Genomic DNA, 59,438 nt, shown 5'->3' with positions numbered 1-59,438 from the left:
TTATTTCCAACTCAAATATTCTCTCAGGAGTTTTGTCAAACACCTTCCAACCAAGATTTGGATAACACCCTAGGCTAATATAATCTGGCTCTGATACCACTTGTTGGGGTTTAACACCGATACTAATCGATCCCCACTACACAGATAACTTGTACTAGGATCAATAACAACTCCAAACAACAATCTAAATATTCCCTACAACCAAACTAACATTCCCAACTCGCTAAACAACTATTAACAACAGATAATAATGTAAAACAATAAAAATATACCACAACACAAAGATATATCATGGTCCGGCCAATGGTGCCTACTTCCACAAAAGCTAATCCTTTTATAAAGTGAAAATAAAGATTATAATCACTCCTTTCAGTCTCTCACCTTACTAGATCACTCCCCTCTCTTTACAGACTTGTTTCTCTGTAAAAGTTATCTCTCAATCTTGATTGCTTTCAAGATTGGGTTTCCTCTCTGTGTGTTGTGTATTTTCGTGTCTTCTTTCTTAGTTAGGTTTTGTCAAAAACCCCAACTTGTATTGCAAACTCGCGGTTCTGCAAAAATAGAATTCTTTCGAATTTAGGCATGGGCACGGGAGCGCCCTCGGTAAGGCCAATGTCGAGCGCACGCGCCCTGAAAATACTGTAAGTCATCCAAGGTATGGGCGGGTGCGTGCCTTGAGCAAGACCAATCTGAGCGCATGCGCGCTCAGGCTTCTCCATGCAAGCTGAACTTCTTTTCCTCCTCATATAAGGGATAACTCCAACAAGGTTATTATAACACCCCTATTTTTTTTTTAATTATATATATATTAAGTTAAATAATAATAATAATAATAATAATAATAATAATAATAGACAAAAATAAAAAAAGGATAAAGATTATAATGAGATAGGGTAAAGTGGATAAACCCCATTCCCTATTTTTCGGGGTGGTTTTAAAAAAAAAAAAAAAAAAAAAAAGGTTCACACGTAGAGGGGATTGGACACAAAGAGAAGAAAATAAAAAATAAAGTTTTTCACATAAAGAAGAAGAGGGGATTCTTGCTGGAAATCTACTGATAGATAGCTGCTAGCAGGAGCATATCACGGGTGAGTATATATTTTTATCTTTCACTAAACCTAGATTTTTATGACTGTTTAAAAACTTTACTGTCAAATATGTAAGGTTTCTGTTTGTTCCTCGTTTCATATTTTTTTGTGTTAAGGAGAAAATGATCTTCTATATTCACAATTATATGGATTTGTTCAAGCCGAATTTGGCTTAGTAGAATTTTATACTTCGCAATTAATAGATACAACTTTTAGTTGTTGTTTGTAAATCTTGAATATGAACGCTTACTACAATTAAGGGATTTCTTGCAAGACCTGAAAACTAGAAAGAAGGAAACTAAGATTTTAATATAATATAAGAGGAAAAACTAAAGTCTTTGGGTCCTTCAAACAGTGATCATGTGGTTTGAGTACCTCACTTAAAGATGTAAACATAGGAAGCTTGCATGATCGGATATAAACTCAGCCATCCGCCCAATAAAGTATCAGTCTCCTTCGTCCAGAATTATATTTGCAATGCGTACATGTAACCATAGTAATTGGATTGAATCAACTGCCTATTAAGTTGTAGATGCTTCTACCAACTTATAGCTATTCCGGAGAAGAGGAGTTGTTCTGTGTTTATGTTCCTACCAGCCATCTTTATATAGGGGACGTATTCTTAATTAATTCCAGAGATGTCATTAGACCGAACTTATCGGTTCGTGAAGGCATTGAAGATGTATTGGATGAATGGAACACTAGAATTTTCACTTCAAGAAGCCAACGCTCTTCCCATTAGCAAGCAAGAAGGCCGGCTCCTACTTGTTCTCTCATTTTCTCTTGTTTCAAATTTGTTATTGTACGCCATGATACTGTTAATAGCGTTGTTAGTAACTAGGTGGCTGGTCGGTGCTAGCGGATTATTGGTTTGGTAATTACTAACTGCTTGGCTGGTTGGCGCTAGCATGCATTCAGTAATTATTACGGGCCTGGATGGTCGACGCTAACAGGTGTTTGATTTATGTTGGGGGCCTGGCTGGTCGGTGCTAGCAGGTTACCCATTATTAATGAATTGCATAGTTATTATGTCGGGTTGGTCGGCGCTAGAAATTCTAGAGTGAGAGTTAGTATTTTTGTTCAAAAATTCTATTCGTCCTAAAATAGTTTTCTGTATAGGTTTTGATCACAAATTGCATAAAGCTAGGGGGAGAGTTAGAGTTTTTGTAAAACATGAAAAAGTAAGGTCTGGAAGTCTGATTTCCAACCCAATTGACCTCGTTGCATTCCAAGGTTTGTGGATATGGTTATGGTGTTCGGAAGTTGGCATGTCAGAATTTTCTGATTTCAGAAATCCGGTCTGTGCCTGTTTTGGAATCGAGTTTTCACATAGTTAGGGTCAGATTCAAACTCTCGCCGAAACATGAAAAAATAAGTTTTATGTGTCTGATTTCCAACTCAATTGGCCTCGTCGCATTCCGAGGTCTGTGGTGATAGATATAAGGTCTGGAAGTTTGGTTGACAGAAAACAGTGCGTCAGAAATCAGTTTCTGCGTACTGTGTTCAAGTCCAGTTTTAAAATAGTTAGGGTGAGAGTTAGAATTTTATAAAACATAAGAAAATAAGATTTGGAAGTCTGTTTTCTATTCCAATTGGCCTCTTCGCATTCTGAGGCCCGTGGAATTTATTATGGTGTCTGGAAGTTTGACTGGCAGAAAATAGTGCGTCAGAAATCAGTTTCTTTGCACTGTGTTCGAGCCTAGTTTTGGCATATTTAGAATGAGATTGGGTATTTTTGTAAAACATGAGAAAGTAATTTCTGTGTATCAGCTTTACAACACAAAAAGCCTCGATGCGTTTGGATATCTGTGGAAAGAGTTGTGTCATTTGGAAGATAGTCCGTCAGAAATCTATTTTGTTGAATATTAGGGTTTTTACCGTTTTCGACCTAAGTTTTCTTCTAGATGGGCTGAGATTGGGACTTCGAGTTCTACATGAAAAAGTATATCTACATACCTTAGTTTCTAAATAATTAAGTTACATGTCATTTGGATGAATGTAGGAAAAACTATAGCATTGACTATGTAGCTGATAAGAACTACGAAGGCTTGATTCCAATCTTGAAAGATTTGGATATGTAGACAGCTTTGAGAAAAAGTGCAGCCACTACACTACACTATATATATACAATTTATATATATATATATATATATATATATATCACATAGTTATACACAAACTAATATATATATTAATATATATATAATATATAGTTATATATTATTAGTTAGATAATATGTGATTGTTGTTAGAAATTTTGAGACTACCTAAATATATATGTGTGAGATAGAAATTGTATATGAATATAGACTTTAGTATATGTGGATCTATTTTGGACATTAGTGTGTGTGAACTTGAATTTGGGCTAATGAACTATTTGTTTATGATATTGTGTATATGAGTGTGGTTATGTAAATTGTATTGGTTTGATTATAAGTCTGTTTATATTCAATGATATTTAAGTGCTTGATTTGCCTTGACGCTCGAAAATGACTCTCTGCATGTGTGGTCTATTTTGACATGAGTAATGCTAGTATAATTATAAGGGATAATAATGTTTTAATGTGTCGCCTACACTTTTAGAACTCTCCACGCCTCAGGATTTGGTAATGAGATGTGATAGATGGGTATTCATTGAATGTGTCATGAATGACCCGGCTATTCATTGAATGTGCCATGAATGACCCAATAGTTTGGACTGCCCTAGAGAGGAACTAAGGTATTCGCCTTGCGGGTTGGTCGTATTCCTTGAATGTATGGGAATGTAGGTTTGGGTATTCCTTGAATGTGGCGGGAATGACTCAGGGCATTCATTGAATGTGTCATGAATGGCCCGTTAGTGTTATGATGGGTATTCCTTGAATGTGGCGGAAATGACCCAAGGTATTCATTGAATGTGCCATGAATGACCTGATATTTTGTTATGCCCAAAAGAGGCTTTGTGATTATGTGTATGAAAAGCCCAGAGATGGCTGTGACTCACAAGTTACGAGTTTACAAGATGAAAGTATGTTTCCTGGAGGCGATATCCCGCTTGGGACATATGTCTTGTAGTGGTACTCGGTGTGAGTGAGGCACACAGATATATGTGATTTGGCAAATGTGTGTAGTGCAAATCGTGGAGTAGGAACTAAAGGTTGGGCTGTGTCTTTGAATAAATTAGTCAACAAGATAATTAATAAGCAAAGTAAAAATATTGATTTTTCGTGTGATAGAGTTATTGCATATGATGTATATGATTTCTTATGAGAAATATATACATGGTTTGTATGAGTTGATACTCATAAGGGATGAATGTACTCCTTGGTTGTGACTTTTCCTCGTTCTCATAAGTAGACGAGTGATACTAAAGTAAAAGTATATGAATTGCGTGATGTTATGGATATGAAGTGTGACGGTGAATAATATTAATAAATGATTGTGAGTTCTATGTATTTGTGAATTGACTATAACTTGATATGTTATTACGAAACTATTAATGACTTGTGATAGTCTGAGATCTATGGTTATGCACGCAAAAACTTTATGAAGTAATGATGTCATATGAATGACTACCCTTGATATAGGTATTATGATAAGTAGTATTCCCCAAATATGCGAGACGAACTAGGTTATATCAATTAGACTTAAATGTCTTAAATGAGGTTTGGTTATGAATGGAAATTGATTTAATTTTTTTGAGATAAATCATTTTATTGTGATGTCTAACTCTGTTTTGCAGGAGGGTAGGATCTATTAATCTTTTCTGCAGGGACGTAAATATCCTACCCTAAGACGACGTGTTGGCTTAAAGGTAAGGTATATCAAACTCATATTTAATTAGGTCATCATATGTGCATTTAATAAATATAATGTAAGTGGTATTGTATTGTGAGTTATTTTGGAAAGTGGGAATGACGAGTACTGTTATATGAGATTCTTGGAATTTGTATGTTGGGGTTGAAATCTTACTTGGGAAGAAACTACACGTCGTTTTTGGTATTGTATGTTCCCAAGAAACTACATTGTGTTCCAAGTTGAAATTGTTGGTAATGTTATATTTATTCATTTGAAATATTATTATATATATTTTGTTGTTAGTCTACTTATACCAGCAAATTCAATTTGCTGACTCATATTTGCTTTGTTTTGCAACGTGGGTGTGTTCTTGGGAACATAGATGGTGGAGTGCAGTGGATGAAGACACGTGACTTGGATTTGCTCTTGGAGTCTTCTGGTTTAAGTTTTTTGAAAGTGTACGATTTTGAATTGAAACAGATGTAATAAAGTTGGTTAGTAAAAATTTTATTTGTAAATGAAGCATTGTTCTTTTATATGTTAGTGGGTTTTGTTTCGCCCCGGGTTTCCAGATGATTGAATATCAGTTTTAATTTTTCTGAAAATTTGGGGTGTGACAGTTATCATGCGTATATAAAAGATTTGTTGTCTTACAGGGTATACTAATCGATCACTTTCTAACTGGCGCCTCATGAGACTAACTAACTGTGGATAGGCACAAACTACATACAGAGCATCTTCAATTGTGGGTGGTTACTTGCTTTGTCGATCATTCCTACAACTGCAAGTATCGTATGTCATGGGCTGTAGTTGCTTTGATGAACATATATACCAGCATAGGGAAAGGGATATGTTAAATTCATACATTTTGTTTTTGCACTCTCACTTTCTAGTATGTTATAAGGATAGATTAGGACTCGCCAGCGAATTTTTAACAACGATTACTTGAGTTTGTTTAGGGTGGAGAAATGTGACTAGTCAATGAGTGAGAAATATCGTTTACATGCCGAAAATGTCAAAATGCCAGATGTAATCCCAGAGAGAGGAGTCCGACACATGGTGTCACGTGCTCTCCACGTACGTATTTGCTAGAATGATAGAAGGGTGCTCTCCACATACGTATTTGTTAGAAGGATAGAAGGATGGTTGGTTTGGGTTAGGTTGCATTTATTATACCCAATTTTTTTATTCTCAACTTGAAAACCAGGGAGTGACTCTCAAGGACAAAAATGCCAAAAAAGTAACTCTCAAGCAGTGCCGGCCCTAAGGCAAACCCACACAAGCAAGCGCTTTGGGCCCCCATTATTTTGGCAAAGTAAGGGGCCACCAGTCCACCACTAGAGTCTTCAAAACGGTTTAACCCACCTTGCAATATACACTTATTAATAAGAACAATATAGTTATAAGCTTAATTGAAGTTTATATATGGCTAATGAAATTATTAAATCCACTTGCTATTTCATATATTACGAAGTCAAACGATGCATAAAATCTTATTTGTTACATAAAACAATAAAACAAAAAGAAATTCGACTAAAAAGAGGAGATAACAAATAATAACGCTAGACAAAAAATGCATTGATTTTTGTTTTTGACATGTGAATTTACACATATAGGGCCACATTTTAAGAGTTGGTTTCGGGCCACCAGAAACTCAGAGTCGGCACTGCTCTCAAGGACACCTTTTAATTTTTGTAACTCTCAAGAACCGGGTAGATGAAAGTTCAAGTATACCCTTGACGCGAAATAAAAAACGGATCGGGTAGATGAAATGTCAAGTATACTCGATCGATTTTGAAATAATTAATCCGGCCAGGGAAAGCATTTAAACACGGTGTATTTAGTATGAACATTAAATGTTCATAGTCTTTGGGTATGAACATTGATTGGGTATGAACATTCAATGTTCACAGTCCTTGGGTATGAATATTGATTGGGTATGAACATTCAATGTTCATAGTCCTTTGGGTATGAACATTCAATATTTATAGTCCTTTGAGTATGAACATTCAATGTTCACAGTCCTTGGGTATGAATATTGATTGGGTATGAACATTCAATGTTCATAGTCTTTTTAGGTATGAACATTCGATGTTCATAGTCCTTAGGTATGAACATTGATTGGGTATGAACATTCAATGTTCATAATCATTTTGGTATGAACATTGGATGATGTTCATAGTCTATGAACATTCAATGTTGGTGAATGGATTGGGTATGAACATTCGATGTTCATATAGATATGAACATTCAATGTTCATAAATGATCATATGAACATTGATTGGGTATGAACATTCAATGTTCATAATCATTTTAGGGTTATTTGAACATTGACGTTCATAGTCCTTCGGTCCTTTTGGGTATGAACATTCACTATGAACATTCAATGTTCATACATCAATATATGAGATGGAAATTATAAAAGATACATTCACCTATTTGGATATGAACAATCATTGTTCATTTTTTTTTTTGATAGCTTAAAAACTTAAGGTATGAACACTCATTGTTCATAGTAAAATGACAAAAAGGGTAAAATTGGAAAATATTTATTTTAAATCCGAGCCATTTGTCCTTGAGGGTTATTTTTACAAAAGGGTATAACTGGCATTTAAAAAAAATAAAATGGTCGGGCCAACTTATTTTATTCTTGAGGGTTACAAAATTTGAAATCTTGGGCGTGAGTTACTAATTGCTAGAATTTGTTATTGCGAGTTACTCACCAAAAACCGTGTCCTCTAGGCCCAATTTCTTACTTGAAAACAGAGAGGCGAATCTCTCTCATCCCTTCACAGAGAGAAGTTACGAGAATTTAGGATGGGAAATTCTCCAGAAGAGAGAGTGAAACCGTTCATATACTAAAACAGGAAGAGTCTGAGAAGAAAGAAGAAAGAAGAAAGAAGAAAGAAGAAGAAGAAAAGATGTTGGTGGCATGTCAAATTCATTAGTTCAGATGCAAATTAAAGGCAGAAGATGTTTTCTTTCAACATATCTCACAAATTCGGATGGGTTTCTATCTTATAAATCAACCTAGCAAGGTGGGAATGATAAACAAACAGTCGTTAGTGGTTTGAGGGATGTGGCAATTGACGGTACTGGCTTTGATATTCAATTGAGCCTTTTCTTTCACAACAGATCAAATCAAGCAATGGAAAGGTACCCAAATGCCTAATTTTACATAAAAAAGCATTCTTTTTACTCTTTTCCTCTTTAGACTTTCCTCTTTGCTTATCTTTCCTCCTCCTTTTGTTCTAAATGCTTCAAAAACATCAATCAATCAACCAGAAGGTGTGGAAAAGCTCAATTTCCATATAATTATTATAATTATTTTTTCTATTTATGTTAATGCTACTTAATATTGATATTGATTGATGATTAACAAAAACTATAAATATTAAAATAAAATTGTTGGTTAGTTTTTTCTATTTATTTTTAATTTTATTTTTTAAGTAACAAAAAAATATAAATATTAGGCCCACAAAAGAGGACTGAGGACTGGGTCTTATTAGGCCCAAAACAAAAACCCAATTTTTTTTTTGCCCGGAAAAACAAAACCCCATTTTGCTGGTGTATAAATACTAAAGAGTTTAGGTGTTTCTTAGTGGCCTCATTTCGTTTTTTATATTAAGTTTACACTAAGATAATGATCTTATTAAGGAAGGTGAGAAGTAGTTGTAGTTGTAGGCTTGTAGCTGACATGGAATATATTTGAATTTTTGCATTTTGTTTACGGTTGGTTTGCTTAGTGGACTTGATGTGGAATATATTTGAATTTTTACAGGTGGTCGGAGAGAGGAATTGTAATAGTAGAAGTGGAGAAGGTAACAGTGGAGGTGGTGAAGATAATATCGATATTGTAACTATATGTGATGTCTCAAAACAGTCTAAAAATAAACAAGTGTATACTGGAATAAAGATCTTTTTATGCTGGAAGGACGGTACTCTCATAAATTTAGTAATGACTGTGGCTTTACCAACTGACAATAATGTGGGAGAAGCGGTCGGAATTTGACTTTGTTTTTAAGTAAGCAAAATTTTGGATTTAGATAATAAAACATTGGAGATAATTAATGATAATGAAATCATCTGTGGGCGTATAAATAGTCAGAAATTTAAGAAATCACTTAAAGAAGAGTTGAAAGAGGCTATTGAGGCAATTTCGGAGTTACGAAAAAATCAAAATTTTCAAGTTTGTCACGAAAAAGAAGGAAATGGGAAATAGAATAGCGCATGATTTGGCTGAGTTGGCTCATAAATTGAAAAAAAATGATTGTTATATAAAAAACAACTTTTAAGAAATTAGAAGAGATTGGTGGAGCTCATATTGTTAAAAACACCAAGTCAGCGAATAAATTTATAAGGTGTTTCAAAAACGTTAATAAGAAATGGAATGTGGATGTTTCTGTGGGACTCGAGTGTTGGTTTCTAGAAGCGGTTAGATGTTAACAAGAATGACAAGTCTATTTGATTTGGTTATGTTAGTGGATTTTTGTAATCGTTTAGATTTCTTATATTAGTTTGAATACCTCGTCTTAACCTAAATATATTACAAGAAATCTAAACAATTACAAAGATTTACTAACATAACCAAATCAAACAGATTTGTCATTCTTGTTAGTATCTAACCGTTTTTAGAAACCAGACACACTCAAGTCCCACAAAAACATCCACCTTCTATTTCTTATTAAAGTTTTTGAAACACTTTATAAATTTACTCGCTGACTTGGTCTTTTTAACAATATAAGTTCTACCCGACTCTTCTAACTTTTTAAAAGATGTTTTCAATATAACACTATTTTTCTTCAATTTATGAGCCAAATCATGCGCTATTATATTTTCCATTTGAAAATTTTGATTCTTTCGTAATTCTGAAATTGCCTCAATAGCCTCTTTCAACTATATTGTAGGTGATTTCTTGAATTTTTGACCATTTATACACCCACGGGCTATCTTATTATCATTAATTATCTCTAATATTTTATTATCTAAATCTAAAATTTTGTTTACTTGGAGACAAAACCAAATTCTGACCACTTCTCCCACATTATTGTCAGTCGGTGAAGCCGTAGCCGTTACTAAATATATGAGAGTACCATCCCTCCAACATAAAAAGATCTCTATTCCAGTGTACATTTGTTTATTTCTAAACTGTTTTGAAGCATCACATATAGCTATAATGTCGATATTATCTTCACCACCTCTACCGTTTCCTCCAATGCACTCGAAAGCCAAGAAATGCCACAGGTTGACATCATTTCATCCAAACAGGTTGACCACCTAATAGATTGGGAGAAATATCCATGCTGGACGGGCCAAGAAGGAGAGTAAGAGCAGGGCCATGTCTAACACGCATCAGGAGGAAAGAATCCTTCCAAGCAGCTGCTGTGCTCGATTTGGAAGCCAAGGATGCGAGTAAAGGGTTCTGATTAAAACAGGTAACCTTAGTTCTTTTAACAAGTCTTCTTCTTCTTCAGAGAGATTGAATCCAATGTTAGGCTGAGTTCTTGTTGCAGATTTAGGGTTTGTGTTTGAGGTGGGTATTAGGTAATGACTAAAAGTCTAACTAAACATTGGATCTGTATACCTGTTCAAAACTTGGGCTTGCATACAAAACAATTTACTGGGCTTCTCCTACTTGGGCCGCGCTTTATGTCTAACTAAACATTGCAAATAAGCTTAATTTTTATTAGGCTTCTCTTACATGGGCTGTGTTTTATTGGGCTTTTCTTACATGGGTCGTGTCCCCGTGTTGATCTCCAACAGCTCGTCGTATCCAACACCTTGTATCCGTGTCGGACACCAACACATGTGTCCGTGTCAATGTAACATAGGTTATACGTATCAATTTGCTTTTGATCAAGTGAGTAGATAGAACGTTCTGGGCAGAAAAGGGTACGAGAACAAAAATGCTTAGCAGTATACAATCATCAAGTGAGTGGAGCAAACGATCTAGCCAGAAGGGGGGACAAAAACTAAGTTGGTTGGTTTCTGTCTGTCTGTCCTCACCTATCCCTCTCAACCAAACCCTCCCTCTCTCTCCCCACCCACAAAACCATCTCTCCCTCTCTCTTCTCCACCCTCCGCTCACGCCCCCGACTGCTTAGCAGTTATTTAGTACGTATCGTGTATCAGACAATATTGATAACTATGTTCAGAAGGATCTATAGAGCTGTAAAGAGTCTTATCGAGCAGAATGGGTTTACTTGGGACGAAACACAACACATGGTGACTGTTGACGATTGTGTTTGGAGCAACTATACAAAGGTGTTTTGTTTGTTAAATTTAGCTGTAACAAATTTTTCGACTAAAAACAGATTTTTTTGGATGCGTCTATTGGAGACAATGATTGAACTCACAGAAGAATTTATAGCAGTGATGTCCAAGGAACAGAGATTAGTGGAATGGTGGGTGGTCTACAATCTTCACCTATATCTGTTGCTCCTGAAGATCTAGTGGATGATGAGCAACGTTTGGTATCTAGTTTGGATAGAATTGTAGCCGAACAACAACTAACAATGTAATCAATCTCTTTCTTGAGCCCTAATCACAACATGGTTGATATGCTTCACGAGATGGTCACCTTAGATACAGCTTCAGCAAATGGGAAGCAAGATAGCGCCTCAGAAAATGCATTGGACACACTTCAGACTGGAGTAGATGCAGTAGATGCCTGCAGTGGTAGTTGTTCAAGGACTTACTGGCAACAACCAATGGACAGTTATTTCATTGAACTTATGCTGGAGCAAGTGCATCAGGGAAATCAGTTTGATGGTACATTCCGCAAGCATGCGTGGATACACATGACGGAGTTGTTTATTGCAAAATTTGGCTACAAGTATGACAGGGCTGTTTTGAAAAATTGTTACAAAACTCTGAAGAGGCAATATACTACTTTAAAAGTTCTTCTTGATCAGAAGGGGTGGGTTTGTCTGGGATGATGCATGGCAAATGGTGACCGGTGATGACCATATCTGTCATGATTATATTAACTATTAAGGTGAGCTTTTGATCCTTCAATCTTTTATTACTTGTGTGAATGTAGGCTCAGGTTATTTTGTGCATGACGTGTGCAGGTGCATCCTGATGCAAAGCCGTACTTCACTAGACCTCTTCCACACTTCCACTTGTCTGTGATATTTAAGGATGTAACTGTTGATGAAGGATATAGTGATTCAGCTTACAATGTTGATGAACAGAATGAGGTACTCAGAATAGAAATTGGTAGGGCAAAACAAAATTCGTGTGGTTGTTCGAAGCAACCTGGTTAAGAAGTGAGCTGAGCTCTTTGTTGAGATTGCTAGAACAAGGATGACTTTTACAAGTTCTATGAGGATTTCTCACAGAATCTGAGAATTGGTATTGATTGACTCCCAGAACAGCAAGCTTGCTGAACTTCTCAGGTGTCACTCTACCTGAGTTGACCAGTTTGTAGGACTATGTCACAAGGATGAAGGCCAGAATGACATCTACTGCATCACTGGTGACTTGGTGAGAGCAAAAAGTCTATAGAGAACTGTACATTGTTGATGCAATTGATGAGTATGTAATGGGTCAGCTGAAGGAATTTGAAGGGAATTGTGCAATTTCAGTTCTCTTGACAATTCACAAGGACAAGTGTCCTTTTGTTCTAACTGGGTATATGCTATTCTTCGCACACTTGTCATTCCATTATTTGAAATTTGTGTATAATGGTGCTGTATCTTGTTGTGGTATATTCATGAGTCATGGTCTAATTTGGTTATTTTATTGGGAATGCAGGACGGACTTTCTTATTCTTTTCTTGAACCAAGATCCAAATCTTTTGCGGATGTATGCCACTTGACAGGAAGGCAACACTCTTCTTGGACTTCTGGTATGCAAGAAGTTGGTTGTGTTACCTTAATAACTGAAGCAAATGTGCTCGAGTGTTTGCAATTCTTTAAATTTGGTCTCTCTCTCTCGCTCGATAATGGGTTCTGCATATCTATTTCAGTACCTTTATGATTGCAACTATCGACTATCCTCTTCTGACACAAGTCTAAAAGATAGTTTCAGCTATAGACATCCCATTAAAGTAATTTAATGGAAATTACATGTCAAATTGTGTTATGTGGCAAATGAGTTTATGAAAGATATATTCAGTTATAAAGTCTTGAGGTGTATTATGGAAATGGAAATGGGGTGGGGGTGGTCGTTCATATTGGTTGTTGGAGGGGTTGGCCAAATGAAATTGTGACACTTCAGACCCAGCGAAGGTAGTGCAGATAATTGAAAGAAATGAAAGACTCCCATTACATTTTTTTTTAATGCATTGCATGGGAGAGGGAGAGGGAGAGGGAGAGGGAGAGGGAGAGGGAGAGAGATATTGTGAAGGCTTAAGCCTAACAAAATCGGATTATGGAAAATTGTGCTTTGCATCGATGATAATATTCGACGGAGAAAGCGTGTTCAAGGACTTTAGAAATTGTCGTTTTGTGCAATTTGTGTTTAGAGTGGATGAATTTCTAGGTCTGGATATGCTGTGATTGGTCTTTAGCCGCTTGGTTGTAATGCTTTTCTATTGTATTGTAGGCTATCTCGTCCTATTTTATTTATTAATGAAATATATATTTATTGCGAAAAACACACACGCGCGCACACCCACCACACACACACACACACACACCCACACACATATATATATATAATCGACGAAAAAGTGGAGCAACAGTGAATCCTAACACGTGCTCCAAAAGTGTTACGAAATGGTGTTTTTAGGGTAATTTTTCATTTTACTCTTTAATTATGAAAAGATATTCCTTGTTTGTTGGCACCATGGTTTTTGGTTTTTGGAGTCACTTTGACCATATATAGAGGTTTTTTCTCGTGTGTTTCGTACTAGACCTTTTTGTTATTGTTTTAGTTAGTGTTCTTAGTCATCGTTTCTCATTAGTGTTTATAGACTGCATTTGCTTTTCTTTTTATGTTGGGATAGGTATCTATTTTTGCAACTGCCTACTAATGGGTGAGCAACTGCAATTGTTTACATACAGGTTAAAGGGATGATAATGGATTTCAGGGACGACATGCATTGCCAGTTTCTTGAAATTCTACGCAATTTGTTGGACCCTACACATTGTCTGGATCACAGGTCTCCCTCAGTTCCTTTCGATTTGTTATGGTGCTTTTTAATAGCTACTTGTTGAACAATTCATTTTCTTCCCTGAGCTGAGTAAATTTTTGATTTTGTGCCTGTAAATGTGTTTACCTGTCCGACTTCCTTTTTGTTTTGTGATCGGTGAAACAGGAGATTTCACTTTTATATCAATGCATAGTAGACAGTTTTATATAGGAAATATACCAATTTCCAAATATGACCCTTTTAGCAAGATGCTAAGTATGGTAAACTCCAATACATGATCACCTAACAATGGTACGTATCCTACTATGAAATCTGCAACTTATTTGCGGTTGTTATTGGGTGCTAAGATAAGTCGAAGGCAATTTGGGGAAAGTTATTAAGAGGGCTACATGAAGGCTTGCGGGATGGATATCCAAATGCTTTTCAATCGGTGGAAGACTTATTTGTCCAAGTCTACTCATTCCTTGTTACTATCTGTCATTGTTTCCAATTCCAAAGGGTGTGGTAAAGCATCTAGAGAAGTTATTTAGAATATTCATTTGGGGATGTGTAGGGGAGAAACTAAAAATTCATTTGGTTAAATGGAAAAGACTTTGTCTCCAAATAGAAGAGGTGGTTGGGGTGTGAAAATATATTGCTAATAAATAGAGCATTGATGGCAAAATGGTTGTGGAAATATGGGGAGGAAAAGGAGAGCTTGTGGCAGAAGGTTGTGGTAGCAAAGTATGGAGATGGGGTAGTAGGTGGAACCTAGAATTCCAAAAATCCATATGGGATTACACTTTGGAGGAGTATTGTTAGTGGTCGGATGACTTTGTCTTTAAACCCGAAAGTGGCGAATCTATTTCTGTTTGGGAGGACGTGGGTGGGAGATATGCTACTGAAAATGAAGTTTAGTGAATGTATATGTTGGCTTCTAACAAAAAGGCAAAGGTTTCGGATTATATCAAAAGAGGGAGTCGACGGGTAGCATGGAATGTTGCATTTAAGAGGGGTTTAAATTATTGGGAGATGGAAAGCAGTATATCTCTTATGTTTGACTATCCATCAAGAAGGAGAGTCTTTTGAGGAGGTCAAAAGAAGGAGATGGGTTGAACAATGAGGAATTTTTGGTACGATCATGTGATCAAGTCTTGGCTAAAGAACATTCCTTGGTAGGTTTACAAGGTGAGGTGATCATTTAAGATTTTCTGTACAAGAAGATTTGGTTGGCTTTGGTTTCGGTCAAAGTCTTGGCTTGTCTATCTTTTTTTTTGTGTGTGTGGGTGTGGGTGTGTGTGTGGGGGGGGGGGGGTGGGTTTAAGACCATTGATATCTTAAATGAAAGGGGCTTGGAACTTCGGAATGTGTTCTTTACGTAAACTAGGACTTCCTGCAGCTCACTTGCTCTTTCTCGTAGCGATTTGGAGGCGATCTTCTCATTTTTTGGCAAACCACAGATTCAACCGCTTATTATTAGATAGTCCTTATATAGCAAGTTTATAGCCTTACACCGCTCTCTAATAAGGCGAGGTGGATAGCAGATCATCTTTCAAGAGCCATTATATGGACATTGTGGAAGAAGAGAAATTCTATGATCTTTGAACTACAAGAAAGAGAACTTGTCAAGGTTGTGGAGGGTTCAAAGAGTAACTTTTTGATTGGGGGTGTGCGAATCCTATTTCAATGGGGTTATGTATCCAGATTTCATGTGCAATTGGGATATGCTAGTAAGTTCATTGGGACTTTAGGATTGTTATTGGGGAAGCGTAAGTAGTTCTTCTATAATTCGATGTAAGTACTGTTCCTTACTTTTGTTTGCTTGACCCATTATTACTCTTCCATATATAGTTTCCTATGCAGTCAAAGGTGAGCCTGGGCGCTATGCACTGCTTGAGAGCCTTAATCTAGGTACTGGTTAGAGTTTCTAGGTGGTCGCCCTGGGCTAGCCTCAGGCCCACCACTTTTAGGCGACTAGTCGCTTGACTTCACAGTTTTCTCCCTTTTTTAACACATTTTAGCACTCTAAAATAGTTAATTTGTATATGTATTCTTCCAGTACAATAAAACTTTAGAATAAAAAACCCCGTATACCTAAAAAAGGATAGTTTAACGCTCGATATTTCGTTCTCTTTCCGGGCCTAACTCTCCTGACACGTTTCAGGTTAGTAAGAATTTATATCTTAGTTTTTTTTTTACCTCATCATTTCAGTCTCTTGTTGGTCAGATTTTTTATATGTCATTTTCTCTCCCTTTTAGTTTTTCTCCCCTAATTATCTTCTCGTTTTACTTCCCCTTTTCACCATTTTTATTTTATTTTTTTCCTTTTACCCTGGCTATCTGTTCTGCAATCTTTCTGCTATTAGCTCAGTTTTTGGTACTAAACTATTGATACTTCATATATATATGAACGTTAATCTTTAGCAATGCCTCAATAAACTTCTAGCTATAGTTGAGATAGTCAATCGATACGTAGTCATTTGGGATTCAATTTCTTTTATATTTTTCCTAAATTTCAGAAACAGGTTTCCAACAAATTTAAAAGTAAAGTAATGTTCAACTATTCTCTTAATGTTTGTCTGGATGTTGTTGTATCAAATTGTGTTTAAATTATAGAAATATTTATAGTGAGCTTTTGTTTTTGTATAACTAGGACACGTACACCAATTCCATGGTTGAATCGTGGTGGACACAAGGGGGGCACTCAGTTATAGTGGGCAGGGTGCCATGCGCTAGGCTCTAGGATCAACCCCATGTCTAGCCGTTCTCTGAGCCTGTGACTGCATAGTTGGTATCATGGTTTTGGTGGTCGAGTATCCAGAATGTTAAACCCATATAAATAATAATGCTGTGTTAGTTTAAAATTTCTTGTATAGTATTTTTGCACAGCAACCTACTCAGCTTCTATTTATGCTGGTATGAAACTGAATGTCCTTTATTAGTTAATAATTTTTTGATCGGAATTGTTGGAAACTTATTGCTGACATGGCCTGTAAGATTACACATCTATACTCTTCAGTATAACACGCTTTCAAAGTATCTCGGTTGCTTTCATACACTTTTTTCTAAATATATCACGTGTTTATATCTGCACTGCAGAGAGATACCATTATAGAGATTTTTTATGAGAAGCACTTGGACCAGTTGATAGAAGTTATGGTCTTATTGTGTTCACCGAAAGATGCTGCTCATGTAGTGAGTAAATCGTCTGGCTCTGATGGGAAGGATGAAAATATTGTCGTCGGAAATTTTGTCAAGTATCTGTGAACTGCTATGCTTCTGTGTTCTTCACCATCCTTACAGGATAAAGTAAATTTCTTTTAGTTTTATCCCTCCACTTGGCAGCGTGCATGGTCACTATTTACTTATTTATTTGTGTGCATTGCAGGTGCAACTTCTTTTCAATAATGTGATTGGGAAAGTCTTGTATCTCACTGTTAGAAGGGAAAAGTACCTAGTGGTAGCTGCTGTTCGATTTGTGTGCACTATTATTTCTCGACACGTGAGTGTTTTTGTTATGACCTTAAAGAATCCGAAAACCATTTGTTTTCTGACAATTGGTCTCTGTATTTCTTTCCATATTTGAGAAGTGAATGTAAATCTTGCTGGTGCTTGTAGCTCTGACACATCATGCTTTCTCATTATTACCGCATCATCCTGACCCACTATCATTCTATTGATGATTACCATTTATACACGACAACCACTTTTGTATCCTATGCCCATTTATTCATAGGATGTCAGCTTTTCGTAATGATTTTGTTTGTTGTGATATCAATTAAAGATTACATGTTGATTTAACTCTACCTTTCTTTATTTATGGAACTAGAACAGTTTTCAAGTGTCTAACCGAAGAATAATTGCATTATTGATTTTCAGGATGAGCAGCTTTTGCTTCACATTGTTAAGAACAATCTTCTTAAACTGTTAGTGGATGCTTTTGTTCGTAATGGGAATAGATACAATTTGCTCAATTCTGCAGTCTTGGAATTTTTTGAATATATCTGAATGGTGCTTATCTCGCTTATACCATTCTCATCCTTCAGTACGAGTATTTTTTTTATGCCATACTTAATATTTTTCTTTTTATTATTTTGCAGGAGAATCTCAAAACCTTGGTTGCATATTTAATTGACACGTTTTGGAATCAAATAGTTATATTTGATAACTTCACAAGTATTAATGCATTAAAAGCTAAATATGAGGTCTCTCTCTGTCTCTCTCTCTCTCGGAAACTCTTTAATACCAGAAGTTCTGTCAAATTTTCCTTTCATCAGTACCGTGAAAACTGCAAAGTAAGAGGCTCTGTCAATGCTGTGGACCCAAGAAAGCGAATTGATGAATGTGCTCTTGAGAAAGAAGAGAAAGATTACTTTAATGAGGACAGGTTTGTACCTAAATGATTAGTGTTGTGATAAAGCAGTTATCTCTCACTGATGTGTTGAACTTTGTTATTTTGTCAGTGATGAAGAGGATAGTACATCTGCTCAGTCATCACACATCAGAAAGCAAGAAGCTCAACCCATATCTAACAGAATCAGATTCAGCTTAAGGTATTATAACTTCATAAAAAAACTCGTATTCAATGCTCCTCTTCATGGGTCGTTTGGAATATTCATAAGCTTTAACCTCTCTTTTTAGACCAATACCTGGCAGATTGGTAGACTATGATGATGACGATGACGAAGTAAGCTTGAAAATTCTGCTGTAGATGAAAGAACAGAAAAATCTACTCATAAATTGAAAAGAAGATCTTCCAATGAGAGGAGGAAAAGGAGCTGGGAAAAAAGCAAAGGCTGGATAAGACCTTGAGCAATAATGTTCATGCTACTTCCCCTTCAACATGCAGTTTCTCATCATTCATGAAGGGAGACTTCGTGCTGAAGCATAATATTACTAAATTCTCGGACAGGGACAACAATTCTAATGAAAAAACTATTGAGAAGAAGGTGCAAATTCAAGAGGCTGTTCTGATTGCATGCCCCATATTTGCTGACACTAGACAAGCCAGTGAAGAGGTTAGTCCCCTGTTGGTGCCAAATGGTGGAAATAAGTCTTCTTTGGAAATGGCAGCAAATGGTGCCATTGTCGCTGGTTCCGAACCATATTCAGTACGGTGACGGCTAATCTCGTTCTTTATTTTTTTTCATGCAACAAGACTTGGGAAGCAGCAGCACCAAAGTTCCTCTGCTTCGCAAGAATGGAAGATTTTCTGCGGAGAAAGTGATCTTCACGTTGCTTATTCTAGTTAACGGGAAGTGTGGAGAAAACACCACCGAGGGATCAAAGAAAAAGTTTACCTGGTATTCTGTTTTCTGACAGCATCCATGTTAGGTTTGTCGGTTGTTTGCCACAAACTTTTTTTTTGAAGAAGTTAGAGGGTTAAGGCAGACCCACACTGGTTACATTGAAGGACCCTAGCCCGAGGGCTCATGGACCCCAAAGGGAATCTAGCCTGAAGGCTCTCGTCGATGCGCCATTTTTTAGTAGACCCAACCGTCTCCACTTTGTCCTTGAAGACTTGCTTTCGCTCTTTGGTCCATCTATCGTAGCAACACTCTGTCTCTTGTCCGAAGGCTCACCTGGCCCAAAGGCCCATCGCATAATTACACAAGAAAGGAATCCCAACCAATACTTGGTGGGGTTCGAACTTGCAACCTCTCCCATGAGGAGAGGGGTACACAACCAATTGAGCTAGAACATTTTGCGGCGTGAAATACATTTTATTCATTTTTCTGGCTTTCATTGCTGAAGTTTGCCAATACTGGTGTCATGTGAGCCAACTGATAGAGGAGGGGTATCATAATCTGCACCCATGCATGTATTTGTTTTTTGTGGTTTTTCAAAGTTTTAGGGGGTTGTTTACAGATGAGTAGTTTGGGAAGGTTTGGAGGGTTAGTTTGGAAAAGAATAAGAGTTAGAGACAAATCCCCTCGGCTGTAATTTATAGTTGTTCCCTTGGCTAGTCTTACTGTACATCAGCTATAGCTTGGAGGGATTATTTGAAATGGGAAGATCCTTCGATCCTTTTCTTTTTATGTATAGAGCTCTGTGCAAGAGAAACAAAGGAGGAACTAAATGAAGAAAAAAACAGAATAGAAACAGAGATGTATGAACGTGGTAGAATGAGTTAAAGAAACTAGCCATTCTGATTTGTCTTTTTTTTTTCCAAAGGTTGCCCATGAGCAGAGGGTTGATGATGCAAATGCACTCTTGGTGCCATAAATGGTAAATGTGCTTGGTAGTCTTAGCCTCTTAGGTGTCTTTGATTAGTGGAAATTATTCACTCATTTGAGAAAATAAGATGGGCTGGACTCCTATTGGTTATAGTTCATTTGCTGGGATTTTTTCAACCTTTCCTACTAAGATGCTGGATACCTCATAAAATTCCAGAACCGGTATCTAGTTCTATTTTCCTATAATTCGTCTTTAGTAAAAGTTGAACGCCATATAGTCGAGCAAGGGATGTTGCTTCATTGTTTGTTGCATGAAAAATAGGTATTGCTGCTCCTATTAGAAAATTTTCTTCCGAGTACCTAAGGATACATGCAACCGCTGCTTAGCCTAGGTTTCCCAGTGAAGTGCTATATGATCTTGGGGGTGCTCTACTCATTGCCAATTGGCTTTTAGTTGGATTCTTTTAAACTGATATGGTATCACAGCAGACTATCCAATTCACATTTTTGGCCCAACGGATCACGTGCCCCAACCACCCAAAATTTTTGTTTCTTTTTGTGCTTATGCATCAATACCCATTCATCTTTTTTCTTTGGAACTGTATGTTTTGTTGCATCAATACCTCTCTTACATGTTTCTATGCATCATGCCATTTATATGGTTTCCATGTATATGTTCAAACTTCCGCACAAATCTCGTACTAAAAGCGATATCTCACAATATATTCCTCATTGGAAATAAACACGCACAAGAAAATACTACTCTTGATATTGTTTACTTACAAAAGTCACTTTTAAAGTGACATGCAGGCACATCATTCCCATAGATATTTACAACCTTCCTTTGGCAGGACCTAGCCTGGTCTTCATATTTCTCAGAGTACGGGCACCATGTGTAGCAAAACGGAACACTGCCCATATCAATTAAAGCAAGTTAGATATACAAGAAGGCAGAAGAAGAGAGACAGAGATATATAAGGAAAACTAGGGCATATTTACAACCTTCACATCCCCTGATAAGTTAGCATGACCACCAAACATATGGAAGCCAATAAGCATTTTTTAGTCTCTTCAATTAAAATATGTACAATACTAACATAACCTGATAGCTCTCTACATAACTCTAACCAACTCAGTTAAAACTGTTGAGAATAAGATAAATTAAGACCCCCAGCACAAATATGTTACAGAAGATAGATACAGACCTAGGGAAGGAAACATGCTGACATTTGTTAGTATGGACAACCAAGATGCAACGGTTGTCTCTCAAAAGGTCAATTGCAGATTGTCTTCAATCGCTTTGCAGCCTGCACAAAACCTACAATGACCTGCAACTCATCCAATTGCTTCAAGACAAAAAACAATTGTGTTTAAGACACGAATCAGACAATTATCACATATCTTAAAAGTTTAAGAAATACTAGGGGTATTTATGCAGTGATGCACCCGATTATATCAATCAATCCCATGTCCAAAGAGGCAAGGAGATAATGATGTTTCATATTTTGAAGCTACAGAACCCTCACTTTATATAGTATGATGTTCTCATCAAGATCTGTTCAGTGTAAATGGTCCTATCACAACATCAGATAATTGTGGGAAAACGCAAGCGCTTTGGGACTTCAATTGAAAGGATATAATGAGGTTAGTGATAAGTACCTGTGACATGAAATGCCTCTGAACAATGTCAATCAGCTGTTCTTTAGATGGATTGGGGATGTCATCCACCTAAATGAAAATTCGATACGGTAATTGTTAATGACAGAAAAGATTATGCAAATGAGCACACACAATTACAAAAGGCTGTACTCATGTAACTGATTCTTCTGGATTTAAAACTAATAAGGATGTCAAATTTTCAGCCACATGGCGAAACTGGATGAACATACTCACAAGTTTAAAATGTCGCCAATATTTCCGCAATGCTGTTGTTTCTAGTTTGCGGAGATCAACCTTCTGTGCAATCATTTAAAGTTTAGAGAATTGAACATTTCAAATGAAAAGATCCGATAGATGCACTTGAAAGAAAAAAGATATACAAGATTCATTAAATTTAATTTAGCAGCCACATACCGTAGCATTTCAAGTTGAAATGGAACTTTTAGACTGTGAATGACAGGAAAGAGACCGGTTAATCGTCAGGTCGATTTCTTGGCCTCTAGGACTTCTGAGTGTCATCAGATGCTGAAAAAAAGTTGCATAAGCCAAGCTTGTACAGATGAAAATAGGAAAGCAGAATTGCAAAAATAAAGGTCACACAATGCATCTATGTTGTGGATGAGGACTTTAAGTTTGGATACCAAATGTAAAAAGAAGTTCTATATATCTACAAAACAAATTTTATACTCACCCGTATCTAAGACACTCCACTGCATACTCTCACATTCAAGGTCATCATCATCCTCAAGACCAGTTTGAGCTAAGGGCATTTCTTTGTAGTTTCACTTCTATACCATTTGTAAGTACCTACAGTGTAGTGAGGTTAAAATCATAACTAATCTATCACACAATAAAAGGATGTAAGGTAGCCAGCAACTCCAAGTGACGAAATAAGAAAAATTGCATAAGCATAAACAAGAAATATATGGAAACAATTAATCTCTTACATCAAGACACATTTGATTTATATGAAAAACAATCCCTAACAACAAACAATACGAGAACTCACAAATAACTCCAGCATCCCTAACTTCAACTCACTAATACTATCACAACCCGTCAATAAATCTTAGAAATGTTTGCAAACAAAAAAATTAAAAACAACATATTGAATTGAAGAAAAAAAAAAGTACCTCAAGCAAATTAGAAAAGAGATAAATCTAGATTGTTGTTCGGAATAAAGTCCTTACCGGTTATTCCGAGGGATATTTCGGCTGCTAAATATAAAATCGCGTGTACAATGTAAAAGTGGGTTACTCGTCGTCTTCTGTCATTAGTCTCTATACAATTTTGCATGGTCACTCCTCCTCCTCTGTTTTCATCACAAACTGTTTGTTCCCGTGCATTCCACACTGCTTCGTCACCTATCCTCTGATTTTTGGACTCCGCCTCTAATCGTCAAAGACTACGGAGCTTTGAAGCATGAGTCGTGGCGAGGTTTACCTAGCGTTGTTAAGACTCGCTGGCTTTGTAGGCTGTTTATCACCGGTTTAAAGTTCGATTCAGAGCACGAGTTGTATCATTTTTATCTTGAGCGTCTAGCTTGTGTTCTCGGACCAACCTTTTTTTTATATGATTTTCTCCTATACCATAGATATATCAACGGTTAAACTTATATCTACGTACTATAGTGAAGAAGAAGCAAAAAAGAAAATTTATGTTGTTTGTCCTTTGGTTTTGGCGCTGCAGTTTGGTTAGTGTTTCACTGTTTTCTTTATTAGTTCAAGACTCGGTTATTGGTTATGGACATAAATGTTACAGCTCTTTATATCTTTTTCTGTAGCTGGGTCGGAGCTTAATTTAGTTGAGGAAGATTGCTACTATGATGCTCGGAACAAGGTCCCCCTTAGTGGTAAGCAGCCGTGGAAACATTTAAGTCATTATATTCTATTTTATGCTCTCTCTATATTGCTATATGTTTATGTACTCTTATTCACTGCTTTATGTATGTAGTAGCCATATTTAGGGATGTATCACATACTTACTGGGCCAAGAGATAAAACCCAGACCATAGTATGTATTGGGCCCAGGGCCGAACTATGCCCCATGAGTAACCCTAAGAGAGGGATATAAAAAAGAAGAGAAGGGAGGAGAGAAGGAGGACGGAGTGGAGGTGAACTCGGCGGCTTGATCCCGAAAGGGTACGTAAGCAACCTAATTAGTGCCAAAAGAGAGCGGGAGTATGAGTAAATTGTGATGTCGCGGTAATTTGGGTGCGACAAATGGCGCCGTCTGTGGGGACACGAGGCAGTAGATGAGGCAAAGATCACTACACCATAACAGGCTATTTGCAACGGCAAAAAAACGTTGCTAATAATTTTCGCAACGCTTTTTAAGCGTTGCAAATATGGCGTCGGTAAAGTGTTGGAAATATTTGCAACGCTTAAAAAGCATTGCAAACAGAACTTTCCAACACTTATGATAACTATTGCGTACACATATTTAAAACCTTTGCAACGCTTTTTTATTTCACAAACGCTTTTTAAGCGTTGGTAATTTGTTCAAATTTTTACCAACGGTTAGTAACCGTTGCAAAGTTGTTAGTTAATTTAAAAAAAATAATTTAAAATTCGTTTGTAACGGTTATAAACCATTGCTAATGGGTTGCTAATAAAAAAATAATAATTTCTCATATTTTGTAGCGAGACCAGCTAAACCAATTAATTGAACAAGCATATTCAACATAAAATTCTCAAAACATCAAGTCATTCATTTCTCAAAACAGACAAAATTCATTCCCCTCGATTCTAAAACAACTACAAAAACAATACCACATATCGCCACGTTCAATCAATTAAGAAGAAGCAGCAGCTCCCTTACTCCTGGGAGCAGCTTGAGTACCTAAAATCATTTCCCATTTTCAATAAACTATATATAAAACCAAACAACTAATATAAACAAAGGGGGCTTGTTTGTTTGTTTGTTTGTTTATTATATACCTTCTCTGAAACTACTCTTGAATCTGCGAGGAAGATGATGAAGATACTGCATCCTTCCAGTTCCAGTAGTCTTCCTTCGAATAGCTTTCACACTCCAGTTATCTATTAAACCAAATTATTATTATTAATAATAATAATAGCAAAAATAAAATAACAATATTTTTAGATCGTTACATTTTCTGATGCGACTAGCTGGGTAAGCACAAGCAGAACAACGACTCTTCTGTAGATGGAAACAATAACAAACAACTCAAAAAACAATAACAAACTCACCAAACCAGTCTTCCCCAATATCCTGCACAGAAGGGGTACATGAACGCCTGTGTATTGAAATCAAATTATTAAGTCCGTCCTTCATCCATCATCTCAGTGCTCAAAAGCACGCTTCCAGAAGGCAGCAACAGCAAAGAGCGGCCAAACTGCACAAGATCATTAAACACACAATTTAATTCGTTGGGCTAATAAATATAAATTTGATATAAAAATACTATGTTTCCCCCTCTCTACGCCATATTCAACGACTGCGTGAATATGGGGCTATATATTGCGTAAAGAAAAAAGAAAACAATTAGTGTCACGAGATTAACGTGAATGACAGTGAAGTCCACACGCTACACCAAAACACTATAATCGTTCGATCTAGTTGTTTAAGACCGATCAAAATAAAGCAAACAAAGAAACAACTTACCATCCTTCCATGCAACCAACGCTGCTCTGATTTTTTTGTGGCGGTGGTTGAGAGTACTGTGGAGGGTATCCACCTTGGGGAGGGTAACCTTGAGGAGGGTAACTCTGTGGATAACCTTGTGGAGGGTACCCTGGTGGAGGGTATGCGTCCTTTGGATAACCTAATTATAATAGAATAAAACAAAAGAATTAGCACAACTCGATCTACAGCTCAAAGAGAAAGAAACCCTATATTAGATAGGAAGAGAACTACCTTGAGGAGGTGGAACAGTTCCTAAATTCCAGATTAATTAGTGCAAAGCAACATTTAGTCAACATTGAAAGTGATATTCGTTTAGATTCATTTTTGGCTAGACGAACTGTTATATATGTCGTACACTTTATGGAGACTCAACGAAAATCCAACTTGACTCCCACTACTTAACAATAACAAACTCACCAAACCAGTCTTTTGATTCAGCAACAGCCCAGTAACTCTGAGCCTCACTTCTAGGACCAGCATCTTTCCTAGTCTCCCCACCACTAAACAAAAGTAAAGCCTCCTGACACTTATAACCTTGTACTGCTGTAATTTCCACTTACTTAACAAGCCCAAAAATTGATATTTTACGCAGTAAAGTAGATAAGAGAATAAAAAAAACTGTCAATTCTGATTGAAAGACCATCAAATTAACTATTGTTTGATACCTTTGATATCTTCAACATGAACAGGAATAGGGTGGGCCTGCTAGTAGACCAGTTAATTAGATATCCACAATATAGTGAAGCCCTTTTACTTATTAATGTAATATGCAGTTGTGCATTCTTACAGTGGAAGGTTTCTTTAGGCAATCAAACTGCCTTTCGCTTTCTGAGAATCTTAGCCAACCCATCACCAACCTATAACAGCAGTTAAGGAATCAATTTATTCTATTGCAAGAAACATTCAGCTTCAAAATTAGTCTACAACCAAAATGCACACAGACACACACACGCAAGATTTCCCAATGATAGGTTTAGAAACAGAAGGGAACGAAGACCATAATGTACAAAATACAAACTAAAAAGATATATCTCAATTTGTTTCTTCATCCCAACAGTGAGTAGAAGCAACAAACTCGAGACTTGAAAGTCATCAATTAGAAAAGATTTTATACACGGCATGTATATTCCTGTTCTACAAATTGAAGACACAAATTTCGAGGATCATACCCTTTTCCAACAGATACCTGCCAAAAGTAAAAGAAATTAAGTCAGATAACTAGTTTGTTTTCCTTTAACCAAGCATAAAACAATAACTAAATTCCTAAGATTCGAAAACGGGTAAGAATTCTTGGAAACCAAACCCATTTCTTCACTCTGCCTATAACTTAACCGAAAACGTCTTTCGTAAATGGAAAAAAGAATTAAAATTGTTACACCAAGTGATAAAGAAAGGGAAAAAATTAATATAGGGTGTAGTTTGTAATAGTAGTAGAGACGAATTGAGATTGATTTAAGCATTTTTACAGAGGTGTTCGTCTTCCTTCTTTTTCTCTCATCTCAAAGATCCAGATTTAATACCATTCCACATTATGAATTACTTCTAATCATGACTTTTACTAGAGACTGAACCAAGAATGCCCAAGATATATGTAGAATATATGAATATAACCAGTGTATTTTGAGCTCATGAATTAACTGGGATTTGATATAATTTGCTTACCATCTGTTTTCACCATTATCATCTCAATGAGAATAACCATAACAATGAGAATAATTTCTAAGGTAATATACTTTGATTGGTAATATACTTTGATTCTAAGGTAATATACTTTGATTGGCAAGTAATATATATCTCCTTTACTGATCAGAATGTAAGAAACAAAAGAACAACCATGAAGAAGTGAATAGGCAGTTTACTAACATGTGGTATCCGCAGTTGGTACCCATGTTGATTCCACTGAGTACCTGCAAACATACACAGAAAATACATATTAACAACGTAAAATATGATTTTTATCAAATTGAACATTTTTAATCAAGTCACGATCTTCCGAATGAAAGAATGTTCGTAACATCGTCTAGGAAAATGAGTTTTGAGAACTACCAGGTCAGGAATTTCAGGAAAGATGGTTTTAGAGATTCCCAAAGCAGTGCAGTCTGCTGGTGTACCTGTGGGAAAGAATGGTCGTGAACATCCTAACGTGTTTGATGGAAATATAACAAGAAGAGCTCATTACAGCTCGTCTGCAGAAAACAAAATGCTAATAGCAAGGACGGGAAATTAAAATGAACAACACAACAAACCAGAAACTGCGAAAGCTGTTGCTCCTTCAATTTCAACTCGATTGGCAGAAATGGTATTTTGCCATGTAATGCTATGACTAACAGCAGATTTTTCCCTGGTGAAAACAGATGGTAACATGAGAATAACCATAACAATGACAACAACTCAATGAGTAATTTGCTTACCATTTGATATAATTTCGCTCAGCCTCCTCAATAAACTGAAATGAAAACAGAGGATGTTCATCAATGAGTAATCATTTTATTTTCATTCTGATTTGCAGTAGCAACTCACGTGAGGTCTCAGTCACGAACGCCAGTTAGTTTCGGACCAACCGATCTAGTTTGTTGTAGAACACTACAAGGCCATTCTGGGAAAGTAAGTTATATAAATATTTATTAATCTTTAATCTCACACTCTCACATTTCATATTCGACAGGTGTATTCATTGGATTGGACAAGTGAGAAGAATCGAATTGTGAGTGCATCACAAGACGGGAGATTAATTATATGGAATGCATTAACAAGTCAGAAAACACATGCTATAAAACTGCCCTGTGCTTGGGTAATGACATGCACATTCTCACCTAGTAGTCAGTTTGTTGCGTGTGGGGGGCTGGATAATACGTGTTCCATTTTTAATCTCAATTCACCAGTTGATAAGGATGGGAATTTACCTTTATCAAGAATGTTAAGTGGGCATAAAGGTTATGTATCCTCGTGTCAGTATGTTCCAAATGATGATACACATTTGATAACTAGCTCTGGTGATCAGACATGTGCTTTGTGGGATGTTACGACTGGTCAGAGAATCTGTGTTATTCATCATTGAAGTTGGAGGTTGAAAAGGAGCTGAAGGATTTAATGGAGTTTGATTCAATGGATTGGATTTCGAGTCGAGGGATTTTGATTTTGATTTTGATTACTACGAGCCATTTACTCGTTTTAAGTGTAGAACAACAAGTATCAAAGATAACAGATAACAAGATCAAGAATTGATAACAGATGAGTAGTAATTGAATCAACTGAATGAAAAATTCAAAGATTTGATGAAATTAGATTGACCTTCTTCTTCTTCTTCTTTTTTAAGGGTTAGTAATTAATTCCAGAAATTCACTCAAATAAAGCAACGCTTTACAACATTGCTAAGCGTTGGAAATTTACTAACGCTAAATAAGCGTTGCAAATAAAAAAAGGTGCGTGTTGCAAATATTCTATTATGGTGTAGTAGATGGTGGGCAGTTACTGCTAATACCATGTTCCGCAGCAAATACAAAGAAAAGGTGTCACCTTTAATTAACAAACTCAAATCTCCCTTGTCCGATCCTTAATTTATTTATTTATGGAGTTTGTGGTCTTATCTTCCGGAACTAAACACACTCGTCGACATGTATGGAAAATGTGCCTCGTTAAACTCGGGTAGAAAATTGTTTGATGAAATGAGTGAAAGAAATGTTGGTGTTTGGAACGCGATGATTTCACTTTACGCGGGTTGTAAGAATGTTGGGACTGCAATTCAGTTGTTTGAAGTTATGGATGTTAAACCTAATGCCTCTACTTTTAACTCGATAACGTCTGGGTTGAGTGAGTTGGATGGTGGGTGTACTAAGGCACTTGCGTTTTATAGAAGAATGCGGGAGTTTGGGGTGAAGCCGAGTTGTGTTACAGTTCTTGGTTTGTTACGTGTATTTGCGGGGGTTGGGGCGTTGAATTCGGTTAAGGAAATTCATGGATCTTCGATTAGGAATGGAATAGATTTGCATTTGCAGTTGAGTAGTGGTCTTATAGAAGTTTACGGGCGGTGCGGGTGTCACACCCCGAATTTCGACAGAATTCGGAAAAATATTATTTGTCCCCGACTCTTCGATCTCCGAGGTGTGACGCACTCTCCACTTCCAAAAACCCATAAACAGTTTAAATATGCGGATAATAAAAACCAATAAAAATTTTAACTTAAACAAAAGTCTTCTTCATGACAAAGATTCACAAATAAGATTAGGTTACAACTCTCATTTCAATAACTCTTTAATAAAATTTACAAATGAAATACAAAAACATTGTCTAGACTGAAATTCTATATCACCTCAAGGAAAACAAAACAAATCACGAGATGCAACGCTTACTTATGAAAACCACAAGCAAAGAACCACTCTTCTTCAACACTAAATCTGTCAAAACTTATCAATTATGTTCATTGAATGAACACACCCGATAAGCAAACATGCAAATCGGTCAAGCGATTATAAAAATTTGGTGTGAGTAGCTCTAAAACAACATATACTTATACAAATATATACATAATCCACGGCCAGTTAGTTCCTCCACCGAGGCGCCTTAACTTTCAACGACTAATATAACATACTTAAGTACAATAATCTAGGCAGGTAGTTCCTCCACTGAGGCGCCTTAACTTCCAACAACTAATACAACATACCATACGCATAATAAAAAGGCATTTAGTTCCTCCACGAGGCGCCTTAGGTTCTAACTAAAAAATACTAACCCGACCAAATCATATACAATCATCTATCTAAAGATATATCATTTACCAACATATTACCATAATTATATTAATTTAGACTTTCTTTGTGTGTCCCTAAAATCACGTCGTATCTATGTCTTACCTAGTTTCTCTGGCTACCACAATCGCTACCCAACGCTGAACATGTACATCCACATGCCTCCCTTACATAATGAGCCACTCCCGGCGTAACTACCCGGCGGGATGCCGCACACCGTAAATCCTCACACGGAAGCCAAATCTATGTAAGAAATCTTGCTACTATTCGGCATAAAATATATCGCGTCATCGTTCTATTTTGGCGAACGGAATAATCAAGCCACTATTCGCTATGCGGAGACGGAGGGGTCAATCACAATCACATTTTTACGCCCGAAGGCCATTCAGATTAACGAAACGCCCGGAAGGGCCAATCACATTACTTACGCCGAAGGCCATTCGATTAAGCGAAACGCCCGGAAGGGCCAATCACATTATTTTACGCCCGAAGGCCATTCGGATTAATCAAACGCCGGGAAGGGCCAATCACATGAGTTGTGGTAGTCATGTTCTAGGATTTTCGTTACGTAATTTATTCAGGTGTCATACATTAATGACTCATAAACATTCCATTATATCGTCGCGAGGTCAAATACCTTATTGCACTAAACCACAATATTTAGAAAATATCTCAATTATATCTCATAACCACTTTCATTCTTTCACGTGCCAATATATTATTGCACTACGCCACACTCCCGTGGGCAAATATGCACCAATACTACTACCTCATAGTAGCATCTCACATATATACTAATGGAGTGTTTATACATTTATTTCTCCCAAACATATTGCATTTATATATATCCCAACATATTATATAATATTATAATATCCACGTCAAATCTTAATTAGATAATGACCCCCAAATTTATACAATTTACAACATAAAATGCAACACAATTAAACAGTCCACAGTCCACAATCAAAGCCCAATAGATATATGCTTTACACACTACTCACGTCAAATCTTAATTAGATAATGACAAACAATGTTATATAATGTTCAACAATATATTATTACTATATTTATCCATATAATCAAATATGTGAAAAACGGGAAAAGTCAACATTCCACAGTCAAAGTCAAAGTCAACACGTCATGGTCAAGGTCAAAATATTGTTTCCATCGTTCAATGAGGTTCGTGGTCATACGGTTCATGGCTAAGGTCAAAAGTGCATGGCTCATGGGCTCATGACCAAAGTCATGATTCGGACCCAACTGGCCAAGCCCAAACCTTATAACCCGAAAGTACAAACATTTAAAGACCCAATTAGATCTATTTTAAGTCCTATGGAGTGACCCCAAACAATATTAGAAACGGGCCCAAAAACTTATACTGCCCGAAAACTTTAAATTAAACAGGTCCACAAAATAAGAGAAAACCGGCCCACAATTACAAAAATTAGAACTGGCCCATAACAAGTTAACAACTAATAGGAAAAGGGCCCAAACAAAATAGAAATGAACTGCCCAACACTTTAGAACATAATCGGGCCCAACTAATTACCAAGGCCCCAAAACTGAACTTCGGCCCAAGCAAACAAAACAAAGGTCGCCCATATAGCAAGTGGATTCGCCCAAGGCCCAACCACAAATTTCTGATTGCATCTTCTTCCCCAAATTTTTCCTCCACCACCACAAAACGCTAGGCCACCCACTCCCATTCCATTAAGTCGGTTAGACTCCCCATCCAAACCCAACCAACTTTAATGAAAACAAAAACTCCAATCATTCAATCCCCATTTATACATCAACCTAGATCTAAAATTAGACCTCCATTAAAGCTTGTTTCAAGCTCCAATCGACAAAACATTTTCAGCCTTCTTCACACACACTCAAACACCACTAACCAACCTCACAACACATCACCACAAAACACAACAACCAATTTAAACCAAAAACAGCCCAACCACCGGTTCGTCCATCGCCATTAACGCCTCAACCAAGCTTTGGCAAAGATCGACCACCACTCCTAAACACTCAATCAAACAACCACCACCAACGATTCCTCAAACCAACAAAACCAAACAAACAAAATTTCAAAAGTTCCAACCACAGTATGACAGTAATGCGTTCGACGCCATTGACGCCTATTCAAGGGCTCCCAAATTTCCCCACACCGCGATCTAACCCCCAACAACCAACTAAGTTCGTTATTCCAACACTAACAGTCCACCCATAAAGGTTTACTGGCGAGTTCTCAGTGCCGCCATTAAAACCTCCAGAGTTCGAACAGTTTACCCAAATCAACAAAGTTTCGACAGTTTAATACCAATCCGAATTTAACAAAGTTTAATAACTACAAATGGCACGAAGTCCAATACAACAGGAAAAATGAGCAATAAAAAAAACAGAAACAGTATACGCCGATATATGTAAACTACAAATCCGGTGAAATAGCAAAATAGCTACTCACCTTAACTAACAGCTCGATAAATTCCTCGTAGTCCGAATCGTCGCACTCCAACGCTCGAGCAAACAAGCTTTAATCTCTCCATTTCCATTTTTCATTATTTTTTTTTCTCGAACCCTATTTTTCGAACAATGTGTTTATATATACTTGGGTCGAAACCCAAGCCCTCCAACGAACTTCGGGCCCGTAAACCAGCCCACGTATCCCGAGTCCAATCCGACGAATTTTGAAAATAAATAATTTAATTAATTAATAAATAGAAAAATACGTATTTAAAAAATACGGGCGTTACAGCGGGTGTCTTAGAAACGCGAGGTGTGTTTTTGAAAGGATAGATGAAAGAGATGTAGTGGCATGGAGCAGTATGGTTTCGGCCTATGCACTTCATGGGGAGGCTGAGAGCGCATTGTCAATTTTTTGAGAAATGGAATTAATAAGAGTACGGTCTGATGGGATTGCGTTTCTTGGAGTACTGAAGGCTTGGAGTCATGCAGGGCTGGCTGATGAAGCCCTGAAGTATTTTGGACAAATGCAGATTTATGGTGTTGAACCTCGCAGTGAGCAATGTGCGTGTTTAGTGGATGCTTTGAGCAGGTCAGGGAGATTGCGCGAAGCATATAAAGTTATAAAGGAAATGCCTATAAAAGCAACAGCAACGGCATGGGGAGCTCATCTTGGAGGCTGTCGAAATGGCGAAGAAGCTGAGCTTGCAGCGAACATTTTGTTTGAGTTGGAGCCAAACAACATGGTAAATTATGTGTTGTTAGCCAGTATTTACGCTGGTGTAGGTAGATTTGCTGAAGCGGATAGAGTTAGAAAGAAAATGATGGAAAGGTTCGTTAAGACATTACACGGGGTATTTGGGTCATAGACCATGACCCAATCCAAATGCAGACGGAACATACACCCATATAGCATTCAAGTACTATTGGCTCATATGACGCCTTCTGCAGGCATCATTGAACAGGTCAAATAATAGTAATTATCAGGAAATGGTCTTGGTTTGATTATTGGAGTGTAGTCATGTAATTTAGCGGACTTAAATGGAGGGTGAGAGTCAGAGGCTCTGAGGCTCTTTATTTTTGTGGGAGGAATCTGGAGATAAGGTGTGGAATGATAATATGCGCAAGTTTGATGAAATGCAAAGTGGGCATAGAGTTAATCCTGCCAGATCGCCTTCTTTAGTTAAGGTTTCTAGTAGTGTTGAAGAAGGGACTAGTAATGGAGTGCAGAAGACGAAGTCGCATAAGAAAGTTAAGAGAAATGACGAGATTAGATTTTTTGCGCCGGTAGATGGTGATGTTAAATCGGTTGGGGAAGTCAGGATGAAGTTTGATGCACTTAGACGGAGGTTCTCTCAGCTTGAAGATGCTAAAGAAACAAGTTCTGGTAATAAACGGGCTGAATTAAGAGCTAGTACAGCATTGATGAACAATGGGATTTGAGTGAATACAAGGAAATGGATTGGAGCTGTTCCTGGGATTGAGATTGGGGACATTGTCATTTTCAGAATTGAGATGTGTTTTGTTGGATTACATGTTCCAAGTATGGTTGGGATCGACTACATGAGTCTCAAGTTTGACTGTGAAGAAGAACCTGTGGCTGTAAGCGTTGTATTGGTCTGGAGGGTATAAGGATGATGTCGAAGATAAGGATGTGCTGATTTATAGTGGTCGTATCTAAGGAAAGAAGGGAAGGAAAAGGAAGCAAGTGATTGAAAGCTTGAAAGGGGTTGATGATCATGCCAAGTATTGTCAGAATGGTGATGGGTTTAACAAGGGGCAGTATAGTCCTCTCCCTTGTGTTATTGGTGATTTTAGTTTTGTAGAGTATTCAATGTAACAACATCGACAGCGGAGACAAAGGAACAATAGGATCAATGGATTGGGGCTGAGATCGACGGCTTGGAGCATCTGAATACAGATGGTAAGATGATTACAACAAATGTAGAGAGGCATACTCCGCGGCAGGTTACAGAGAAAGAGAAAGATCCGCAGAAGAGAGTGGAGATTGAGCTTGTGGGAAGAGATAGAGAGGAGGTGCCTCTAAGCCAGAGAGCGGGGGGGATGAGCCCTCCGCGGACCCTCGTGTCCGAATCAAACATGGGGGAGGTTGAGCTGTTCCCGGATGTGCATTCGAAGAGAGCAGAGGGGTTCGAGAAGACCCTTCGCGGATATGTCATGGGACTATCCAAATGAGTGCGGGGGGGATGAGCCCTCCGCAGACCCTCGTGTCCAAACAGCGCGTGTGGGGCAGGCAGAGCTGTCCCGAACCGGCGATAACCCGGTTGAGCCCGCAGAGTAGGATGAGCCCTCCACGGATCAGAGATGCTAGAAATACATGGGGCAATGAGAGAGCCCCAACAGGCGAAAGTCTGAGCGAGCCCGCGGAATGGGATGATCCTTCTACGGATCAGAGATGCTAGAGATACTTGGGGCAATGAAAGAGCCCCAACCGGCAACAACCCGGTCGAGCCCGCAGAGTAGGATGAGCCCTCCGCGGATCAGAGATGCTAGAGATACATGGGGCAATGAGAGAGCCCCAACAGGCGAGAGTCCGAGTGAGCCCGTGGAGTGGGATGGGCCCTCCACGGATTAGAGATGCTAGAGATACATGGGGCAATGAGAGAGCCCCAACAGGCGAGAGTCCGAGCGAGCCCGCAGAGTGGGATGAGCCTTCCACGGATCAGAGATGTTAGAGATACATGGGGCAATGAGAGAGCCCCAACCAGCGACAACCCGGTCGAGCCTGCGGAATGGGATGAGCCCTCCGCGGATCAGAGATGTTAAAGATACATGGGGAAATGAGAGAGCCCCAACCGGCGACAACCCGGTCAAGCCCGCGGAGTAGGATGAGCGTTCCGCGGATCAAAGATACTAGAGATACATGGGACAATGAGAGAGCCTCAACAGGCGAGAGTCCGAAGCGAGCCCGTGGAGTGGGATGAGCCCTCCACTGATTAGAGATGCTAGAGATACATGGGGCAATGAGAGAGCCCCAACCGGCGACAACCCGGTCGAGCCCGCGGAGTGGGATGAGCCCTCCGCGGATCAGAGATGCTAGAGATACATGGGGCAATAGAGAGCCCCAACCGGCGACAACCCGGTCGAGCCCGCAGAGTGGGATGAGCCCTCTGCGGATCCTCGTGTCCAAACAGCGCGTGTGGGGCAGGCAGAGCTGTCCCGGATCGGTGTGTCCGAAGCCTTGAACGGGATAGGATCCGTGGACCCTCGTGTCCAAACAGCGCGTGTGGGGCAGGCAGAGCTGTCCCGGACCCTCTTGTCCGCAGCCTCAAGGGGGATGAGCCCTCCGCAAACATGAGATCCGAGTCAAACATGGGGGCAAGCTGAGTTGCCCCTCATCAGACTTTCCACTCCACAGCAGAGACAGCGGGGGGATGAGCCCTCCGCGGACATGAGATCCGAATCAAACATGGGGGCAAGCTGAGTTGTCCTTCATCAGGCTCCATTCCAGAACAAAGACAGCAGGGGGGATGAGCCTTCCGCGAGCCAGAGTTCCAAACTGCAATTGGGAGGGGACGAGACCTTTTGCGGACGGGATATCGAGGTCCATGAGTAAGGGCAAAGAGGATGAGCCCCTTGGCGGATACAATGTTGAGTTCTACGAAAGGGTGAGACACTCCGGGCACATAGTAGTAAGTTATGTGGAGGGGAGCTTATGGCCGGGATGAGACGCTCTGTGGGTATGGTAGTGAATTTTGTAGATGAGAGTGGATAGCTGGGATGAGACACTTCGCTGGCATGAGGATTGAGTTTGAAGAGTGAGAGCGAAGGAGATGAGACCCTTCGTGGATATGCTAATGAGTTATATGAATGAGAACCGATAGAGTGAGACACTTCACAGACATATGGTCCAGTAGCAGGTACATGGATATGAAATGTCCTGAGGAGAAGAAGACTACATACAGTCACAGGACACTGTGGATCTAAAGTTCAAAGAGAGAGACAGGGAAGTTTGAGGACTTCTCGGGTCCGCCGTCGTCATCGCCCCCGAACCCGAGAGGGGCAATTGTAGTAGCCATATTTAGGGGATGTATCACATAGGTACTGGGCCAAGAGATAAGGCCCAGACCATAGTATGTATTGGGCCCAGAAATTGGGCCCAGGGCCAAACTATTCCCCATGAGTAACCCTAAGAGAGGGATATAAAAAAGAAGATAAGGGAGGAGAGAAGGAGGAGGAGGGAGTGGAGGTGAACTACGGCGGCTTGATCCCGAAAGGGTACGTAGGCAACCTAATTGGTGCAGCCGATCCAAAAGAGAGCGCGTATGAGTAAATTGTGATGTCGCGGTAATTGGGGTGCGACACTTTCTATTTGCTAATTACTTCTTCAAGAGTAATGCCTTTCTTAAGTGCTAATGTGTTTGGGTCTAACTTCTTTTGGCTTTTTTGGTGTTTGTTCCCTTCACATATGACATAATACAATAAAACTCACAATGATGATTCATTACAATCGTACCACCTCAACAAGTACCCGGATGGATTATTCAAAATGATCCATGAGGCTCCAACTTTTCTCAAACAACCCTTTGTGATGTAGGATTACTAGCTCCTCTTTCTTACCATAATTCCTTCTTTTGTGCTAAGATTATTATTTTCAAATTAGAATTATTATTTATTAGGAATTTGGAATATTTAGTATTTTCTATTTAGAGTTTAATTAGCTTTAGAAGTGTAGGTTAAATACAGAAGTTTAGATTTCTTGGTTATCAAGTATGGCTTATCTATATAAAGAGGTTATTGTAGTTTAGTTCAGCAATTGAATTATCAATTATCAAATTATCAAATCTCGAAAACCTATTATAATTTTCTCTCTCAACTTCTACAATTCTTCTATTTAATATTCTTCCTCTTTAAATTTATTCCCCTTTTTGAAGATCTCTGCATCTTTTCTTCTAAATCTCTTTTATTCCGCATCAATTGGTATCAAGAGCCCCACTTTTTAGATTCTGATCTAGTAAGCAATCCGCCACCACCACTTCTGCAAGCCACCATTTTTTTTTTTCTCTTAAATGGCTGATTATGTTACAAAGAAAGAACTAGTAGACACTATCAATGACGCTATCAACAAACTTAAGTTAGAATTGAACATTGATTCAAAACTTGAAGCTATGGAGATGAGACTCATGAATATGTTCAAAGAAGGATTCCCTCACACTAAAGCTTTTGCAAATCCTAATAGGCTAACACCACCACTTTCACAAATCCCAAATCTACTTCCGCAGCATCCACCACCACTTTTACAAACCCTAACACCTCTGCAATAATCCATGAGACCATCATTCCTATATCCCCACTAAAAAATTTCCTTACCACTCCAATTATACCTCCAATCTTACCTCCACCAATACTAATCTATACTCAAAAAGTTGAAAATATGAACGAAGAAGATGTTGTTTCGTATGTTGGTTCTCCACAAGTTACAAAGAATACTCTACATATTATTGCTTATGAAGATTCCAACTTTCAAAGTCTACAAATTGGACAAAAATGTGAGATTTTTCAAAAGATAGATTTTTTTCAAGAAGAGGAGTGCACACCAACTTTTATCTTTCCATCTTATGAAGATCTGTTTGCGTTGTTCTCTTCTCCAATAGTTACACGCTATTTGAAGAAGCACAAGAAATATCGTAAGAAGTGTCATCAAAAGAAATTTGTTGAAAGTTCGTTTGAAGCTTCTTTTGGACATGTATTTACTTCAAACAAACAACTACGAAAATTTCACCCAAAAAGTCGAAAGAAGCGATGGAAAGATTGTGAAAATATTGTTTTTGACAAAACAATGTTATTTTTATTTTTATTTTCTTATCATCAACTCGAAGTTGAGTTTTTCAAAAGAAGAGAAGAATGATGTAGGATTACTAGCCCCTCTTTCTTACCATGATTCCTTCTTTTGCGCTAAGATTATTATTTTCAAATTAGAATTATTATTTATTAGGAATTTGGAATATTTAGTATTTTCTATTTAAAGTTTAAGTAGTTTTAGAAGTGTAGATTAGATATAGAAGTTTTGGTTTCTTGGTTATCAAGTATGGCTTATCTATATAAGGAGGCCATTGTAGTTTAGTTCCGGAATTGAATGATCAATTATCAAATTATCAAATCTTCAAATATTCAAAACCTATTATACTTTTCTCCCTCAACTTCTACAATTCTTCTATTCAATCTTCTTCCTCTTTAAATTTATTCCCCCTTTTGAAGATCTCTGCATCTTTTCTTCTAAATCACTTTTATTCCGCATCATTTAGGCACTGCGGATCAACAACGATTTTATCTTGCAAACAAAAACCACTTTAGACACTGCATAATCACAATCATTATCCTCACTCTCTTTTTATTCCCTTCAGTTTCTCCCTGGAAAAATACAAACACATGCTCCCAATCGGGCAATCTATATTAGATGTTACGTCGGTTTGGAAGGGATAAATTCTAAATGCTTATGAAACTCTAATGCCTACTTATTTATTTTTTAGAAAAGTTACTGGGATTAGGTAGATCCCCACCTGTATTAATATCTTAAATAAGTTAATACAACATCCTCAAGTACAATTTGATTCAAAATATTACATAATGGTGGAATGAAACTCAAATGATCACCAGGAAAAGTAATGGATAGTTTAGCTAGATGATCTGCAGCCCGATTCACTTCCCTGTATGCATGTGTGAATGAGATTTCATTGAAAAGAAGGATGTGTCTCCTGATGATGGCAACTACATTAAGACAATTCCATGGTGGCACATCTTTCTCCTTCATAATAAGCACAGCCCGCATAGAGTCAGAGGTAACAACAACTCTACTATAACATCTTGTAATACATTCCTCCAAGCCTTTCTCAATAGCTTTTAATTCCTGATACGCCACAGACCTGATGGTCCTCCTCCAGTGTAAGCAAATATCTATGACCGCAAACAACTTTCGGTTGGGGGGGGGTTGATTTTTTTTTTCTCAAGCACGCACAGGTAGTTCATGTTGGGTTAGGATGGCAATGGCTCGGTGCTTATCTGTAAATACGTAGCTATTATGCGCTCGCTAGTTCCCTACAAATATGAATGTGGAAAGACAATCTTATTCCAGGGTTTTTTTTCGTGATATGCTCAAGTTGTGTACTATATTGTATGGAGACTAACCTAATTAGTGGTTATTCTCTGTTTCTGTGATGCAGCCCGATCAGTTGCCCGCTTTATTCCGAAAAACCGGAATCACCGTCTTGATAATATGTTCAGCTACTACCATCTTTCTGAACGAAACTCAAAGTGGAATTATGATCAATGGCTTATTAACTTGAAGCTACCTGATCGATTATTAAAGCTACCTGATGGTCATATCGCTAAGATAAAGCAAATCTATGATTTTTATGCTAAATTACTAACTGAAGTTATTGGAAGGTATACTACGAGTGATTTTCATTTCCACAGATTTTAGCCTACTTTAACTTACGCTATGTCTGGTTCTCAGAATTCGGAGTCCTAGAAAGTGGACTCACTATGATAGTTATTAACTAGCGGACAACTTGAACTACCATGTTGTTAGGAATGGGAGAAAGGTTTATGGCTATCTTTAGAAAAGCAACATCCTTTTTTAAGAATTTAAACTTCTCCTCGTATAAACATGATGCTTCTTTAGTAAACTTCTCCTTTTATTTATTTTGTTGAATGGTATAAGATATATTTCTTCACTAGTTGTGGTGAGGTGGTGAACCACCACAATGATGGTGAAAGTGGTATTGGGTGGCTTTGGCGGTGGTGTTGGCATGAAAGTGGTTTTGCTGCAGGTGATGAAAGATCATGGTCAATAAAGCATCAATATCTTCTGTTATATATGTTAACCACATTCATATGATCTCTTTTATATTCACTGTTTTAATTTTATTTCTTTTTCTTTTTTTGTTTTATCTTTTATTTTTTAGTGAGGAAGAAACAAAGAAAAGACTTTACGTTATGTGGTTCGAGTTGCCCTTCGGTTTTGGCGTGGAAATTGATGAGAAGACCTTAAATAAGCTTAAAGGTTTTCATATTCTTATTTTAGGAACGACATTTAATGGTGGGATGGAGTTTCGATGAAGCTATTTACATTACTTCTTGACAGGTTTGGTGGATGTTCTAACAGTCCTTCCAGATTATGCATACGATCTTAAGGACAAAGACAGGGGAGGTATGCCTATTAATCACATGGGTCATGTTTTCTTATGTTGTTATCTATTGAAGTCATGGTTTTCAGAACTGGGTCATCCTAATCGGCCCATGGTGATCCTGGTTTCAACCTTCACGTATAAACCAACCGATTCTCTGTTGAAGAAAGATTTATCTAGTGTTTCTCAACTGTTTATTAGCACTTGTGAGAACCCAATAATTTTTTGAAAACCCTAATTGCATACACATATTTTTCTTCTCCTTGAAGATGTACTACAACATGTTTAAAATCGATTCTACTGCAAGAATTGTTTGAATCTATAAGCATCCCCTGTAGAGAAGTCTTGCATGAAATTCTTGTTGAACTATTTTTCCAAGGAAATTATGATTTAAGATTCAAGATTCTGCCAAAAGTCCTTGCTCTCGATCCCCAAGAAAGTTGAATTGGGGACACATATTTTTTTTGTTCTTTGATATATTGCGTAATTTGTTGAAAAAGCATCATATAGCTTGAATCGATCGTAGTTCTGGTTTCATATCTTTTTCAATCATCTCATATGCAGACCTATGTATATTTCCACCATCCATGGGATCGAGATATAGTTATTATCATCTGACTAAAGAATACATTTATGAGCATTGTGTTATCCGTATAGAGGAACAAGTTGGTGAATCTGGCAATTCAACTTATCATCCCATTAAGTTTGATCCGTATTCAGGTGATCCTTATCCTACTGAATGATAATTTGGATTTTGGAATATTTTTTTTGTTCAAGTAGATTGCTGCCTGTGCAATACTACTATGTTCGTTCCTTGCATAAATATTTCAAGTGAAATGTGACTCTTGCAACTTTGTTATTTCTTTGTAGTAATTTACTTTTTGATTAAGTCAAAAAGGAAAGAAAAAATAAGGCAGTGTGTAGGAGCCTCGAGACAAAGCGTCATTCTTTGCAATGTATGAGATACAACAATATGGATGATAATTGGCGGAAGCAAAAATTATGAAAATCACACTCTACTAAATTAATCAAGAACCCTAGTTCTTCATAAACCCTAACACACTTTTGTTTTTAGTCTCTCATATAATTCAATAACATCAACTCTGACCTAAATCTAATTTCAAGCCCTTTATTTATACTAGTTGACAACGAAGTAAACCAATTAAAATACGCCACAAAGAAATAACTAATTAAAATAAGTAAATAAACTACAATAAGGGAACCCCTACTGCATGTGCACCCTTGGGCTTGACTTGACCAGGACTTGTTGTCCACATCAAATAGTGTCTTGATAAGCTCCTGAATCCTGTAGTGGACGATCAGTCTGTTGCAGTGACCATCCATCTAACTAATATAATACGGTTCGGGAAGTGGCTTAATAGTAAGTTGTAAACTTCAACCATATTTTGGGAAACAATATTCTCATTGCTCCCAGTGTCAATAATAGGACACAACTTCCCATTTATCTTGCATGAAATAGCTTGTGCCACTCTAGACATAATTTTCGCTTCATCCTTAATGAATTGTGGACAAGGAAAATAATATAATGCCACACCATATTTAAAAGGTTTCATTATACCTTGGAATAAATTATCAATTCTTTACTCTCTTTTTTCAGATAGAAATCCTCGGTCTGAAATCTTTGTGCAATGATGTTTGGAACTCAATGTTTTTTGTTATTATTTAATTTACTGTATGATTTGTATCAGACTAGGTTGCAACTTTTAACTTGAAACAAATCTCTTTTTTGGTTTTAAAATATTTTTCTTCTCCTACAGCACATTCTGTCTCCGAATTCACTCCTCTCAACCAGAAGAACCGACTAAATGACTTCTTCAGCTATCATCATTTGTCTAAGTTTAACTTGGAGTGGAATTTCGATAATTGGATTATATATGTAAAGCAACCTGATGGGGAATTTATTGAGCAACAAAAAATTGATTTTTGTATTCGAACATTAGCGGAGGTTGTTGGAAGGTAAGTTGAGAGAGATATAATCGCAAATGGGACATTGAAAGCCTTGCATCACAATCTATATGATCTTGGGGGTGCTCTGCTCATTACCAATTGTCTTTTAGTTAGATTCTTTTAAACTGATATGGTATCACAACAGGCTATCCAATTCACATTTTTGGCCCAACGGATCACGTGCCCCAACCACCCAATATTTTTGTTTGTTTTTGTGCTTATGCATCAATACCCATTCATCTTTTCTTTTGAATTGTATGTTTTGTTGCATCAATACCTCTCTTACATGTTTCTATGCATCATTCCATTTATATGGTTTCCATGTATAATCCTTTTAACTGATATTCCTTTTCTAATTGTTGGCAATTTACTAGTGAAGAAGATGCGAAAAAGAAAATCTACGTTGTTTGGTGTAAGATGCCGTATGGTTTTGGTGCTGAAATTGATGGGGAGATCTCAAATAAGCTTAAAGGTGGTATTTTTGTTCAAGATTGAATTATTGAATACTTTATTAGATGTACTCTTTCTGAAGTACTTACACCTTTTCTCCACAGCTCTACGGGATGTCCTAATTGTGCTACCTGATTATGCATTTGATATAAAAAACGTGGATGGTGGTGGTAAGCCTTATTATCTCAAGGATTATCTTGTGTTTCGTTGTTTTTTTTTTTTAATAAGCTAAAGGTTATATTAAACCTCAACCTGTATTAGATGAAACTCGGGGATACATAGTACCTATTCTATCTTCCTCTATTATATGATGTAACTTTGCATCTAGAGGAAGAGAAAAGAAAATGACACCTTCTTCTGGCGATCTATACAACTTTGAAAAGTAGTCGGCTGCCCGATTTCCTTCTCTAAAGATATGACTGAAAGAGCATTTTACAAAAGAGTTTGTAAGACATCTAATATAGGCTACCATATTAGAACAGTATAATGGACATCACTCGATGCCATTTAAGATGTTTATGGCCCCAAGAGAGTCAAAATTGACTTCCAGCTTGTCAATACCTAAATCTTGGGCCTGCTTAAGCCCAACTGCTACACTACAGCGTGAATCTCCTAAAAGATAACAGAGTGCTTGGAAGAGATGCCTGCATAAGCTCGAGCTACATTCCCCAAAGCATTGCAAATTGTTCCTCCATACCCATTTCCAGTTTGCTAGACAGATCCATCAGTGTTAAGCATGAAAGCTCCCTGTTCAGCTGGCTTCCACTTGCACCAAAGAACTTCCTGATGTTTGAAATTTAGTTGCAGTCCGAGCCTGGTTACAAGTGCTCGAAAGGTATAAGAATCTTTGACTTCTGACAGGTTCTTCTGAAGATATAGCTTCATTGAGGCCATAATCTTTGTGCTTAGCTGTTGGGAAGTCAGCGAAATATTCTTCTTCTTCCGTCTGTTTCTTTCACACCAGAGTTCATGTACAATGGCTCCAACAAAGACTTTAAATATATCGACACAAGTGGAGCTTTGTCTACATAGCCTGAAAATGTTGTACAATTCCGAAGTAGAGTCTTTAACAAGATCCCCTAGTCCAATGTTGTTTTTCACAGTGGCCCATACTTGTTTGGAGTACTGACAATCGAAGAACAAATGCTTTGATTGCTCAGAAGAGTTACCGGCTTACCGCAGAGACTGCATTTAGAGAATTTCAAGGTCTTCTTCTGTATCAATCTATCTTGAGTAGAAAGGCAGTTTGAAAGCAATTGCCACAAGGTAAAAGAGAATTTTGAATAGAGAGTTTGCCCCAAACAACTCTGTACCATTTTACATTTGGTCTCACTTTTCGCAGAACCGCATAAGCTGATTTGACTGAAAAGTCACCCGAGCTGCTCGGTGACCAGATTACTTCATCTTTGTCGAGAAAGCGATTCATTACGCATTCCAAGATGAGATTTTCAGGGGAGTCGAGGAAATAGACGTCACCAGTGAGGACTAGTTGCCTTGGTCCAAGATTTCACTAACCTTTGCGTCAACAGGGAGAGTGAAGGAGTTTCTCGCTACTGTTGATTCCCAAAGAGGCTGACTTGAACACCATGGGTCGTGCCAGAAGAGGGTGTTAGTCCCATCTGCAATAACATATCAAACAAAATTTCGAGCAATGTTTCTATGCTTCATAATCCCCCTCCATACCCAAGAGCAGCTTGCGGGTGTTTTCATAGTCCAAAAGAAGGACTGCTTTATTTGTTGGCTCCATGTCCAGTTTGACCACAGTGAGCCATCTTTCACAACAATTCTTAAAATCAAGCCGCAGTAAGCAACTTTGTTCCAAGTTCTTACATCAATCATATCCAAACCACCTTGATCTTTAGCATACCTCAATACTTCATGGCTGGCACGATGCATCTTCCGTGTCATATTGGGGCCAGACCATAAAAAATGATTGCAAATCTTAGATACATTGTCCAGGACTTTTTTTGGCAAGAAAAAAAGGTTTTAGACCAGTAGACTTGGAAGGACGAGAGTACTTATTGGATAAGTTCAAGTCCGCCGGCCCTTGTCAAGGATATATTCTTCCAATTTGAGATTCGCGAAGTCAATCTCTCTACCATAGGAAGACAATCTCGTATACCTAGCCTTGAAGAAGTAAGTGGTAAACCAAGATATATAAGAGGCGGAGATATAAGGGGTATACCCAAAGCATTAGCCAAGTCCAGTCTAGCTTCATGAGACATACAACTAACCAACAGAGATGATTTAGCTGAGTTGATATGCAATCCTGTGAGGAGAGAAAATTGCTGAAGAATTTCCTTGATTGCAAGAATAGAAGTCATATCTCCTTTGCAAAAAAGAAGAGCATCGTCTGCAAAAAATAAGTGAGGGATACTCAGCTTTCAGCATTTAGAATGCGGATGAATGTGTCCAAAATAGAGGGCTTGATTTAGAAGGCCAGAGAGCACCTCCATCACAAGGACAAAAATATAAGGTGAAATAGGGTCACCCTACCTCAGACCTTGTTCACCTTCAAAGAATCCTTTAGAGGTTCCATTGATGATAATGGAATAAGGAGTAGTGAAGCACATACATAGCCACTCTATAAAGAGAGGAGGGAAACCAAATCTCTACATAATCATACCCATGGCTTCCCAATTGACTGAATCAAAAGCCTTCTTTATGTCAATCTTAATTGCGCCATGTTTCCTGGTGTAACCTCGAATAAGCTCACGCGCAAGGATAATGTTATCTTGGATGTTTCTGCTTGGTACAAAGGCAGACTGAGCCGGAGAGATTAAGTAGGGCATGTATTCTTTTATCCTGCTTGTTAGAATCTTTGCAACACATTTGTAAATGGTATTACAACAAGCAATGGGCCTGAATTCATCAACCTTAGAACGTGCAAGATTTTTTGGAATTAAACATAGGAGAGTGGAGTTTGTACCTCTTGGTATGGACTTTTGATTGAATATATGTTGGACTGCGAGAGAGAAATCTTCACCAACAATATCCCAGACTTTCTTGAAGAAGAAATAATTAAATCCATCAGGCCCAGGTGTTTTGTTATCATCTATAGAGAAGAATGCTTCCTTGATTTCCAAGATATATATATCCTTGATCAATCTAGCGGCACTCTCAGGGGGCAACACTTGAAGGTTAAGATGCTCTAGGATCCGAGGGTTACATGAAGATGAAGAAGAAGTACCCAACAAATTTTTATAGAAAGATATGAATGCCTGAGCAACATTAGATTAACCATCCTGCTGGGTTCCTTGAGAATCCAAAATAGACCATATGTTGTTCCTAGTCTTCTTTACCTTTACAGAATTGTGGAAGAAGGCATTACCTTTGTCACCAAAGGATAGCCAGTCAGTGTTTGTCCTCTGCATGAGGTCATACTCCTCCATAAGCATAAGGTCACAAAGCTCAGATCTATGGAACCTTTCTAGATTAGAAAGGTGAGAATCAAAAGGTCGCTTCTGCATTTTCATTTGAATATCTTCTAGATTGGCCCAGGCAGCGACCACCTGATTTTGAAGATCAGTGGAACTGAATATAGGCCAGCCCTTGAGGGCTTCCTTGAACATCTTTAATTTCTTGCAAAACATGAAAGATGGATTTCCCTGTCTAGGAATAGACCAGCAATTAATAAGAGTGTCCTTGAAAGAAGGATTGACAACCCAATAATTCAGAAACTGGAATGGGGCCTGCATGAATAAGAATTGGAGATCGAGATAACTGTAGGCGAATGGTCAGAAAGTCCTTGCGGCAAAAAATCCACTCCAGAAGAAGAAAATTGAGTAGCCCACAAGGAATTCATAAGACACTTGTCTATCTTAGACCATTTTCTCACGGAACCATCACCATTGTTAGTCCAAGTAAAAAAGCAGCCACTGGATATATGATCATAGAGACTTGCAGTGTTAAGACAATTTGCAAAAGGGGTAGTTTCTCTAGGATGTACCAAGTCAGTACCAATCCTCTCATGAGAGTAGAGGACATTGTTAAAATCACCAGCCACACACCAAGGACCCGAGAAGGATGTATAGAGAGTACTGATGAGATCTTGCCAGAGAATCAACCTTTCCGATCTATTATTGCTTGCATAGACTGACGTAAAATGAAACACTTGTGCTATGGCAAGGATAGTTACCTGAGCATGTATAAATTGATCACTCTCCAAAATCTTTTGAACACCTAGCACTGAAGGATCCCATGAGAGCCAATTGCGTCCAGAAACTGCACTAGAGTAATTGTGTTCAAACTTCCAAGAAGGGCAGCAGACCTTGCTAATACTCAAAAATTTTGCTTGCCGAACTTTAGTTTCCAAAAGACAAAAGCAAACTAATTTATTCTTGATTCTAAAAGCATTGAGAGCCTTTGCTTTATTCAAATCGTTTAAACCCCTAATATTATAAGTGCATATCTTCATAAGATCATCTTTTGTTTTTTCCTTTGTTACCCGAGCCTTTGGCCCTTCCTCTACCTATTTTTCCTGAGCTTTGCAGTTGTTGTTGTTGCAGCTGGGATCTAGTAATAACTTGCGACGACATTTGCAATCTTGTGACTAGAGGGGAGGTCACAATATGATCATCAAAAGGTTCCTCATGCGTCTCAGAGATGTCATCATCTATACCATCCTCTTCAATGACTAAGGCCGTATACGCATTATTGTCAACATGAAATTGGAAAAGTTCTTCTTCAGTTAAGACACCTTCCTCCTATTGAAGGACTGATAGAGTCTGTTCTTGAGTTGTATAGACCACAACTTCTTTTCCTCGAGTGTTTCCACTGTTATGATTCTCGAGAGAAGGAAAGACTGCCTGTGTTTCTCAAAGTACTAAAGGGAGAATTGCCAGGCAGGCAGTTCCGAGCAGAGCCATCAGTGGGTGTTCGAAGAAGCTGAGAAATATGAGGAGTGGCTAGAAAAGGGCCTAGCGAACTGGGATTATCCTCATTATTTCCTGAGAGAGCTTGGCTTGACCGAGGCAGTGATGGAGAGGAAGGAGAGCTCACTGTCGCCATTGCAGTACTAGGAGATTCCCTAGAGACTACTGCATCATTAAGAGAGGATGGAGAGCTCACTGACGCCCTTGCAGTACTAGGAGATTCCCTAGAGACTACTGCATCATTAAGAGAAGAGACTACTTCAGAAACAATTGGAACAGGGAAGTTCTGATTAATGGCAGCGTGCGTGCTTGAATGAGTAACTGGAGCTGCAACAGAGGGATTTTGTACCCTTATAATGCTTGGTCTGGGAACCCACACTTGGGTAGGAGTTGCTGGGCATTTGGCTATTTGGTGTCCAAACCTACAACATCTAGTGCATGACGGGGGTTTCCAAGGGTACTCCACATCAACATAAACATGTTTGCCACGTATCTTCAATTTAATCGATGTTGGAAATTCAAAGTTCAAAGGTATTGTAAGACAAACCTTTGCAAAATCGAGCCTTTTCTTCATAGAAGTTGAGAGGACCTCCAATAAGACTTTTAAGGAAAGATAATCCTTTCTTAGTCCATAGCTCTTTCGGAACTTTTGAAAGTTTTGCCCAGATTGGAATAGTAGAGACGTTGTTCCTTTGACTTTCCGCTTTAGGTGACCATGGCATAACAACAAAGATCTTGCCAGCGATAAAGATCCTTCAAGGACAGATTGCTTGTCTTCAGAAGCAGAGAAACTTATGAAAAATAAGTCCCTATCCGTAGTAATATCCATAGACCCTTTTAACTTCCAAGCTTTTTTAAGGCACTCTTACTCATCCTTTTGTCCAAGAAATAACCTATCAACACTTCTTCCCATTCTGAAATACTTTCATCGATGAGGTCCTGGGGTACTATTGCTGCACCTTCTTCAAAGGATGGAGAGCAAGGTTCTAAGACAGTGTTAGAAGAAGCCAATGTCGAGTTGGCATTCTGAAAAAGAGAGCTCCAGAGGACAGGTTGAGGAGGGGAGGATGCTGAAACCATTGGAAGAAAGGAACTTGAGATATGAGAGAGTTGCGCAGCAAGCCTTGTATTCCAGTCTCTCAAGAGCTCACACAGTTAAGCTGCGGAGGATTTTACCCAAGGAGAAAAGAGGCACTCCAAAATCAGAACACTCACTGTGATCAGTGATAGATTTTACCCGAAATGGTATGAAGGATGAAGATGAGAAGATAAGCTTATTCACCAAACTAAACTTTTGACTAAAAGCGGCAAAAAGAGGAGTACTGTATCATTTGAATAACTTAAGTTATGTCACTCCCATTCGCCCAGAATATGGTCCCCATTTAAAACTTGAATAAACTTGAACATGTCTCCACTTAAGATAAGCTTGTGTTTCGTTGTTGTTGTTGCATTATCTCATCATATTGATTAGGTTTTTAATCTGTAATTGTCATTGCTTTATTTATGCAGTTTGTTTTCTGTTTAAACACTTTCAAAGCGCGCCTTGTGCCTGACTAGAAAATTGGGTTTTGAGATAATTGATAATTGATTTGATATTTAATAATTAAATGAATAAAATCATTGACATATTGGCATTGGCTTCCTTATTATCTAGATTAGCTAATTACTTGATTAACAAGAAACATGGGGTCCTAAATAAATCAACTTCCTAGTTTCACTAATGTAAGCCTGTAAGTAATTGAAATAGAATAATGTCAATTGCCAAAAGCATGCTTCTTGTACTGCATCAGACACTGACTCAAAGCAATGAAGACCCTGTTTTGCAAACCCCACACTTGTGTTTGAGAACAAAAGTGTGACGTTTTTAAGGCAATCAACTCTCTTTTGATGACGAATATATCTTTGTTTGACTATTGAGGTGCTTCAAGGCCTCATTTAGGAAGATGTAGAAGGCATTATGAATTTTCTGAAGACACCAATGTTTTAAGTGTCAAACATTTGGCGTAAGCCACTCGACATCTGACAAGAATAAGCTACAAGAGAATTGCACTACAAGAAATCCACCTTGTCTTGTAGAAACTGCACTGACGACGTTAGTAGGGGCTTTATAAAAAGTATGCTTTGATATTTTATCAAGTGATATGCTCAAAGTGCTTCTTCTAACATGAAATTATTGTTGTTCTGGTTCTAATGTTTTTTTTTTAACTTCTCATTTGCAACCCTCATCATTTCGCCTTCATCCTGTTTGAAATCTGATTCAGATTATTCAAATTACGTTTATCTTGAGCTGGATCAAATGAGTGACGACGATTCTAGTGAAGATTATGAAAACTCTGAATCTACTGACGATTATGAAAACTATGAATCTACGGAAGATTCTGAAAACTATGAATAAACTAAAGATTTTATAAACTTTGAATCAAGATTCTGGAATTAGTATGGGAAAACTTGATGGTGAATTTGGTGATTTGTTGTAACAACCCTATTATATATTTAATACAGGCGCTTCTACTTATAACACCCCGTCTTTTTATTTGCTTTTTCTATAATAATATAAATATTAATAATAATAATAATGTAAATAGAAAACAGAAATAGGATATCCAGTAGTTTTGAAAAAAAAGCCCGTAAGTAAGTAGATAGGTTTAAAACCCGGGTTTTTCGGAGAGGTTTGAAAAACTAGAAAATAAGGGTTTCTCACGTAGAGTTTTTAGGAAAGAAAAAAAAGGTGAGAGTTTTACTGAGAGAAAAAAAAAAGGGGGGGTTTGAACAAGAAAGATCATTGTCGACTTCAGTCTTTGGAGGTTTTCGATTTCGGGGAGCTGTTCGGTTATAACAGTGAGTAGATACTTTATATTTTCTGATATATAAATTTCTCGTTATTTATTAGAAAAAAAATATGGGTTGTGTTCATACTGTGCTTGTTACGGTTTCGTTATTCTATCTTTCTCTCCTCTTGCTTAGTTATGGAATTTGATTATAGGTTAGCATAATGAATTGGTAAATAACTGGACTCTAAATTGAATCGGGCGAAACTCGGACATAGCATCAATGGCGTCGCCATCAGCAGCGCCAAACCGTGTTTTGTTTTTGAAGTGTGGTTTTATTGCTTTGTGGTAATGGAAGAAATTGTAACTGTGAATGATGATTGAATTGGTGTTTGGGTTGATGGGGTGGGGAAGCCTTGGAACAACCATAATGACGTTCGACCAAGACCTCAAATCACCACCCGTTTTATTGTTTGATCAGTGTTTTGGTTGGGTTTTGTTGAGAATTTGTTGTTGGGTTGAGATGGAGGTGTTGGTGGTGGATTGGGTGTTGGAGAGTGGATCATTGGAGCTTTACAGAGAGCTTTAATGGCGTCGGTCGAATTTCTTCAGTATAACAGAATGGTGGATTGTTGATATGGGTAGCTAGGGTTTTTCTCCCTGAACCAAACCACTGGGTTTGTTTTACTGATGGGTGGCCGGTGGTGGCTACATCGGTGGTGGAGGGGTAGAGAAGTTGAATGAGGGAAGGAGATGAATAGTGTTTCACGATTTGGGCTTGGGCCAAATCGTGATGGGCTTATGTTTTAACTGTTGGATTTTTAGTTTTTGGGCTTAAGTTAGACTATGGGCCTTAGTATTTGGGTTTTTGGAGTTTAGGCCGGGTTGACCAGAGTTGACTGTTGACTTTGACCAGAGTGATTTGTTGACTTTGACCGAGTTACTTGATGGGTTGACTTTGACCGATTGGAAAATTTGACTTTTTCCTAAAATTACAATTTGGTCTAATAGGATAAGTCTAGGACTATTAACGGTTTGATTTTAGGCTAAGACTTTTATAAATATACTTGTGTATGTGTATTTATCGCTTTGTGATTTTTAGGTCTTTACGCCTTACACAACGCGTTATGACACTTATACATTCATGAAATTAATAACGCGTGAAACCAAAATTTATTGAATCAAGATATTCCTACGTTCTCGAAATAATCTATTCAATAAAATACAATAATCGCGTAAACAAAACTTACCGCATCTTTTAGAACTCTCCACTTCAAGTTTTAGAATTTGAGTTTATGACTGATGAAGTCATATGTAGGTGGGCATTTATTGAATGTGCCATAAATGGCCCGTTAGTGTTATATAAAGGTATTCATTGAATGTGCCATGAATGACCAAATTGTAGTTGACTGCCCTAAAGAGGAACTAAGGTATTTCGCCTTGCGGGTTAGTTGTATTCCTTGAATGTACGGGAATGTAGGTTTGGGTATTCCTTGAATGTGGCAGGAATGACCCAGGGCATTCATTGAATGTGCCATGAATGGCCCGTTAGTGATATGATAGGTATTCCTTGAATGTGGCGGGAATGACCTAAGGTATTCATTGAATGTGCCATGAATGACTCGAGTTTTGTGCCCAAAGAGGCGTGAAATATGTGTATGAAAGCCCGAGAGATGGCTATGATATTGTGGTATTGGTGGGGAGAGGCACACACGGGAATGTGTGATTTGGCAAATGTGTGGAGTGCAAATCGTGGAGTAGGTACTAAAGGGTGGGTGTATAAGATAAAGTAATTGATTAATTGATAAGAGAAATTGATTTGTTTTGCGTGCTTGGGTTTACCTTTGAATACATATAGAATATCTACATATGTTATATATACAAGTTCTAACTTTCTTTTGCGGGGAGGGTAGGACTTAATAATATTTTGTGCTTGAGGGGCCGGTCTACCCTTATACTGTGGCGGATATCGGTAAGTGTAATTCAATTATTTAGATATAAAAAGGAGTTATTAGAATGAGTTAATAAGATGGAAGTTAATAAAATGGAAGTTTTGCTTGGGAAGAAACTATGCCGCTTTGAGATGACCGAACTACAACCGCCTTCCAAAGTGAGAATGATTAGGTTATGATAGATTTAAAGTGTTAGTTGGATAAGTAAAGTTTGAAAGGTTTATATGTATTTAGTCTACTCATACCAGCAAATTCAATTTGTGACCCATGTTTGCTTTGTTTTTAGCGTGGGTGTGTTCTTGGGAACATAGGTGGAATGGAACCGCTGGCGTGTGATTGGGATTCGTACCGGAGCCGGTCCGTTAGTTTTCTTTTAGGTTTGATTTTCTTGGTTGGAAGAATGTAATAACGTAGTTTACTTTTTTCATGGCATAAGGACATGGTAGTGATGAATTTTATTTGGAGAGTTTGTTTTGATGTTTTATTTGGAAGGATGTTATCTTAATAAAGAGATTGCGGATAATTGTTGGGATTATTGTTATTTAAGTTGTTTCTTTTATGACATGGATATTAGGGTTTGTATGTGTAGTATTCTCCGTCATAGTCTGGGTTTTAAACAAGTGAACCTAGTGATGTTTGAGATAATTATATTTCAAATATTCACTTTGTTATTGTTTAGAAATTCGGGCTGTGACATTTTGGTATCGGAGCCTAGGTTAGCTTAGTGTTGGAAAGTCTAAGTGATCCTCGGATGTGGAATGTGGGTTATAGTGTTGAGAGTTTTGGATATATGTGAATATTAATGGGAGTTTTGTTTGAACTGTAGATCATGGTTGAGACACGACATGGTAATACCACTGGACCTGCAGTGAACACTCCAAAGATTGATGTCGTGTAAATTGAATCATTGCAGCTATGCAGAATAACCATCCGATTCGTGGAGATCCTTTTGCTCCTTTAATAAGGAGTTTGGTACTCTTGGTGGGCAGCCGATTCCGGTGTTGGGAATGCGATTGCAGCCGAGTCTTGGATTCAAAGTTGTGAAAATGTCTTTGAGCGCATACCATCGAGGTTCGGGAGGAGGAGTTGCAGCTCACCAACTTGATGACGCCGCTAGGTTTTGGTGGCGAAGCTCTCACCCCTAGTCCGACACTAGAACTTTGACTTGGGAAGACTTCAAGGTTAGATTTGAGAGTAAGTTCATTCCCGAGGCGTTGAAAGAAAGCGGTTGGCTCAACAGGTTCTCTCGAGTTGACTCAAGACGGGAAGTCCGGATGGGTATGTGACCAAGTTTAATGAGTTATCGAGGTTTGCTCCCTATCTTGTGGATGGATACGACAAGAAGAAAAACCAAAAATTCATACGTGGGTTAGAGAGTCACTTGTCCGGCAAGTTGATTCCTTTTGATGGGGACACTTTTGATCGTGTGTTGGACTTGGCCTTGGAGATATGAGGGGCGAAATGCAGTCCAAAGAGAGTCGAGGGGAAGAGGAAGTTTGGTGAGATACCAGTTGTTGGTCCTAGGCCTTTTGAGAGCAGGCAGCCGAATCGGTTTAGGCCTTATGATGTACCTCAGAGGGTTCCGTTTCAGAGACCGATGTGGAAATGGGAGCATATTTCTATGGATTTCATTGATGGCATGGTTTGCCTAAGTCTCGGAGAGGTAATGAATCTATTTGGGTTATTGTTGATCGTCTAACGAAATCTGCTCATTTCATCCCTATTGACGTGCGTAGAAATACATATAAGTTAGTTTCCTTGTACATTCGGGAAGTGGTGAGGTTACATGGGATTCCAGTGAGTATTGTTTCGGATCGAGATCCTTTGTTCACTCCGAAGTTTTGGAAGAGTTTTCACCGCGTGCTATGGGCACTAGTTTGGCGATAGCATCGCTTTTATCATCCCTCGCATGAGATGGATGCATTGCAGAGGGTGAATCGATATTAGAAGATATGTTACGGTCTTGTGTAATGGATTTTGGTGGAGGATGGGAGGAGCATTTACCTTTGGTGGAGTTTGCATATAATAACGGTTTCGGTCGAAAGCATCGGTATGGCACCCTTTTGAGGCTTTGTATAAGCGCCCATGTCGATCACCGCTTGTCAGGCGCGATGTGGGAGACCGAAAGTATTACTTGGGCCCGAGATAGTGAGAGAGACATCCGAGCAGATTAAAGTCATTAGAGAAAGGATTAAGACAAAGACGACAGTAGAAAGAAAAAGTTATGCAGATTTGAAGAGGAAACGGGTAGAGTTTTCTCAGAAGCGATTTTGTGTTTTGAAAGGAGTTATGAGGTTTGGCATGAAAGGAAAGTCGAGTCCACGATATATTGGACCCCACGAGATAGTAGCCTCGTATGCACTGGCCTTGCTTTGCCTAACTTAGCGATGATTCATGATGTCTTCCACGGTCTATGCTACGGAAATGTGTGAAAGATCCCTCGAGGTTGTCCGGCCCATTGAGCTAGAGTTGAACGATGATGTAACTTTTACGGTGAGGCCTATCATGATAGTAGATAGGGATGTGAAACACCTTAGAAGGAGGATTGTAAACTTGGTAAAAGTGCAGTGGAGTGAAAGGGAAAATGACGTGACCTGGGAACTTGAAGATAAGATAAGACAGATGCACCCTGAGCTCTTCTCTGACACTCTACCTTGAATCTCGGGACGAGATCCTTTTAAGGTGTGTATATTATAACACCCCGTCTTTTTATTTGCTTTTTCTATAATAATATAAATATTAATAATAATAATAATGTAAATAGAAAAGCGAAATAGGATATCCAAGAGTTTTGAAAAAAAGCCCGTAGTAAGTAAGTAGATAGGTTTAAAACCGGGTTTTTCGGAGAGGTTTGAAAAACTAGAAAATAAGGGTTTCTCATTAGAGTTTTTAGGGAAAAAAAAAAAGGTGAGAGTTTTTGAGAGAAAAAAAAAAAAGGGTTTGAACAAGAAAGATCTTTGTCGAAGTCTTTGGAGGTTTTCGATTTCGGGAGTCGTTCTGGTTATAACAATTGAGTAGATACTTTATATTTTCGATATATAAATTTTCGTTATTTATTAGAAAAAAATATGGGTTGTGTTCATCTTGTGCTTGTTACGGTTTTCGTTATTCTATCTTTTCTCCTCTTGCTTAGTTATGGAATTTGATTATAGGTTAGCATAATGAATTGGTAAATAACTGGACTCTAAATTGAATCGGGCGAAACTCGGACATAGCATCAATGGCGTCGCCATCAGCAGCGCCAAACCGTGTTTTGTTTTTGAAGTGTGGTTTTATTGCTTTGTGGTAATGAAAGAAATTGTAACTGTGAATGATGATTGAATTGGTGTTTGGGTTGATGGGGTGAGGGGAAGCCTTGGAAACAGCCATAATGGCGTTCGACCAAGACCTCAAATCACCCTGCGTTTTTATTGTTTGATCAGTGTTTTGGTTGGGTTTTGTTGAGAATTTGTTGTTGGGTTGAGATGGAGGTGTTGGTGGTGGATTGGGTGTTGGAGAGTGGATCATTGGAGCTTTACAGAGAGCTTTAATGGCGTCGGTCGAATTTCTTCAGTATAACAGAATGGTGGATTGTTGATATGGGTAGCTAGGGTTTTTCTCCCTGAACCAAACCGCTGGGTTTGTTTTACTGATGGGTGGCCGGTGGTGGCTACATCGGTGGTGGAGGGGCTGTAGAAGTTGAATGAGGGAAGGAGATGAACAGTGTTTCACGATTTGGGCTTGGGCCAAATCGTGATGGGCTTATGTTTTAACCGGTTGGATTTTTAGTTTTGGGCTTAAGTTAGACTATGGGCCTTAGGATTTGGGCTTTTGGGTTTTGGAGTTTAGGCCGGGTTGACCAGAGTTGATTGTTGACTTTGACCGAGTTGATCGTTGACTTTGACCAGGGTTGACTTTGACCAAATTTTGACCGAAAATTTGACTTTTCCTAAAATTACAATGGGTCTAATAGGATAAGTCTAGGACTATTAACGTGTTTGATTTTAGGCTAAGACTTTTTATAAATATACTTGTATGCGTGTATTTACCGCTTTGTGATTTTCGGTCTTTTACGCCACACAATACAACGTTATGACAATTTATACATTCATGAAATTAATAACGCCAGAACCCAAAATTTATTGAATCAAGATATTCCTACGTTCTCTGAAATAATCTATTCAATAAAATACAATAATGCGTAAACAAAACTTTACCGTACCCTTTTAGAACTCTCCACGCCTCAAGTTTTAGAATTTGAGTTTATGACTGATGAAGTCATATGTAGGTGGGCATTTATTGAATGTGCCATATGTTTCGACCAAATATGATCAAAACACCAAGTGTTGATGAAAAAGACGAAGAACGTAGAAAAGTAATTAGAAAAATGATGACGTTCTTGAGACTTGATCCCACTGATAATTTGGGTGCGTAAACAACATGAAGGTCGTGATCTCATCATTCCCCCGATCACCATCATTTTTCTAATTACTTTTCTACGTTCTTCGTCTTTTTCATCAACACTTGGTGTTTTGATCATATTTGGTCGAAACACCATAAATGGCCCGTTAGTGTTATATAAAGGTATTCATTGAATGTGCCATGAATGACCAAATTGTAGTTGACTGCCCTAAAGAGGAACTAAGGTATTTCGCCTTGCGGGTTAGTTGTATTCTTTGAATGTACGGGAATGTAGGTTTGGGTATTCCTTGAATGTGGCAGGAATGACCCAGGGCATTCATTGAATGTGCCATGAATGGCGGATTAGTGATATGATAGGTATTCCTTGAATGTATGGGAATGACCTAAGGTATTCATTGAATGTGCCATGAATGACACGAAGTTTTGTGCCCAAATTTGTGAAATATGTGTATGAAAGCCGAGAGATGGCTATGATATTGTGGTATTGATTGGAGAGAGGCACATGAATGTGTGATTTGGCAAATGTGTGGAGTGCAAATCGTGGAGTAGGTACTAAAGGGTGGGTGTATAAGATAAAGTAATTGATTAATTGATAAGAGAAATTGATTTGTTTATCTGAGCGTGCTTGGGTTTACCTTTGAATACATATAGAATATCTACATATGTTATATATACAAGTTCTAACTTTCTTTTGCGGGGAGGGTAGGACTTAATAATATTTTTGTCTTGGGGGGCGGGTCCTACCCTTATACTGTGGCGGATATCGGTAAGTGTAATTCAATTATTTAGATATAAAAAGGAGTTATTAGAATGAGTTAATAAGATGGAAGTTAATAAAATGGAAGTTTTGTTTTGGGAAGAAACTATGCCGATTTGAGATGACGGAACTACGTTTATCTTCCAAGCCGAGAATGATTAGGTTATGATAGATTTAAAGTGTTAGTTGGATAAGTAAAGTTTGAAAGGTTTATATGTATTTAGTCTACTCATACCAAAGAAATTCAATTTGTTGACCCATGTTTGCTTTGTTTTGGAACGTGGGTGTGTTCTTGGGAACATAGGTGGAAGGCAAATGGAACCGCTGGCGTGTGATTGGGATTCGTGCGAGGAGGCGGTCTGTTAGTTTTCTTTTAGGTTTGATTTTCTTGGTTGGAAGAATGTAATAACGTAGTTTACTTTTTCATGGCATAAGGACATGGTAGTGATGAATTTTATTTGGAGAGTTTGTTTTGATGTTTTATTTGGAAGGATGTTATCTTAATAAAAGAGATTGCGGATAATTGTTGGGATTATTGTTATTTAAGTTGTTTATTTTTATGACATGGATATTAGGGTTTGTATGTGTAGTATTCTCCGTCATTGCGGGTTTTAAACAAGTGAACCTAGTGATGTTTGAGATAATTATATTTCAAATATTCACTTTGTTATTGTTTAGAAATTCGGGCTGTGACACTACTCCTACCTCAGCTCCTACTATTCGGACTCGTGTTTTGAAAACATTATTAATTTGTATTGAAATATACATATTTCTAGGTGAGTGTCTTATCAGTTTAGTCCGCCTTGAATTATTGAAATACGTGATATCTACCATTTAATTTGTATTGGAAGATAAAAATGTGAGAATCCATCTCTATACAAATCAACAATGATCATTGAGGGCATCTAGGTGGGTAACTAAATTTTTCCACAAAATCTGACCAATTTGTAATATAATGGCCACTAAAAATGAGTCCTTTCTATATGGTCTCTTCAATCTCCATAATGATGATGATGTGTAGCATAATCCATTGCCACTGAAATTGGACAATTAGAGTGTGTTTGTTATGATGGAAAGGAAAGGAAAATAAGAGTGGTTTACTTTTTCCATAGTTTTTTAGGAAAGAAAATGGGTTTTTCCATAAGTAAACAAAATTATGGAAATGGAAAAAGTTGTGTCCTTAGCTAACCCCTAAAATTTTTGAGGAAAATAAAGGAAATGGATAGCTAGGGACTCTTTAATAGCACACCAACAATACAATTATTCCTTTCCATAGCCTTTTGCAAACAAACATGATTATTTCTTTTTCTATTTTTTGTTTTCCTTTTCCCAGTTTACCAAACACACACCATTTTAGAATTATTTTCTTTCCATTCCATTACATAGTGGACCACCTATTTTATTTTATTTCCTTTCCATTAGCTAAAATTTTAACAAATACACCCCTAGAGTATAGCGTGGGTTAATTGGACAACAAGGATTATGACC

The 59,438-nt window shown here is 38.0% G+C and overlaps 2 protein-coding genes and 1 pseudogene across 27 annotated transcripts; 2 read left to right on the top strand and 1 right to left on the bottom strand.

Annotated features, from left to right (window-relative positions):
• Nucleotides 1-7,572: 7,572 nt before the first annotated feature.
• Nucleotides 7,573-20,099, top strand: LOC147498682 (uncharacterized). 11 transcript variants are annotated; one of them, XR_015195556.1, is made up of 14 exons: nucleotides 7,573-8,022; nucleotides 8,648-10,301; nucleotides 11,240-11,863; nucleotides 11,940-12,501; nucleotides 12,625-12,718; nucleotides 13,878-13,975; nucleotides 17,045-17,254; nucleotides 17,334-17,447; nucleotides 17,825-17,956; nucleotides 18,046-18,150; nucleotides 18,223-18,332; nucleotides 18,409-18,498; nucleotides 18,587-18,963; nucleotides 19,104-20,099. XR_015195556.1 is itself a non-coding variant. In XM_086560615.1 (13 exons), the coding sequence occupies exons 9-13, from the start codon at nucleotides 17,954-17,956 to the stop codon at nucleotides 18,654-18,656; spliced, it is 378 nt and encodes a 125-aa protein (XP_086416741.1). In that variant the 5' UTR covers nucleotides 7,573-8,022; nucleotides 8,648-10,301; nucleotides 11,240-11,863; nucleotides 11,940-12,501; nucleotides 12,625-12,718; nucleotides 13,878-13,975; nucleotides 17,045-17,254; nucleotides 17,334-17,447; nucleotides 17,825-17,953; the 3' UTR covers nucleotides 18,657-20,099. The 11 variants fall into 11 exon arrangements, 9 of the variants coding, with proteins under 9 accessions (XP_086416741.1, XP_086416732.1, XP_086416733.1 ...); XR_015195555.1 differs by having other exon boundaries at nucleotides 18,046-18,332; XM_086560615.1 differs by having other exon boundaries at nucleotides 18,587-20,099.
• A 4,293-nt stretch (nucleotides 20,100-24,392) lies between these two features.
• Nucleotides 24,393-27,831, bottom strand: LOC147498681 (uncharacterized). 16 transcript variants are annotated; one of them, XR_015195543.1, is made up of 10 exons: nucleotides 27,675-27,831; nucleotides 27,475-27,539; nucleotides 27,292-27,335; nucleotides 26,216-26,285; nucleotides 26,094-26,130; nucleotides 25,846-25,971; nucleotides 25,408-25,567; nucleotides 24,993-25,138; nucleotides 24,720-24,821; nucleotides 24,393-24,621 (listed from the first exon to the last, which is right to left on the bottom strand). XR_015195543.1 is itself a non-coding variant. In XM_086560601.1 (9 exons), exons 1-9 carry the CDS (start codon nucleotides 27,802-27,804, stop codon nucleotides 24,575-24,577), a joined length of 627 nt encoding a protein of 208 aa, XP_086416727.1. In that variant the 5' UTR covers nucleotides 27,805-27,831; the 3' UTR covers nucleotides 24,393-24,574. The 16 variants fall into 16 exon arrangements, 5 of the variants coding, with proteins under 5 accessions (XP_086416727.1, XP_086416728.1, XP_086416729.1 ...); XR_015195544.1 differs by having other exon boundaries at nucleotides 25,846-25,962; XR_015195545.1 differs by having other exon boundaries at nucleotides 25,846-25,928.
• A 1,042-nt stretch (nucleotides 27,832-28,873) lies between these two features.
• LOC147498680 (putative pentatricopeptide repeat-containing protein At1g03510 pseudogene) lies at nucleotides 28,874-33,502 on the top strand (annotated as a pseudogene).
• The last annotated feature ends 25,936 nt before the right edge of the window (nucleotides 33,503-59,438 follow it).

Source organism: Coptis chinensis, chromosome 5, assembly GCF_015680905.1.
Source record: "Coptis chinensis isolate HL-2020 chromosome 5, ASM1568090v1, whole genome shotgun sequence".
NCBI lineage: Eukaryota > Viridiplantae > Streptophyta > Magnoliopsida > Ranunculales > Ranunculaceae > Coptis > Coptis chinensis.
Note: the sequence above shows the minus strand (reverse complement) of the source record. Positions and strands in the feature narration are given on the sequence as shown.

Excerpts from the sequence above, each read along its gene's own strand:
- LOC147498682 (XM_086560613.1), top strand. Across the intron at positions 18,333-18,408 it reads GATTACTTTAATGAGGACAG|TGATGAAGAGGATAGTACAT; the intron begins GTTTGTACCTAA and ends TTATTTTGTCAG. Across the intron at positions 18,499-18,586 it reads AGAATCAGATTCAGCTTAAG|ACCAATACCTGGCAGATTGG; the intron begins GTATTATAACTT and ends CTCTCTTTTTAG.
- LOC147498681 (XM_086560601.1), bottom strand. The coding sequence starts at position 27,804 with ATGGTTATTCTCATGTTACCATCTGTTTTCACCAGGGAAAAATCTGCT. Across the intron at positions 24,943-25,845 it reads TGAATCAAAAGACTGGTTTG|AAGAGTCGTTGTTCTGCTTG; the intron begins GTGAGTTTGTTA and ends TTCCATCTACAG. Across the intron at positions 24,822-24,893 it reads AGCTAGTCGCATCAGAAAAT|ATAACTGGAGTGTGAAAGCT; the intron begins GTAACGATCTAA and ends TTGGTTTAATAG.